At 39.7% G+C, this 60948-nt stretch overlaps 1 protein-coding gene across 2 annotated transcripts; it reads right to left on the bottom strand.

Moving 5' to 3' along the window:
- Positions 1 to 8016: 8016 nt before the first annotated feature.
- CFAP97 (cilia and flagella associated protein 97) lies at positions 8017 to 56877 on the bottom strand. 2 transcript variants are annotated; one of them, XM_047772349.1, is made up of 5 exons: positions 56560 to 56877; positions 46262 to 47304; positions 35252 to 35520; positions 11503 to 11653; positions 8017 to 9217 (listed from the first exon to the last, which is right to left on the bottom strand). In XM_047772349.1, exons 1-5 carry the CDS (start codon positions 56574 to 56576, stop codon positions 9090 to 9092), a joined length of 1608 nt encoding a protein of 535 aa, XP_047628305.1. In that variant the 5' UTR covers positions 56577 to 56877; the 3' UTR covers positions 8017 to 9089. The 2 variants fall into 2 exon arrangements, with proteins under 2 accessions (XP_047628305.1, XP_047628306.1); XM_047772350.1 differs by having other exon boundaries at positions 56459 to 56589.
- Between the last annotated feature and the right edge of the window lie 4071 nt (positions 56878 to 60948).

The raw sequence follows: 60948 nt of genomic DNA on the forward strand, positions 1-60948 counted from the left end.
CAGAGGTCAGGAGGCAGTCCTTGGGAATGTCAGTGCCTTAAATTTTGGGTGTAATGATTCTGAAGTATTGATGTCAAGTGAGGCTACATAATACACTCAGTGTGCTTTTCTGAAAAACCACAATTTTCAATCACAGTCTAGAGAAAGCCATTGAACCTTTTTGTTTTATTTGTTTTTATAGGGCCACACCGCACCTGCACATATGGAGGTTCCCAGGCTAGGGGTCAAATTGAAGCCACAGCTGCCAGCCTCCATCATAGTCACAGAAACGCAGGATCTAAGCTTCATCTGCGACCTACACCACAGCTCACAGCAATGCCAGATCCCTGACCCACTGAGCAAGGCCAGGGATCAAACCCGTATCCTCGTGGTTACTAGTAGGATTCATTTCCGCTGCACCACAATAGGAACTCCCCATTGAACTTTTAAAGCAAGGAAGCCAAGTGATCTCATTTCTATTTTAGCACTGGGATAGCAGTTTGGAGAATGGATTCAGGGCAAGGAGATGGCAGTAGAGTTGAGGAACGACTGCGGCTGGAATCAAAGCAGGAACAGCAGGATGATGTGCGCACTGGTGGGAGTACAGTGGGTTCAGCAGGAGTGCAGAGTGAGCAAGAGGGAAGAGGCTGGGGTTACCCTAGGATCCAGTCATTGATGAGAACCACCCTCCCACCCCTGCCACCCTGGGGAGCAAAGTAGGGGCAGAGAAAATGGGGCTGCTGCATCTGACAGCTGCCCAGGCACCTTCAGGTTCAAGACTAACACAATGCATTTGGCACTTTCACTGTAAGATCCAATAATTCTCTCTAAAAGCAGAGTGTATGTATTTAAGACTCATAAAGGATTTCCATACTGGCAGACGAGGTAATGCAAATCAGTGCTCACTCTGAAAATAACTAGGAAAAGGGTTCACATTATTTCAAATAAAAATTGGCTTGAAGGTACTGGGGGGCTAACAAGGCATGGGAAAACAAGGCCAAGGTTTGAGAGAAGACATCTGAGAAAAGTTTGGTGTTAGGAGCCCACTTCCCCTGCTGGGTGTCTGAGAACCATGGAAATGCAGCTGGAAGACTGGGGAACTGGAAGGAGAGTCTAAAAGTCTCTCCGGGAGGGAGGGCCAAACCCTGAACCCAGGGCCTGCCTGGGAGGGGAGCCCCAGGAACCTACCCATGCTTTGGATTGCGGCCCCAAAGGGTGATATTGTAGAGTGACCAAAAACAGTGAGGCCCCTGTAGTCACTGATGTCAACCGACAGACCACTCTGATCCCTTTAACTGGATAAAGACAATTTGAGATTGAAGAAAAAAAAAAGGTAAATCTTGTCTGGAAGAAAATATTATCCAGAGCAGGTGTCAACAAAGTTTTTCTCCAAAGGACAAGATAGTAAATATTTTAGGCTGTGTCAGCCAGATGGTCTTTGACACAGCACAGCTCTGCCCTGTTGCAAAAGCAGCCCTGGATAAGACAAATGATCCAGCATGGCTGTTCAGGAAAACTCCATGTACAAACACTAAAATGTGAATCTCACATGTCACAAAATATTCTTTTGATTAAAAAAAAAAGCATTTAAAAAGATAAAAGCCATAAAAATGGGCTCTGGGCTACTGAATGTAGCCACTGGGCTGTAACTTGCTGAACCCTGATCTAGAGCTTTCAAGTTTTCCCTACAATTTTTTTCATATAAACCAAAACCACAAGTATAACTTTATTTTTATTTATTTATTTATTTATTTATTTTTTGTCTTTTTGCTATTTCTTGGGCTGCTCCTGCGGCACATGGAGGTTCCCAGGCTAGGGGTCGAATTGGAGCTGTAGCCACTGGCCTACACCAGAGCCACAGCAACTCAGGATCTGAGCTGCGTCTGTGACCTACACCACAGCTCACAGCAACGCCAGATCCTTAACCCACTGAGCAAGGCCAGGGATTGAACCCACTACCTTATGGTTCGTAGTCGGATTCGCTAACCACTGAGCCACGACTGGGACTCCACAAGTATAACTTTAAAACATCCTATTAAAATACAATTTCAAAAAGCTATGGGGTAAAAAGTGGGAATCAGAATGAAAACTCGAAAACATTTTGAACTTGAAAATAAAATACTATATTATCAAACTTGTGGGAAACAGCTAAAGCTATGCACAGAGGAAACTTATAGCCTTTGATGCATAACCTTAGGAAATAAGGGCTGAAAGTCAGTGAATTATACAGCCATTTCAATATGCTAAAAAAAAAAAAAAAAACCAGCAAATGAAAACCAAAGAATAAGGCTGCAAGTAAATAACTAAGGTAACAAAATTAGTGAAAAAGAGATAATCAACATTGTCAGGTAAACTGCAGATCTCAAAAGTATGAAAGGCAAAACTTCTAGGAGTTCCCATCATGGCTCAGTGGTTAACGAATCTGACTAGGAACCATGAGGTTGCATGTTCGATCCCTGACCTTGCTCAGTGGGTTAAGGATCCAGCATTGCCGTGAGCTGTGGTGTAGGTTGCAGACGCGGCTCGGATCCTGCGTTGCTGTGGCCCTGGTGTAGGCTGGCAGCTACAGCTCTGATTAGACCCCTAGCCTGGGAACTTCCATATGCCTTGGGAGCAGCCCCAGAAAAGGCAAAAAGACAAAAAAAAAAAGGCAAAACTTCTAGAAGATAACAGAGCAGCATATTTTCATGCAGTTTGGTAAATGAAAAATTAAGAACCCCAAGATTTAAAGAAAGTACTAACCATACAAGACTGACAAACTAGACTAAAATCAAGAATTTGTTTAGAGACACCATTTATAGTGAAAGGGCAAGCGAGACTGGGAGAAAAGTTTTGGAACACTCGCAAGGAGACTGATCAATTCCAGGATATATAACCACTCCTACAATTCAACAAAGTAAAAGACATCCAACCAACAGAAAAATGGACAAAAAGCTTGAAAAGGTACTTCACAAAAGCTATCCCAACGGGCTGTGTTCAATCTTATTAGCCAGAGAAAGGCAACTAAAAAATCACAAGACATTGTTACATACCCACCCAAATGGTTAAACTTTAAAAATGACTGACACTAAATATTAGGACACGGAGCAACAGGAACTAATACACCTCTGCGAGCAAGTAAACTGGTGTACTTACTTTGGAAAACTCTGGCATTATCTACTAAATATGTGGACTCTGCCCAGAAACTCCACCCCTGAGCCTGTGCCTAACCAAAATTGCACACACAGGCAATCATCTACAAAAATCATCATATTGGTTGGAGTTCCCGTCATGGCGCAGTGGTTAATGAATCCGACTAGGAACCATGAGATCGTGGGTTCGATCCCTGGCCTTGCTCAGTGGGTTAAGGATCCGGCGTTGCTGTGAGCTGTGGTGTAGGTCACAGACGTGGCTTGGATCTGCATTGCTGTGGCTCTGGTGTAGGCTGGCAGCTACAGCTCCGATTTCACCCCTAGCCTGAGAAACTCCATATGCCGCGGGAGCGGCCCAAGAAATGGCAAAAAGACAAAAAAAAAAAAAATCATCATATTGGCATTATCTGTAATAGTCAAAACTTGGAAACCACTTCAAATGTCCATCAACCAGACTGGAGAAATGGATCACGGTATAGTCATATACTACAAGACTCCATAGAAATGAGCACAAACGAGTCACAGCCACAGGTGTCGACATGGAAGAACCTTACAAATATAAGTATGTTCAGCCAAAGCAGTGAGATGCAAAAGAATGTAACTCCATTTCAAGCAACGTTCAAAACCAGGTAAAACCTCACAGTGGTGTTAAAAGTGGAGATGGTGGTTACCTTGTGGCAGGCAGAGTTGTGACAGGGAGGGAGCCCAGGGATCTGGTGAGTTCTGGCACCTGCAGGTCCACTGAATCCGGGAGAGGTGGAAATCACAACCCAAGAGGTGCAAAGGACTTGAGAGAAGTAGTCAATAAACCGATTCCAGACAGCACTGGGTAAGACACAGAAGAGGCTTGCCAGCCTATTTATCTGCTCCATGATGACTTGTTAGAAAGGTAAAAATGCTGAAGAAGACTAAGTTTGAACTGGGAAAAACTCACGGAGCATCCAGGAAGGTAGCAGTTCTGGAAAAGGTTGGGGAGGTGAGGTGCTGAAGTTGAACAAGCTGGTGGAGATGACCACCAGTCCAAGAACCTGCTGAAAACTCAAGCTTTGAAGAATGACAAAACAATCTTATCTATGAAAAAAGGGGGGGCGTTGGGGGCAGATTTTGTGAGGTTGTGGCCGATAGTCTAACTCTTGATCCAGTTGGTGGTGAGCCAGGTATCTGCTTTATGACAATCTGCTTTGCGACAAGAGTTGTACATTTGTTTAGTGCCCCTTTCTGTATTTTTGTAGTACTTAAAAAGTTAACAAAATATCTATGTCATTTTCTTATGGATATTCACTTAAAAGACTACAATCCCAGAGTTCCTGCTGGGGTGCAGAAGGTTAAGAACCTGACTGCAGTGGCTCGAGTTGCTGCAGAGGCTTGGGTTCGATCCTCTACCCGGTGCAGCGGATCAAATGATCTGGTGCTGCACAGCTGCAGCAGAGGTCACAGCTGCGACTTGGATTTGATCCCTCACCTGGAAACTTCCATATGCTGCAGGTGTGGCTATGGAAAAAAAAAAAAAAAGGACCACAATCCCTCTCACATTCCCCAAAATGTAATTCAAAATGAAATCTTCTCAAATTAATAAAATGAGGTTTTTCTAGCTTCTATATCTATATAGGAAGCAGATACATCTGCTTAATTTTGGACATTTTCTTCATGAAATATAAAAATTCTCAGAAGGAAATAAAATAAAGCACACTTCAAACTTGGAGATCAGCTATAATCCCCAAATATATGAAATAAATGTTATATGTGATTTTCAGTGAAGACTATCTTTTTTTTTTTTTTTTTGTCTTTTTGCTATTTCTTGGGCCGCTCCCTCGGCATATGGAGGTTCCCAGGCTAGGGGTTGAATCGGAGCTGTAGCCACCGGCCTACGCCAGAGCCACAGCAACGCAGGATCCGAGCCGCGTCTGCAACCTACACCACAGCTCACGGCAATGCCGGATCCTTAACCCACTGAGCAAGGGCAGGGACCGAACCCGCAACCTCATGGTTCCTAGTCGGATTCGTTAACCACTGCGCCACGACGGGAACTCCAAGAGTACTTCTTATCATTTATAATACATATGAAATGTAGATGTGAACTTAAAAAAAAAAACAAAAACAAAAACACACCACTTCATGGAGTTCCCGTCGTGGCTCAGTGGTTAACAAATCTGACTAGGAACCATGAGGTTGCAGGTTTGATCCCTGGCCTCGCTCAGTGGGTTAAGGATCCAGCGTTGCTGTGAGCTCTGGTGTAGGCCAGCAGCTAGGGGTCTAATTGGAACTGTAGCCGCCGGCCTACACCAGATGCCTACACCACATGCCTCAGGCACGGCCCTAGAAAAGGCAAAAAGACCAAAAAAAAAACCCCCAAAAAACAACCCACTTCTTTAAGCTATAAGAGTGTCTGTTGTAGCATCATAACAATTTGACAGAACAAATTAGATGCTGTGGTTTAAAGAGATGATGATCATGAATGTAATTTTAAGCACTTTCCCACATAAATACCGTGCTTTTAAAGATATAAATGACTAATATCCTCTTTCTAGCTTTGATCACACTAATGCTTAGTCATATGAGGCACATGAAAGCTATTATTTTCCGTTTTTATTTTAAATGGCCACACCCAAGGCATATAGAAGTTCCTAGGCCAGCTGTGATCTACGCCACAGCTGCAGCAACACTGGATCCTTCAACCCACTGCACTGAGTCAGGGATCAAACCTGCACCTCTGCAGCAACCTGAGCCCCTGCAGTCAGGTTCTTAACCCACTGCACCACAGCAGGAACTCCTATAATTCTAATTTTTAAAATGGGAACAAGACAATGCATTTGAGAGACAGACATAGGATCAAAACTCAGTTATCTTTCTTTTCTTTCTTCATTATGCCAAGCTAACTCTTCATGCTTAAAACACATTATAGTGGACTGGAAAATTAAAAAAGGATGTTGATCTTTAAATTTCTTACTATTTTTATTCATAGAAATAATGTAGCCATGAGAACTAAACATATCTTCTAGGATAGTTTACAATCATTTATAGGTTAAGACTTTGGCATTTAAGATATTAAACATTTTATGAATTTAATTATTAAAATTGTGTAACTCAAACTTGTGTCTCCAACTGTATACTGGTCATAACACTTTTCATAGTGTTCAGTATTTGATTTTGAAGGTGCAACATATCCATCCCAGTGGCCTCTTTTTAAAACTACTGAGATCTCCATTTTGGACATTTGGGTTAACAGGCTGAAAACAACTGTATTATACTATACTGATTAGCAAACAAGAAAAATTTTATTTGGAGTAATAGCTAGGAACGCAGCTTTTTATGGAGATTGAAAAAAGAGGGTAAGTACTATATAGTTGCTATCCTTTAGGAAATAACTTTAATAGCTCAAAATCTTTCATAGAATCTTATTAAAAAGGATGCAACATTAGTTTAACACTTGACAGATATGAAAATAACTCTCAAGAAGAACCTTGCCTAATAATTTCAGGCCCTGGATTAATATAATTTCTAACTGCACGTGTAAATCTCCAAATATATTTTTAGGTATAAGTGAACCAAATATAAAGTAGTGCTAGATGATCCTTCACTTTTTTATGTTCTTGAAAATGAAAAATAGTATACTTATGACTCCTTCATAAAAATACCCCTTAAACCATACAACTTCAAAGTACCATGACTTATATCAGGGAATATCACATTTTCAACTCTTATCCCTCTATTTATACTTATCGTATAAACTAATCATGACAACAGAATTGTATATTCCACTTTGAAAAGATGTGATTATTGCTCTTCCTGACTTTTACTTCAAGTTGAATCCCTGTTATCAGTAATACTTAGACGAACCTCCCCTGTCAAAGTAGTAAAAATAAAAGGTATTAAATTAATATCTAAAATCAAAATACTAAGAAAAGATTTTTAAAGATCAAAAATAAAATAAAATGACAGTTTTATCAATAAAATTATAACTGTATCATGACATATGGCAGCAAAGACCATATAAGATGTACTCAGAGCCTAACACTATTACATAAAAGGTTTCATAAATATTTTTTTCCCTAACAACTTAAAAATCAATTTTTAAAAACTGGTTCACTATTAGGCAAATATATTCAAATGCTGAACCTACTCTTATCACTCCTTAAAGATAGGTTGTTATAGGTTGTTATGCAAACATTAAAAGTTGCAATAACAAAACAAAACCTTGGTTTAGTATTAAGTTTATAATATAAAGCAGAACAGTAGTAATGTAAAAATCTGTTCACCAGCACAGAATATCAAATAACAATGAACGAACATTATAGTTCAAAGAAAGCAGCAGAAAAATTTCAGTCAGGCCATGTTCACACGAATTTTTTAACCTCATCCTTTTCAGGCTTCACATGCCCTGTCCTAAGCAAAGTTTGTCAATACAAACTACGAACAAGAAATTCTGAATCAGTTTTTAGTAAAATGCGGTTTGGCTTACTAACAAAGGTGTTAGGAAACGTAAGTTCAGTGTACAGGCAACAGAGCTTGAGTTAACTTGGAAAACCAACAAATCTTACTGGGCTACAGATCCAAAATTCACACTAAAAAAGGGAAAGATTTGGCATTTAATATAGAAACTTTCTAACACATTCTAAGGTATACAGAAAAGGCCAATAGTGAAAACAGTGATAACTTGGACAGCAGAAGCTACATGACCAAGATATACTTCCTTACACAACGTAATAGCCTAGAGATTGACAGAAAAATATTCTAATTTTAAAAGTCAACTATATTATACCCTATTTGCTATTACTAATTACATTAAATTACCAGGACTTCAAAAGTAGGACTGGCAAAAATGATACTTCCAGGATTCAACCCAAAAGACCAAACCAAAACAAAGGAAGAAAATTAGCTGACATTTAAAGTAGCCTCAACAAATTGGTGATTTTTTTCCCCTTTATTGTTCATATTTTAGTTTTATTTTTCAGCCCTTAAAAACACTAGCTGGAATTTTTAAAGCTGTGAGACAATGCATGTCTTTTCTCATTTTTCTTCTCACTTAAAACAAGAAACACCAAATTTAACACAATCTGTTCACAGCATCACTCAAACACTGTTCTAACAACTCAGGATTTGCTTCTTGGCTCTTCAAACTGGTGGTGCTATTTTGCTAATTCAACAAATACTTGCTTCCGCTTATGATGAGTTGGTCTTTGAACAAGCTAGTCACAATGCAGTAGACTGTAGCTCTAAAGAAACCTAATTCCTCAGAATTATTAACAGTACTTCCCCCGAATGTATAAAAAACATGAAAGAGGAGCTTCTAAGCTGAACTTTCTAATACAGTTAGAAATGGTTTGGAATGGGTGATAAAGGGTTTAAGATCTAACTCAGTGCACTAGAGGAGTAGTAGAGACCTCTGGTGAATCACAAGGATGCTCCAAGCCAAGCTTCTCTCAATTTGCTCATCAAATCTAAATGAGCTCCACCAATGAAAACAAATTTCAAGATTTGTTTCATTATATGCAAGTGTAACTATCTTACAATGAAGTTATAAGTCACACCACCCAAGTTCTGAAGCAAACAGGAAACAAAGTCAGGAGCTATGCCCATGGTATAAAGCTTATAAGAAATGAAAAAAAACCAAAAAAACACATTAAACAAGACCTATATAGCTAACACCTCAGGTCCAACGTGGAATGATACTGTCACAACTCTTTTGCCTGTCTGACAGCTGAACCTGTTTCTATGTTGAGAAAATACACATGCATGCTACCATTTCTCTATGAAATACATGTCTCCATATATAAACACCTTCTCACAGGAAACACTGATTTTATATTAAATTGTCTTTCTGAAAGCAATGTTGCATTGAATTACAATAAATTACGAGTCATTGTTATACACTTTAAATTGATGAAAACAGTATTATAGATTTTTACACAGAGAATTATGGTAATATGCAAGAGCACTTCAGTAAGAATTGGATGAACAATGTTTAAAGTAAAAAGAGTTTTATAACCAAGCTGTACGGACATTAGGGGGCTTAGGTCTTAGCAAATGGCCGCTGGATGTGTCAAAAGCTGATCGCTCACTCTTACAACTGAGACCACTGGTAGCACTGGATGTCCTGGAAGCATCTCCTGAAAATATAACAATGAGAAACTGAATTTTTTAAACTAAATATGTAAATCATCATCTGATAAACTTCCTCTCCTAATTTGAAGCCCAGAATAAAATTTTCTTCTTGTCTCACATGTATTTTTAATATTTTAATTTGATTCTCAATCAGGAATGCATTTCAGAATTCCCCATTGAACTTAAAAATGTAACAAACATGCCCAAATTCCATGCCAGAGCATTTTGATTCAATAGGTTTGGGATGAGAATAAACGTTTTTAAAAGCTTCTCAGGAGTTCCCTTCATGGCTCAGCGGTTAACGAAACCAACTAGGATTCATGAGGATGCAGGTTCGATCCCTGGCCTCGCTCAGTGGGTTAGGGATCCCGTGTTGCCATGAGCTGTGGTGTAGGTCACAGATGTGGCTTGGATCCCAAGTTGCTGTGGCTGTGGCATAGGCCGGTGGCTACAGCTCTGATTGGACCCCTAGCCTGGGAACCTCCATATGCTACAGGTGCAGCCCTAAAATAGCAAAAATAAATAAATAAACAAAAACTTCTTAAAGGATTCAACTGGGGGGAAAATCTATATATATAACCGTTTATACATTTATTCAACAAATACCACATTCAAAGGATAATACTAAGTAGGAATTACTGGAACAAGACCCTATCTTAGTCACTAACTATAACAAAGAAATGATGCTTGGAAGATAAATGAATGGAATCACTAATCGTCTGGGTATTTAAGACTCCCATAAGCACTGGCAAGTCGTGGATTACAAGTGGTTCCAACTTTCTCTTAGGATTTGCTTCTATTCTTTATGATTTAAAATGCATGTATGAAGTGGCAGCACAGACTTCTGCACGGGAAAAGGTCTGGCACTTCTGTCTGTCACATACCCTAGCACTAAGCAGTCACTCACACCCTGCATTCTCTGGGTTATGCGGATCATATATTGAGTATTAAGAGGGATTATATCTGATGACTACAGATTGCTAACTTTTGTTTTGGTTACCAATGAGGAAGACAAAGCACATAGAAGGAATGGAACATACTACTAAAAATTCTTAACTGGCTAATGAAAATGTTTTGGCAACTTATTAACAGCATATTTGCTCATTTCTTCCTTTAATAAACATATAAAATTAAAAGTCTCTCCTCCAAGAGACTGCTGATATTTTCAATTGTTTTATTTCCAGGTTTTCTTCCTGTGCTGCCATTATATACTGTAAATGAGACCTGAAATTAAGTGAACTAACACACATAAAACAAAGCATAGCAGTGAACTATAGCAGATTTCACTGCAACATAAAATGCAGAAGCCAAAGTTCCCATTTGGCTGAGTGGTAATGAACCCGAGTAGTATCCCTGAGGATGTGGGTTTGATCCCTGACCTCACTCAGTGGGTTAAAGATCCAGCACTGCCATGAGCTGCAGTGTAGGTCATAGACCTGGTTCAGAACCAGCATGGCTGTGGCTGTGGCAGAGGCCAGCAGCTGCAGCTCGGATTCAACCCTAGCCTGGGAATTTCCATATGCCATGGGTGCAGCCCTAAAAAAAATAAAAGAGGAGTTCCCATTGTGGCTCAGTGGTTAACGAATCCGACTAGGAACCATGAGGTTACAGGTTCGATCCCTGGCCTTGCTCAATGGGTTAAGAATCCGGCGTTGCCGTGAGCTGTGGTATAGGTTGGAGACGTGGGTCGGATCCCGTGCTGCTGTGGCTATGGCGTAGGCTCAGCTGCAGCTCCAATTGGACCCCTAGCCTGGGAACCTCCATATGCCATGGGAGTGGCCCTAGAAAAGGCAAAAAACAAAAACACACACATTAAAAAAAAAAAAAAGAAAGAAAGAAAAAAGAAAAGAAAACGGAGTTCCCGTTGTGGCTCAGTGGTTTAAGAAACCAACAGAATGTCTATAGGGATGTGTGTTCCATCCCTGGCCACGCTCAGTGGGTTAAGGATCTGGTGTTGCACTGGCGTAGGCCTCTACCACAGCTCCAATTTGACCCTTAGCCTGGGAACTTCATATCTTACAGGTGCAGCCATTAAAAAAAATCATAATAATAAAAATTTTAAAAAAAGGAACCTAAGCTAGGAGTTCCCTTGCGGCACAGCAGGTTAAGGATCTGGTGTTGTCACTGCATCCGCTTGGGTCGCTGCTGTGGTGCAGGTTCAATCCCTGGCCAGGGGAATCTCCACATGGCCCAGGTTCGGCCAAAAAAAAAAAAAAAAAAAACTGAAGTTATACATTTTTAAAAGAACAAAGGATACAAACAAGTACAATATAATTTTGACTATGCTTACTTAATGGGCTGTATTGGCCAAGAGTGGACCTCACACGTCTGGAGGCGGGGGAAGAGCTGAGGTAGCCCATGTTGCGGTGATAGTCCATCAGCTGTTCTGAGCGTTTCATACCAACTGTCGGTTTCACAGCTTCAAGCCTTTTCAATAAAGCCTTCATTTAAAGACAATCAATTTAAAAGCCAATGTTAGATATGGAGCAATAGTTTTTAAACAGGCAAATACATTCTAGAACCTGAAATTCACAAAATAAAGTAGAAAAGCCTTTAAATCACTGAGAAAAAATACTTCAAATATTGTACTTTCAGGAAAATCTAAGGGTTTTTACCCATTCTGTAGCTGAGCTAAACCACTATGATTTTAACAACTGATTGTAGGCACAGTTCTCTTGTATATCAAGTTACAAATCTTATGAAAGGGGCTGTAAGCTGAAATACATTAAACCTGATTTTCTCACAGGAATGACATAATGGGAGTAATAATGCTAAGAGCCTAGTGCTCAACCCTAGAAATGACTGTGAATCTATCTAAGCAACTCTAAGTTCTACAGATGCTTACAGAGAAGTGACTATCAACCTGTTTATTTTCCAGTGGTAACTCAAGGGCTCCTATACTGTGAGGAAAGGCCAAGTGGGCTGGGCTCTCAGGTCTCCAACTCCTAATTCCTATTGGCCCATCTATGCTTTCAGTACTGCTTTTTTTTCTTTCAATTATTGGCCACCCTGTGGCACATGGAGCTCTCGGGCCAGGGATCAGTTCTAAGCCATAGTTACAACCTAAGCCACAGCTGTGACAATGCTGGATCCTTAACCCATTGTGCCGGGCTGGAGATAGAACTTGCATCCCTGTGCTCCCAAGATGTCATTGATCCCACTGTGCCACAGTGGGAGCCCCTGAACTGTTTTATAAATTGAAGATCCTTCATAAAATTTAGTTTGGGGAGTTCCCTTCATGGCTCTGTGGTTACGGAACCTGACTAGTATCCATGAGGATGTGGGTTCGACCCCTGGCCTCGTTCAGTGGGTTAAGGATCGGGTGTTGCCATAAGCTGTGGTGTAGGTTGCAGATAAGGCTCAGAATCTGCATTGCTGTGGCTGTGGCGTGCGTAGGCCAGTGGCTATAGCTCTGATTGGACCCCTAGCCTGGGAACCTCCATATGCTGTGAGTGTGGCCCTAAAACTAAGGAAGACAACAAAACAAAACAAAACAAACATAAAATTTTGTTTGGGAAAAATAAATTTTTTTCTCTTAAGAAGTCTGAAAATCGATTCAGGGATTAAGATGGAAGAATAGAAGGACTGGAGCTCAACGTCTCTCCTAAAAACAACAAAATTTAAAACTAAATGCTGAGCAATCTTCAACCAAAGGGACGGGAAACCTTAAAAAAGATATCCTACTCCAGAAGACAAAGAGGAGGCCACATCAAGAGTTAGGAGGGGTGATTACATGATATAAGCAACCCCAAACCTCCAGGGTGGGAAACCCCACAGACTGGAAACTAACTGGTTCACAGAGACTCAACTACAGGAGTGAAAGTTCTGAGCCACACATCAAACTCCCATGTGCGGCAATCTGGCACTGGGAGAAAGAGCCCCCAGAACATCTGGCACTGAAGGCCAGTGGGGCTTGTGCGCAGGAGCTCCACAGGACTGGGGGAAACGGAGGCTGCGTTCTCAAAAGGCGCACACAGACTTTCATGTGCACTGGGTCCCAGGGCAAAGCAGTCTCCATAGGAATCTGGTTCAGACCTGACTGCAGTTCTTGGAGGACATCCTGGGAAAACAAGGGTGAATGTGGCTTGTGTGGGGGAAGGACATTGGAAGCAAAGCCCTCAGGAATATTCAGCAGCCTGCCTTTTTCTGGAGGTGGCCATTTTGGGAAAATCTGGCCCCACCCATCAGCTCTGAAAAGTCCCAGGCCAACCAACAATCCAGGAGGGAACACAGCCCTGCCCATTAGTAAACAGGATGTCTAAAGACCCCCCAGGCACGCAGCCACCTCAAATCCCAAACTGAGACAGAGCCCCACCCACCAGAGGGATAGGAATCAGCTCCACCTACCAGTAGGCAGGCATCAGTCCCTCCCATCAGGAAGACTACAGCAGGCCCCCTACCAACTTCAGTGACAAGGGGGGCAGACACCAGAAGTAAGAGAGGCTACAACTCTATTATCTGAAAAACGGACACCACACCAAACCTAGAAAAAAATGAAAAGACAGAGAACTATAACTCAGATGAGGGAGAAAGAAAAAAACCCTAGAAAATCAGCTAAGTGATCAGGAGATTCCCAGCCTCCAGGAAAAAGACTTTAGACTGCTGATGCTGAAGATGATGCAAGACATTGGAAATAAACTAGAGGCAAAGATGGATAACTTACAGTAAACACCCAGCAAAGACATACATATATCTTTATAAAACTTAAAAAAGAAGAGATGCAAAATACAATAACTGAAATAAAAAATTCACTAGAAGCAGCCGACCGCAGAATATAGGAGGTGGAAGAACGAATAAGAGAGATGGAGGACAGATTAGTGGAAATCACAGATGTGGAACAAAAAGAGAAAAAAGATTGAAAACAAATGAAGAGAGTCTCAGAGAACTCTGGGACAACGTTAAACACACCAACATCTATATCATAGGGGTGCTAGAAGGAGAAGAGAGAGAGAAGGAGACAGAAAAAACACTCGAAGAGACAGTAGTTGAAAACGTCCCTAACATGGGAAAGGGGCCACTCGCTCGAATCCAGGACATGCAACAAGTACCATAAAAAATAAACCCAAGGAGGAACACCCCGAGACATACATTAATCAAACTAACCAAAATTAAAGACAAAGAGAAAATACTGAAAGCAGCTAGCGAAAAGAAACAAATAACATACAATGGAATCCCGCTAAGATTCTCGGCAGATGTTTCAGCAGAAACTCTGCAGGCCAGAAGGGAGTGGCATGATACACATTACGTGATGAAAGGAAAAAACCTCCAACCAAGATTACTGGACCCAGCAAGGCTCTCATTCAGATTGGAAGGAGAAATCAAAAGCTTCACAGATAAGCAAAAGCTAAGAGAATTCAGCAACACTAAACCAGCTTTACAACAAATACTAAAGGAACTTCTCTAGGCAGAAAAGAAAAGGCTGCAACCAGAAACAAAAATACCACAAATGATGAGGCTCACCAGTAAAGGTATATATACATTAAAGATACAATATCATTCACATACAATTATGCCACCAAAATCAGAAATTTTGAGAAGAGGAGGGTACAAATGCAGGACACTGGAGAGGCACTTGCAATTAAGAGACCAACAACTTAAAACAATCTCATATATATATAAATGCTTATATCAAAACTTCAGAATAATGGCAAACCAAAAATCTACAATTAAAACACAAACAAACAAGAAAAATCAACTCAAATACAACACTAAAGATAGTCATCAAACCAGAAGAAGAGAGAACAAGAAAAGAAGGGAAGAAAAAAGAGCAACACAAACAAATCCAAAGCAATTAATAAAATGGAAATAAGAACATACATGTCAATAATTACCTTACATGTTAATGGAATAAACGCCCCAACCAAAAGACATAGACTGGCTGAATGGATACAAAAACAAGCCCCATAAATATGCTGTCTTCAAGAGACCCATTTCACTTCTAGGGACACATACAAATCGAAAGTGAGAGGATGGAAGAAAATATTCCATGCAAACGGGAATCAAAAGAAACCTGGAGTAGGACTCCTCATAACAGACAAAATAGACTTTAAAATGAAGAATATTTTAAGGGACAAGGAAGGTCACTACATAATGATCAAAAGATCACTCTAAGAAGAAGATATAAGAACTGTAAATATCTACGCACCCAACATAGGTTCATCACAATCTATAAGGCAACTGCTAACAACCTTAAAAGGAGAAATCAGCAATAACAAAATCATAGTGGGGGACTTTAACACCCCACTTACAGCAATGGACAGATCATCCAGACTGAAAATCAATAAGGAAACAAAGGCCCTGAATGAAGCATTAGACCGGATGGACTTCATAGATATTTATAGGACATTTCATCCAAAAGCAACAGAATACACATTCTTCCCAAGTGCACATGGAACATTCTCTAAGGTTGATCACATCCTGGGCTGCAAATCCAACCTCGGTAACTTTAAGAAAATTGAAATCACATTGAGCATCTTTTCCGACCACAACGCTGTACGACTGGAAATCAACAACAAGAAGAAAACTGCAAAAAACACAAACACATGGAGACTAAACAACATGCTACTAAACAACCAATGGATCACTGAAGAAATCAAAGAGGAAATTAAAAAATACCTAGAAGCAAATGACAACAAAGACACAACACTCCAAAACCTATGAGATGCAGCAAAAGCCATTCTAAGAGGAAAGTTTATAGCAATACAAGCCCACCTCAGGAAACAAGAAAAAACTCAAATAAACAAGCTAACTTTACATCTAAAGCAGCTCAAGAGAGAAGAACAGACAAGACCTAAAGTTAGCAGAAGGAAAGAAATCATAAAGATCAGAGCAGAAATCAATGAAATAGAAACAAAGAAAACCATAGAAAAGATCAATGAAGCGAAAGCTGGTTCTTTGAAAAGATCAACAAAATTGACAAACCCTTAGCCAGACTTATCAAGCAAAAAAGAGAGGACTCAAATCAATAAAAACAGAAACGAAAAAGGAGAAGTAACAACAGACACCACAGAAATACAAAGGATCATCAGAGACTACTATATGCAACTAGATGCCAATAAAACGGAAAACCCAGAAGAAATGGACAAATTCTTAGAAAAGTGCAATCTTCCAAGACTAAACCAAGAAGAAATAGAAAAGATGAACGGACCAATCACAAGTACTGAAATTGCAACTGTGATTAAAAAACTTCCAACAAACAAAAGTCCAGGACCAGATGCTTCACAGGCAAATTCTACCAAACATTTAGAGAAGAGCTAATACCTCTTCTTCTGAAACTATTTCAAAAAACTGCAGAGGAAGAGATACTCCCAAACTCATTCTATGAGGCCACCATCACCCTGATACCAAAACCAGACAAAGATTCCACAACAAAAGAAAACTACAGGCCAATTTCACTGATGAACATCGATGCAAAAATCCTCAACAAAATACTAGCAAACTGCAGCCAACAATACATTAAAAGGATTGTACATCATGATCAAGTAGGATTTATCCCAGGGATGCAAGGGTTTTTCAATACCTGCAAATCCATCAGTGTGATATACCACATTAACAAACTGAAGAATAAAAACCATATGATCCTCTCAGTAGACGCAGAAAAGGCTTTTGACAAAATCCAACACCCATTCTGATAAAAACCCTTCAGAAAGTGGGCACAGAGGGAACCTACCTCAACATAATAAAGGCCACATATGACAAACCCACAGCGAACATCATTCTCAATGGTGAAAAGCCAAAAGAATTCCCACTGAGATCAGGACCAAGACTAGGATGTCCACTTTTGCCACTACTCTTCAACATAGTTCTGGAAGTCCTAGCCACAGCAATCAGAGAAGTAAAAGAAATAAAAGGAATCCAAATTGGAAAGGAAGAAGTAAAAGTATCACTATTTGCAGATGACATGATACTATACCTAGAGAATCCTAAAGATTCTACCAGAAAACTGTTAAGAGCTCATCCACGAATTTGGCAAAGTCGCAGGATACAAAATCAATACACAGAAATCGACGGCATTTCTATACACTAACAATGAAAGAGCAGAAAGAGAAATTAGGGAACCAATCCCATTTACCATTGCACCCAAAGAATAAAATACCTAGGAGTAAACCTACCTAAAGAGACAAAAGACCTGTACTCTGAAAACTATAAGCCACTGATGAAAGAAATCAAAGATGACACAAATCGATGGAAAGATATACCATGCTCTTGGATTGGAAGAGTTCATATTATCAAAATGACTATACTACCTAAGGCAATGTACAGATTCAATGCAATCCCTATCAAATTACCAAGGACATTTTTCACAGAACTCGAACAAACTATCTTAAAGTTTGTTTGGAAGCACAAAAGACCCAGCATAGCCAAAGACATCCTGAAAAAGAAAAAGGGAGCTGGAGGAATCAGGCTCCATGACTTCAGACTAGACTACAAAGCAACAATCATCAAAACCGTGTGGTACTGGCACAAAGACAGAAACAGAGATCAGTGGATCAGGATAGAAAGCCCAGAATTCAACCCACGCACCTACGGCCAACTAATCTATGACAAAGGAGGCAAGGATATACAATGGAGAAAGGACAACTTGTTCAATAAGTGGTGCTGGGAAAACTGGACAGCCACATGGAAAAGAATGAAAACACTTCCTAACACCATCCACAAAAATAAACTCAAAATGGATTCAAGACCTACATATAAGACCAGACACTATCAAACTCCTAGAGGAAAACATAGGCCAAACACTCTCTGACATAAACGACAGCAACATCTTTTCAGATCCACCTATCAGAGTATTGACAACAAAAACAAAAATAAACAAATGGGACCTAATCAAACTTCAAAGTTTCTGCACAGCAAAGGGAACCCTAAACAAAATGAAAAGACAACCCACAGAATGGGAGAAAATCTTTGCAAATGAATCAACTGACAAGAGATTAATCTCCAAAATTTATAAACACCTCCTACCACTCAATACCAAAAAAACAAACAACCCCATCCAAAAATGGGCAGAAGATCTAAACAGACAGTTCTCCAAAGAAGACATACGGATGGCCAAAAAACACATGAAAAGATGTTCAACATCACTCATCATTAGAGAAATGCAAATCAAAACCATTGTGAGATACCACCTTACACCAGCCAGAATGGCCATCATCCAAAAGTCTACAAACAAGAAGTGCCGGAGAGGGGGTGGAGAAAAAGGAACCCTAGTACACCCTTGGTGGGATTGTACATTGGTGCAACCACTGTGGAAAACAGTATGGAGATGCCTCAGACAACTAGACATAGAACTACCATTTGATCCAGCAATCCCACTCCTGGGCATCTCCCCAGAGAAAACCACGACTCGCAAAGACACATGTACTCCAATGTTCACTGCAGCACTATTTGCAATAGCCAAGACATGGAAACAACCTAAATGTCCATCGACAGAAGAGTGGATCAAGAAGACGTGGTCCATATACACAATGGAATATTACTCAGCCATTAAAAGGAACAAAATACCGCCATTTTTATCAACATGGATGGACCTAGAAACTATCATGCTAAGTGAAGTCAGCCAGACAATGAGACACCAACATCCAATGCTTTCACTGACATGTGGAATCTGAAAAAGGACAGAATGAACTTCTCTGCAGAATAGATACTGACTCACAGACTTTGAAAAACTTATGGTTTCCAAAGGAGACAGTTTGGAGGGTGAGGGGATGCTTGGGGTTGTGGGATGGAAATCCTGTGAAAGTGGATTGTGATGATCATTGTACAACTATAAATGTAATAAATTCATTGAGTAATAAAAAAAAGAAAAGAAGTCTGAAAATCAACTACTATAGAACACAAAAAGTTTTAAAAGAGGTATATAAACCAACTAGCCAAGGCAACATAGTATCTAATACATGGTATCTGCAGTAATATGATTCATTAACAGACTAATGTAGACAATTCCTAATTTATCTCATAATCCTTTCTTCATAAATCAGGTGAAAGAGTTTTTGCTTTATTTTCACAGACTTCAGTGAGAAAAGAATGTTTAAGTAGAGAAATGGACTGGGGAATTGATCCATGATTGTGTTTTATTATTTTTTTTCTTGTCTTTTTTTTCTTTCTTTTTTTTTTTAAGGCTGCATCCATGGCATATGGACCCAGGTGAGGGGTCTAATCGGAGCTGTAGCCACCAGCCTATGCCTGAGCCACAGCAACTTGGGATCCGAGCCGTGTCTGCGACCTACACCACAGCTCACGGTAACGCCATGAGATCCTTAATCCACTGAGAGAGGCCGGGCTCGAACCTGCAACCTCATGCTTCCTAGTCAGATTTGTTAACCACTAAACCATGACGGGAACTCCTTATTATTTTCTTTATTGTTTTGAACTTTCTCAGCAGCAAACTAATTTTTTTTTTTTTTGCCACAAGTGGAAGTTCTTGGGCCAGGGATTGAACCTGTGGCACAGCAGCGACCCAAGCCATAGTAGTCACAATGGGAATTCCAGCAAGCTGAGTTTTATTTGAGAAGAGAACACTGTTCCGTACTAAGATTTGCATTAAAAAAAAATCAGCCTCATGAGTTCAGACACAGGACAAGTTTTCTCTGTACAATCTTTTCCAACTCAGTCTTCTTTTATTGTGGTAAAATCCACCTAAAATTGACCATGCTTAGACATACAGTTCAGGGCCTTCAGTACACTCACTATCTCCAGAACTTGTTCTCAACTGTTATCAGCCCCACTCCTGCCCTGCTGTTCTGAGGCTCATTATCAGTGATCCTGAGCCATTCCAGAGAAGGAACAGATGGTAGGAGAATAAGCTAAAGAATTCACTGAAGAGCTGTCAAGGAAAGGAGGACAGGGGCTGCAGAATGAAGGGCACCTGCAGATAAGCAGCAGGAGTGCAGGAAGGAGGAGGCAGACCCACCAAGAGGACTCAGCCTGCCAGCTCATCCTCATGCAGGAAACGCCCTTCCTCAGACGGTTGCCTTCAAAAGAAGGAAAGAGTCAACTCCTCAGTGAAGTATTCTCCAACTACAGTAATGGAGCCTTTTGCTGAGCTCAGACTCAGGATCCATGTGACTGTAAAGTCTATGGTCTTTCCATCATAACATATTCTCTCTCTCTTTGTAGACAGAGAAACTATATATAATTTAGGTGCCAAAACCTATTAATAATATATTTTTCTGGAGTTCTGAGTCATGGCTCAGCAAGTTAAGAACCCAACTAGTATCCATGAGGATGCAGGTTCGATTCCTGGCCTCACTCAGTGGGTTATAGATCCAGAGTTGCTGTGAGCTATGGTGTGGGTTGCAAACGTGGCTTGGATCTGGTGTTGCTGCATCTGCGGTATAGGCCTGTAGCTGCAGCTCTGACTGGACCCCTAGCCTGGGAACTTCCATATCCCACAGGTTTGGCCCTTAAAAAAAAAAAAAAAAAGGAATATATCTTCTCTACCTGCAGATTACACCTGAATAAGAAACTTCCTATGTATTATGTCATCAACAATTTTTACTAAGAGCAACATTTGCTGTTTTATATGATTATCCTATTAACTACCACTGAGCTATGCATGGTGGAATGGACAGGACAGAAAACTCGGTATTTTCAGTTACCTACTAATTTTGTTTTTGGACTGGTAGAAGATTCAATGTTTTTTAGATAAGCTGTATTTTAGATAAATTAGCAGTTGTATGTGTATTTTTCCCTTCTATAAACATAAAAAAACCCCACCATCATACTTATTTATCAAATATAAAACATGATCAAAATTAATTTCAAAATAATCTGACAATACAGCAAAAAGGTAATAAACCCATTCTGTAGTCCTGATATATCACTTATCAAGTTTACATGCAGGAACTTGGGAAATAAGACAGCGATGATTTGGTTCAGCTGTCCAAATCACATGAAAACATGTCATTATCTGTGTGTTATATGAACATAAGAAACTAAGCAAAAGCTAAAGGAATGAGGAGTTCCTGCCATAGCACAGTGGGTTAAGAATCTGACTGCAGATGTGTGGGTTTGATTCCTGGCCAAGCACAGTGGGTTAAAAGATCTGGCACTGCTGCAGCTATGGCATATTAAAAAAAAAAAAAAAAAAGATGAAGAAGAAAAAGAAAAAAAAAGAAAAAGGAATGATTTCAGATAGAAACAGCTCTTACTGGGCGTTCCTGTAGTTGCTCAACAGAAATGAATCTGACCAGGAACCATGAGGTTGCGGGTTCGATGCCTGGCCTTGCTCAGTGGGTTAAGGATCTGGTGTTGCCATGAGCTGTGGTGTAGGTCACAGATGCAGCTTGGATCTGGCATTGCTGTGGCTGGCAGCTACTGCTCTGATTCAACCCCTAGCCTGGGGACTTTGATATGCTGTGGGTGCAGCCCTAAAAAGAAAAAAAAAAGAAAGAAAGAAAGAAAGAAAGCAAAAAAAAGAAATAGCTCTTACTTACAGAAACACTTATCAAAAGATCAAGTATTAATTACAGTGTAAAAAACCCTAAAATTGAAAGTATCTACTTTTCAATCAAGTCACTAATTTAGAAGTCCTGAGTAAAACTTTTAACAGGTTAGGAGTCCCTGTCATGGTGCAGCAGAAACAAATCCAACCAGGAACCATGAGGTTGCAGGTTTGATCCCTGGCCCCGCTCAGTGGGTAAAGTATCCCATGTTGCCATGGGCTGTGGTGTAGGCTAGCAGCGGTAGCTCAGATTTGACCCCTAGCCTGGGAACCTCCATATGCCGCGGGTGCGGCCCTAAAAAGCAAAAATAAATAAAATGACGGGTCAAAGTTCTGTAACACTCATTAATTGAGTGACAGAAATTATAAGTTATCTAGGAGTTCCAGCTCAGGCGCAGTGGTTAACAAATCCGACTAGGAACCATGAGGTTGCGGGTTTGATCCATGGCCTTGCTCAGTGGGTTAGGGATCCGGCGTTGCCATGAGCTGTGGTGTAGGTCGCAGACGTGGCTCGGATCCCGCATTGCTGTGGCTCTGGCGTAGGCCGGTGGCTACAGGCTCCGATTAGACCCCTAGCCTGGGAACCTCCATATGCCACAGGAGTGGCCCTAGAAAAGGCAAAAAGACAAAAAAAAAATATATAAGTTATCTATCCAGAGAGACCTGGATTTAAACCTTGGCTCTGCCATTGTGTGACCTTGGTCAAATGACTCAATGGAGATATTAACAATGAAGTAAAACTCAAAGAGTCAGTTTTGAGTAGTAAGGCATATAAAATGCTCAGAACAGTGCCCAACATATAATATGGACTTATTAAGTATTAATGTTACCTTAATACCGCTTTAATTATTTTCTAATTGTTTGACACCTAGTACTATCTTCCTAGCTAGGTTATATAGCACATTACAGGGCAGTATTTTATATTTTTTCTTATATTCATTCCAGTTTCTTACATAGCTCATAGCAGACATTAAACAAGCATCTGTTAAATGGATTGAAAAATGGTAAGAATGGGTGTTATATTCCAATTTATGGTTAACAAAATCTTAGAACTGCTACTCAAATCAGACTCTAATAATGAATCCCAACAAAGTTTGTCCAAATATATCTTCTATTTAGGAAGTATCATTCTTTCTGGAAAGAAAATTAACCCAGCCTGAATCTTGTCTGTCTTCTGTGGTAGAAAGATTAAAACCAATGAATGGACAAACAGTGAGTTAAATGATTTCTGCAGTTGTCAGCAGAATAGAATTGCTTTATTGTTTCCAAAGTGAAAAAGCAAAGACTCTGAAGGACATTAAAGAGTAACAAGTGTCCTACAGTCAGGGAAAATCAGGACAATTCTGCACATTTTCTCATAGCTGGAGTCATATTTAGTTATCTTTGATCTATGGACAATAACCAGAGGCGGAAAACCAGAGTGACTGAACTATAAATTATTTCAAGATCTTGGGACAAAGGTACTGATTAATCCAGAGATTGGTAACTCATCAGGTATGAGATTTGCTATAAATCTTCATCTTTGTGACAATTTACCACCCTCTCTTTAATAGTTTTCACATTCTATCTAAAATTACCTCTCTAAACCAGCAAAGAACAGAAGAGGGAGGAAGGATTTTACTTTTCATTTAATGTTTTTAAGAACGGTTTGAATTTTATAAATTTATACATGCATTGCTTTTACTTTAAAAATAATACTTAACATAGGAACTACTGAGTGGAGAGATTATGGTTTATTTTATTCAATTACTCCTCCCACCCACCTTCTTCCACAGCTCAGGACACTGACATACATGCATGTAGGGAATGAGATAATCTCATTTCTTTTGGAGAGTAAGGTGAAACTGTAAATATCCTACTGACCTCTCTTCCTTCTGCTAAGATTATCCTTCCATTCTTTCATAATAACAGAATTCATATTATGTCTAAATGAATATAAGGAGATATGATTTAACAAGAATACTTCAAAATTCATGAATTAAAAAATTTGTCCCTTTCTGAAATCATAAATTTCTAATGTAATTGAGTTTATATGTAGCAAGGACGCCCTCTACTGGATAGAGTTACTTTTTCTTTATTATTTGATTTATTTCCTGTGTGAATGAGAAGGAAAGGTAGTATTTGCTTATTGAAACAAATAATGAAGAGCTCAAACTTCACCAGAAAGACAGATTAACATTATGCTTTCAACCTTAAAGCACAGGACTCAACTGATACAATATCTTGCTCTCCTTTTCTACCTTTTCTGCACAGCACTACTTTGTCCTGAGTTCAACAGCATCTGGATTGCTAAGGAGCTAATGTGGGAGTTCTGGAACAGAACTGCTGTAGTCATCATGCCCACCAGCCATCTGAACTGGCCTCAGGCATTAGAGATGGAGCAAATGAAGGATTATAAATCATAAAAATTATAAAGTAATGGTGGTCCTGATTGTACAGGACATATGACACAAAAGTGCTGTGTATACATGTGTGTTTTGACTGTGAACAGTCTAGCAAACAGGTTGAAAAGTATACCATCTCACACTGAAGAACTATTAGAGACAATGTGGCTCTAACTAAGGGCTTGATAGGTGGCTGGTTATACAATAAATACACAAAAATTTATAGTTCACAAAAGTAACCAGTTAGAAAACATGATGAAAGACTTCACAGACAATAGCATAAAAACACATAGTTTTGAAAACTACAAAACCTTACCAAAGCAGAGTATAAGAAGGCTTGAGTAAATGGAAAGAAAAACCATATTTCTAGATAGGAAGGTAGTATTTTAAGAGTGTCAAATACTCTGCAATGAGAATGTAAATTCAACACAATTCTGACAAAAATTTCTAATCAGAATTTATAAGGAAAAATTTAATCAGTCATTATGAGTATTATTATGAAGAATGCAAAGAAGTAGCCAAGAAAAAATTTTAAAGGTATAATATTAGTTTTATTTTGGTTTAGAGGATAAAGAGTTAAGCATAAATCTGGAAGATTACTTTTCCTTAAGGTAACATAATAAAAATATCTTATAATAGGAGTCCCCATCATGGCACAGTGGAAATGAATCTGACCACAAACCATGAGGTTGCAGGTTCGATCCCTGTCCTTGCTAAGTGGGTTAAGGATCCAGCATTGCCAGGAGCTGTAGTGTAGGTCACAGATGTTGCCAGGCTGTGGTGTAGGTCACAGATGTTGCCATGGCTGTGGTGTAGGCCAGTAGCTGCGGCTCCAATTCAACCCCTAGCTTGGGAACATCCATATGCCACGAGTGCAGCCCTAAAAAGCAAACAAACAAACAAACAAAATTTATAATAAAATTGTTTATTTTCCTGTTTAGCTTTAAGCTACCTTTTTCCACGTCTCATGAACTAAGTTTCTGACTCAGAGCTGCACTATCCAAGGCCACAAACCACATGCAGCTATAGAGCATTTAAAATGTGGCTGGTCTAAACTGCAATGTTCTAAGTAAATATACAACAGATGTCAAAGACCTATTTAGTATTAAAAAAAGTAAAATCCTTCATCATTAATTTAATATTCTTTATATGTTAAAACATAATATTTTTAACTAATTCAGTTAAAAATTATAGCAGAAAAATTTCACATGTTTCTTTGACCTTTCTAATGTGACTACTAGAAAAATTTAAATTATGTATGTGGTCCACATTATATTCTACTGTTCTTGAGGGTAACAAGTCAGATCTTACTCTGAAAGGGAGAAAAATATTGCTCACATATACAAACCACTATACAAAGTAAAAAGAATAAAATAGTGGTAATTTCCCACTGTTTATTAAAATAGCTGAGATGTACAACTGGTATGGGGAATAATAAAAACTGTAAGCAGAAGCTGCTTAATGGTTTGCATCCTTTTCGTATACAAAATGGCCACTAGGCATTAGTGGTTTCAACTTCTCAAAAGTAAACACAGGTTCCTTAAAAACATAAACACAGAATTACTACAAGACTCAGTGATTCCACTCTTAGGTATGTAGCCAAAGGAACTGAGAGCAGGGACCTGAACAGATACTTGAATGTCAGGGTTCCCTACAGCACTATTCACAACAGCCAAAAAGTGGAAAACAACCCAAGTGTCCATCACCAGGCAAATGAACAGTTGAAGTGTGACTCATACATAATAATGGAATATTATTCAGTCACAAAAAGGAATGAAGTTCTGATACAGGCTACAACAAACACAAACCTTGAAAACATGCTAAGTGAAATAACCCAGGAGTTCCCTTCGTGGCGCAGGGGTTAACGAATCCGACTAGGAACCATGAGGTTGCGGGTTCGATCCCTGCTCTTGCTCAGTGGGTTGATGATCCAGCGTTGCCATGAGCTGTGGTGTGGGTTGCAGATGCAGCTCAGATCTTGCGTTGCTGTGGCTCTGGCGTAGGCCGGCGGCTACAGCTCCGATTTGACCCTTAGCCTGGGAACCTCCATATGCCGCTGGAGCGGCCCAAGAAATGGCAAAAAGACAAAAAAAAAAAAAAAGAAATAACCCAGACACAAAATGACAAATATTCTATTATTCCATGTATATGAAATATTTAGAATAAGCATATCATAGAGACAGAAAGTAGATTAGAAGTCAGCAAGGGCTGAGGGGAAGGGGGAAAGGGAGGGTTACTATTCAACAGGTACAGACTTTCTGTACAAGTGACCAAAAGAGTTTTGGAAGTAAGTAGTAGAGATAGTTGTACAACCTTGTGAATGTTATTAATACCACTGAAAGAATCACTTACAGTTAAAATGGAAAATTTTATGATGCATATATTTTATAACTTACAAAGAAATAAATAATATACCAGAACCCATTGAATTTTACACTTTAAATGAGTATGGTATGTGAATTTTATCTCAAAAAAAAAAATCTGTTAAAAATAAAAGTAACCCCAGGAGTTCCTACTGTGGCACAAGGGGATCCATGGTGTCTCTGGAGCACTGACACACAAATTCCACCCATGGCCTGGCAGAGTGGTTTAGGGATCTAGCACTGCCACAGCTGTGGCATGGGTCACAACTGTAGCTTGCATCTCATCCCTGGCCCGGGAACTTCCACATGCTGCAGGGCAGCCAAAAAAGAAAAAAGGGAAAGAAAAAAAAAAAGTAACCCCAAATCTAGGTAATTCAGATAGGATTCTGCCACCTGCTTGTCCTTTAACCTTGAGGAAATTCCTGTGTTGTGCTCAGGGGCTCATTTTCACCTCCATGACCATAGTAACTTATCTCATTAGGTTGTTATGAGGATTAAAAGACCTAAAATTTGTAAAACAGTATGCACTATGTAATTGCTCATTAAATAAAATGGGCTCCAGAGCCATGTGGGAGAGTAAAAATAAGGTAAAACCAGATGTTCATGACATATGCTAATTCCAAATTTTCATAAATCAGGAATGAATCTTGAAATTGCTAGAGTGACGTGCAGAAAGCTCACTACCTACCAACCTCATTTCAACTTGTTTTGTTGTTATCTATTCCCTACTACATGAAGGATAACTCTCTCCAAGGGCTTAAGACTATACTATTTTTTGTAAATTATTATTACCCTGGCTTCCCCTAGTGTTAGTGATTGTAATAAAGAAATTTAGGAGTTCCTGTCGTGGCGCAGTGGTTAACGAATCCGACTAGGAACCATGAGGTTGCGGGTTCAGTCCCTGCCCTTGCTCAGTGGGTTAAAGGATCCAGCATTGCCGTGAGCTGTGGTGTAGGTTGCAGACGCAGCTCGGATCCCGCGTTGCTATGGCTGTGGTGTAGGCCGGCGGCTACAGCTCCGATTCAATTCAACCCCTAGCCTGGGAACCTCCATATGCTGCGGGAGCAGCTCTAGAAATGGCAAAAAGACAATAAAAAAAAAAAAAAGAATTTATGAGTTGTTACTCTTGCAAGTTCAGGTTAAGTACACAGTTAAACAGAACTATATTGATGATGAAATGCAATGAGAGCGAATGTTGAGAACTAGTCCTGAAATTCTAATAAGAGCTTTATCAATTATTTTAGCTCTGAAGTTATATGCTCATTAAGAGTCTTATTTTAGTTTAAGATGCTACCTGGGACTGGATCCTGGGGCCAGAGCCTCCTTGCCTGCCTGCTTGCGTCTCTCACAAACATCTTATCTTAATAAGTCTATTTCTTGCCTATCACTTTGTCTCTCGCTGAATTCCTTCTGTATGGAGCCATAAAAACATGAACCTCAAGAATCTAAGTTTGTAGATGGCGGAATGGAAGGACTGGAGCTCAACTTCTCTCCTAAAAACAACAAAATTCACAACTAAAGACTGAGCACTCTTCACCCAAATGGCCCAGAAACCTTAAAAAAGATATCCTACTCCAGAAGAAAAAGAGGCCACATCAAGAGGTAGGAGGGGCGATTTCATGATATAAACAACCCCATACCTCCTGGGTGGGAAGCTCCACAGACTGGAAACTAACTGGTTCACAGAGATTCACCTACAGGAGTGAGAGTTCCAAGCCACATATCAAACTCTCACGTGTGGGGATCTGGCACAGGGAGAAAGAGCCCCGGGGCATCTGGCATTGAAGGCCAGTGGGGCTTGTGCACAGGAGCTCCATGGGCCTGGGGGAAACAGAGACCCCATTCTTAAAAGGCACACACAGACTTTCACGGGCCCTGAGCTCCAGGGCAAAGCAAAATCTCCATGGGAATCTAGGTCAAACATGTCTGCAGTTCTTGGAGGACATCCTGGAAAAACAGGCTTGTTGTGAGGGAAGGACATTGAAAGCAAAGCTCTCTGGAATATTCAGCAGCAGTGCCTTTCTCCATAGGTGGCTATTTTGGGAAAATCTGGCCCCACCCATCAGTCAGCTGCTGAGAAGCCCCCTGGCAAACAACCCAGGTGAGATCACAGCCCCGCCCCTCAGTAAACAGGCTACCTAAAGACCCCTCAGGCACACAGCTACCTCTAATCCCATCCAGAGACTAAGCCCCACCCACAAGAGGGATTAGAATCAGCTCTACCTACCAGGGCATCAGCCCCTCCCATCAGGAAGCCTACCGAAAGCCTCCATACTGATTTCAGCCACAGGGGGGGAGACATCAGAAGTAAGAGAAGCTACAACTCTATTATCTGTAAGAAGGTCACCACACCAAAAACCTGTAAAAATGAAAAGTCAGATGAGGGAGAAAGGAAAAACCCCAGAAAAACAGCTAAGTGAGGAGGAGATTCTTAGCCTCCAGGAAAAAGATTTTAGACTGTTGATGCTGAAAATGATGCAAGACATCGGAAATAAACTGGAGGCAAAGATGGATAACTTCCAGGAAACACTGACCAAAGAGATACAAGATATAAAACTTAAAAAAGAGGAGATACAAAATACAATAACTGAAATAAAAAACTCACTAGCTAACAGCAGAATACAGGAGGCAGAAGAATGAATAAGCAAGGCGGAGGACAGATTAGTGGAAATTATGGATGCAGAACACAAAAGAGGAAAAAGATTGAAAAGAAATGAAGAGAGTCTCAGAGAACTCTGGGACAACGTTAAACACACCAACAACCCGTATTATAGGGGTGCCAGTAGGAGAAGAGAGAGAGAAGGAGACAGAAAAAATATTCCAAAAGATAATAGCCAAACACTTTCCAAACATGGGGAAGGAATCACTCGCTCAAAACCAGGAAGCACAACAAGTACCATATAAAATAAACCGAAGGAGGAACACCCCGAGACACATATTAATCAAACTAACCAAAATTAAAGACAAAGAGAAAATACTGAAAGCAGCTAGGGAAAAGAAACAAATAACATACAATGGAATCCCGCTAAGATTCTCGGCAGATGTTTCAGCAGAAACTCTGCAGGCCAGAAGGGAGTGGCATGATACACATTACGTGATGAAAGGAAAAAACCTCCAACCAAGATTACTCTACCCAGCAAGGCTCTTGTTCAGATTTGAAGGAGAAATCAAAAGCTTCACAGATAAGCAAAAGCTGAGAGAATTCAGCAACACTAAACCAGCTTTACAACAAATACTAAAGGAACTTCTCCAGGCAGAAAAGAACAAGAGAAGAAGGAAAGAAAAAAGAGCAAAAGCAAATCCAAAGCAATTAATAAAATGGAAATAAGAACATACATGTCAATAATTACCTTACATGTTAATGGAATAAACGCCCCAACCAAAAGACATAGACTGGCTGAATGGATACAAAAACAAGCCCCATAAATATGCTGTCTTCAAGAGACCCATTTCACTTCTAGGGACACATACAAATCGAAAGTGAGAGGATGGAAGAAAATATTCCATGCAAACGGGAATCAAAAGAAACCTGGAGTAGGACTCCTCATAACAGACAAAATAGACTTTAAAATGAAGAATATTTTAAGGGACAAGGAAGGTCACTACATAATGATCAAAAGATCACTCTAAGAAGAAGATATAAGAACTGTAAATATCTACGCACCCAACATAGGTTCATCACAATCTATAAGGCAACTGCTAACAACCTTAAAAGGAGAAATCAGCAATAACAAAATCATAGTGGGGGACTTTAACACCCCACTTACAGCAATGGACAGATCATCCAGACTGAAAATCAATAAGGAAACAAAGGCCCTGAATGAAGCATTAGACCGGATGGACTTCATAGATATTTATAGGACATTTCATCCAAAAGCAACAGAATACACATTCTTCCCAAGTGCACATGGAACATTCTCTAAGGTTGATCACATCCTGGGCTGCAAATCCAACCTCGGTAACTTTAAGAAAATTGAAATCACATTGAGCATCTTTTCCGACCACAACGCTGTACGACTGGAAATCAACAACAAGAAGAAAACTGCAAAAAACACAAACACATGGAGACTAAACAACATGCTACTAAACAACCAATGGATCACTGAAGAAATCAAAGAGGAAATTAAAAAATACCTAGAAGCAAATGACAACAAAGACACAACACTCCAAAACCTATGAGATGCAGCAAAAGCCATTCTAAGAGGAAAGTTTATAGCAATACAAGCCCACCTCAGGAAACAAGAAAAAACTCAAATAAACAAGCTAACTTTACATCTAAAGCAGCTCAAGAGAGAAGAACAGACAAGACCTAAAGTTAGCAGAAGGAAAGAAATCATAAAGATCAGAGCAGAAATCAATGAAATAGAAACAAAGAAAACCATAGAAAAGATCAATGAAGCGAAAGCTGGTTCTTTGAAAAGATCAACAAAATTGACAAACCCTTAGCCAGACTTATCAAGCAAAAAAGAGAGGACTCAAATCAATAAAAACAGAAACGAAAAAGGAGAAGTAACAACAGACACCACAGAAATACAAAGGATCATCAGAGACTACTATATGCAACTAGATGCCAATAAAACGGAAAACCCAGAAGAAATGGACAAATTCTTAGAAAAGTACAATCTTCCAAGACTAAACCAAGAAGAAATAGAAAAGATGAACGGGCCAATCGCAAGTACTGAAATTGCAACTGTGATTAAAAAACTTCCAACAAACAAAAGTCCAGGACCAGATGGCTTCACAGGTGAATTCTATCAATCATTTAGAGAAGAGCCAACACCTCTCCTTCTGAAACTATTTCAAAAAAATTGCAGAGGAAGGGATACTCCCAAACTCATACTATGAGGCCACCATCACCCTGATACCAAAACCAAAGATTCCACAACAAAAGAAAACTACAGGCCAATTTCACTGATGAACATCGATGCAAAAATCCTCAACAAAATACTAGCAAACTGCAGCCAACAATACATTAAAAGGATTGTACATCATGATCAACTGGGATTTATCCCAGGGATGCAAGGGTTCTTCAATATCCACAAATCCATCAGTGTGATACACCACATTAACAAACTGAAGAATAAAAACCATATGGAGTTCCCGTCGTGGCTCAGTGGTTAACGAATCCGACTAGGAACCATAAGGTTTCGGGTTCGATCCCTGGCCTTGCTCAGTGGGTTAAGGATCCGGTGTTGCCGTGAGCTGCGGTGTAGGTCGCAGATGCGGCTCGGATCCTGCGTTGCTATGGCTCTGGTGTAGGCCAGCGGCTACCTCTCCGATTAGACCCCTAGCCTGGGAATCTCCATATGCCGCGGGAGCGGCCCAAGAAATGGTGAAAAGACAAAAACAATAACAAAAAACAAAAAAAAAAAACAAAAAACAACCCATATGATCCTCTCAATAGACGCAGAAAAAGCCTTTGACAAAATCCAACACCCATTCTGATAAAAACCCTTCAGAAAGTGGGCACAGAGGGAACCTACCTCAACATAATAAAGGCCACATATGACAAACCCACAGCGAACATCATTCTCAATGGTGAAAAGCCAAAAGAATTCCCACTGAGATCAGGACCAAGACTAGGATGTCCACTTTTGCCACTACTCTTCAACATAGTTCTGGAAGTCCTAGCCACAGCAATCAGAGAAGTAAAAGAAATAAAAGGAATCCAAATTGGAAAGGAAGAAGTAAAAGTATCACTATTTGCAGATGACATGATACTATACCTAGAGAATCCTAAAGATTCTACCAGAAAACTGTTAAGAGCTCATCCACGAATTTGGCAAAGTCGCAGGATACAAAATCAATACACAGAAATCGACGGCATTTCTATACACTAACAATGAAAGAGCAGAAAGAGAAATTAGGGAACCAATCCCATTTACCATTGCACCCAAAGAATAAAATACCTAGGAGTAAACCTACCTAAAGAGACAAAAGACCTGTACTCTGAAAACTATAAGCCACTGATGAAAGAAATCAAAGATGACACAAATCGATGGAAAGATATACCATGCTCTTGGATTGGAAGAGTTCATATTATCAAAATGACTATACTACCTAAGGCAATGTACAGATTCAATGCAATCCCTATCAAATTACCAAGGACATTTTTCACAGAACTCGAACAAACTATCTTAAAGTTTGTTTGGAAGCACAAAAGACCCAGCATAGCCAAAGACATCCTGAAAAAGAAAAAGGGAGCTGGAGGAATCAGGCTCCATGACTTCAGACTAGACTACAAAGCAACAATCATCAAAACCGTGTGGTACTGGCACAAAGACAGAAACAGAGATCAGTGGATCAGGATAGAAAGCCCAGAATTCAACCCACGCACCTACGGCCAACTAATCTATGACAAAGGAGGCAAGGATATACAATGGAGAAAGGACAACTTGTTCAATAAGTGGTGCTGGGAAAACTGGACAGCCACATGGAAAAGAATGAAAACACTTCCTAACACCATCCACAAAAATAAACTCAAAATGGATTCAAGACCTACATATAAGACCAGACACTATCAAACTCCTAGAGGAAAACATAGGCCAAACACTCTCTGACATAAACGACAGCAACATCTTTTCAGATCCACCTATCAGAGTATTGACAACAAAAACAAAAATAAACAAATGGGACCTAATCAAACTTCAAAGTTTCTGCACAGCAAAGGGAACCCTAAACAAAATGAAAAGACAACCCACAGAATGGGAGAAAATCTTTGCAAATGAATCAACTGACAAGAGATTAATCTCCAAAATTTATAAACACCTCCTACCACTCAATACCAAAAAAACAAACAACCCCATCCAAAAATGGGCAGAAGATCTAAACAGACAGTTCTCCAAAGAAGACATACGGATGGCCAAAAAACACATGAAAAGATGTTCAACATCACTCATCATTAGAGAAATGCAAATCAAAACCATTGTGAGATACCACCTTACACCAGCCAGAATGGCCATCATCCAAAAGTCTACAAACAAGAAGTGCCGGAGAGGGGGTGGAGAAAAAGGAACCCTAGTACACCCTTGGTGGGATTGTACATTGGTGCAACCACTGTGGAAAACAGTATGGAGATGCCTCAGACAACTAGACATAGAACTACCATTTGATCCAGCAATCCCACTCCTGGGCATCTCCCCAGAGAAAACCACGACTCGCAAAGACACATGTACTCCAATGTTCACTGCAGCACTATTTGCAATAGCCAAGACATGGAAACAACCTAAATGTCCATCGACAGAAGAGTGGATCAAGAAGACGTGGTCCATATACACAATGGAATATTACTCAGCCATTAAAAGGAACAAAATACCGCCATTTTTATCAACATGGATGGACCTAGAAACTATCATGCTAAGTGAAGTCAGCCAGACAATGAGACACCAACATCCAATGCTTTCACTGACATGTGGAATCTGAAAAAGGACAGAATGAACTTCTCTGCAGAATAGATACTGACTCACAGACTTTGAAAAACTTATGGTTTCCAAAGGAGACAGTTTGGGGGGTGGGGGGATGTGCTTGGGCTGTGGGATGGAAATCCTGTGAAATCAGATAGTTATGATCATTATACAACTACAGATGTGATAAATTCATTTGAGTAATAAAAAAATTTAAAAATTAAAAAAAAATAGAGAAAAAATAAAAAAATAAATAAGATGCTACCTGGGTTTAAAATCTTGGCTCAGGAGTTCCCATTGTGGCTCAGTTGTTAACGAATCTGACTAGGAACCATGAGGTTGCGGGTTCGATCCCTGGCCTTGCTCAGTGGGTTAAGGATCCGGCGTTGCTGTGGCTGTGGTGTAGGACGGCAGCTACAGCTCTGATTAAACCCCTAACCTGGGAACCTCCATGTGCCACGGGAAGTGGCCCTAGAAGAGGCAAAAAGACAAAAAAAAAAAAGTACCTATCTGAAAGAATAACTGGCAGCTAATATTTAGAACACACTTCAAACAATGCCAAGCATTACAGTAAGAACTCAGTATATACCAGCAATGATATGAAATGAATTTTATAAAGAAAATCGTATGCCATGAGTAATAGTTTTTAATGTGAAAATTTTCAACAGTTCCTATATATATTCCTTAAGACATCAAAGAGTAATTATATAATTTTTAACAAGCAGTGTCTTTCATACAGCAGCAGACCACCAAATTTGACCTATATTGAGAATTTTTTTTAAAACAAATTATTTTAGCTTTCAAGGCTATAATAAAGTGAAAGAGAGTTAGCCAGTGATTGACTACTTCACATAAGACATACATATCTGACCCCTGGACACCATTTCTTATATTACTACACTGACTCAACAGATCCAGTCAAATAAATAATGGAGCTTTCAGTATTTTTTCTTTCTTTCTTTCTTTTTTTTTTTGTTATTTTAGGTCTGCACCCGTGGTATATGGAGATTCCCAGGCTAGGGGGTCTAATCAGAGCTATAGCTGCTGGCCTATGCCAGAACCATAGCAATGCCAGATCCGAGCCGTGTCTGTGACCTACACCACAGCTCACAGCAACGCCAGATCCTTTAACCCACTGAGCAGGGCCAGGAATCAAACCAGCAACCTCATGGTTCCAAGTCGGATTCACTTCCACTGCGCCATGACAGGAACTCTACTTCCAGTATTTTCATTCAATATTTCCTTAAAATATAGTTTCTGGATAAAAAAGAACATGCCATACCTTCCAGGCTCAAAGCTCATCATGTATTTCATTCCACACATATCTATCTATTCCTACTTTCATATAGTTAAGTTAAAAAAATTTGGCCATATTAGGTTTCCTGAAAGTTGGACTTACAAATCAGTACAAGTGCATCTTCTTTGGTGACTGAAAAATACTACTTACCAAATTTTCTCTTTCAATCCTTTGTTGTTCCCTCTGTCTGTTGAGAGCACTGTGATATAACTTAGGGGGGGGACCAGTCGATCTTCTTGGAATCGTACTTTTGCTTCCTGGTTTTTCAGCCTGTCTCGACAGTTCTTTCAAAAGCCTCTGATTCTCCCGATCAATCTGTCTAACCTCCTCTCTTGAGAAAGAGTAGTTTTTCCTAGGTGCTACTGAAGGCTGATCAAAGTGATGTTTTTGTGGTCCCTTTTTATCTAATTGCAGAAAAGCTACAAAAGTGAAAAAGAGGAAAAAATGACTACACAAAGTAGCATGGAAATATGATGGTACATGCTTCAACTCCTGTAAGTGGAAACTACATTAATTCATGAAAAGGGATGTCTGAAATAATGTCAATGACATCCAGACTACAACTGTGTATAAAAAAATCTCGAGGCGGTTTAACGTTTTATGCTCATTGGCTTCTTTGGGAATAAATGCTATCTATACACAAAACAATGAAAATGAATAAGAAATGTACATGGTACTGGGTGATCTGGCCAATATAATTTATGGGAAATGCCTTTGTCACATTCACTTTATGTTTCCCTAAGGGAGCTTAATAGTTGGAAACTTCTGGTACAGTGCAATGACACAATTCTTGGCTGAGAGGGTTTTCGTTAGCTGGAGGGTATACTTCAAAAAGTAAAATGTTCTCAACAATGAAATAACAGCTAGAACATGACAAAAGCAAACTGTGAACATTCGTAAACTTTCAATTTAACTTGAAAATATGTTACCACACAAGATTTATGCTCTTAACATTGGCATTGAAACAAATACTTCTACTGCAAAAGTCAAACTTTTATTCCAGACTAAACATAAGCCAAAATGAATATATTATATAAAAGCAGTTTTTAACCAAGAAAAATATTTTGCATACTATGATTATCAAGTGAATACTTAATTCTTAAAATTTCATATTATTTTAACAATTTTCAGTAAGTCATAATTATTACATTTGTTAGAAGCTTCTAAAAATATTAAGCCTGCTGAATGTTTCAGCTTAAGCCTGTGCTAAAATGAATACATCATATCAGATTAACAGATTTGCATCAACAGTATTTTTTAAAAGTAACCAGTGTTTGTTCTTATTATGGTACATTTATGTAAATTCTTTTACTTGCTTAGCATTTTATGCTGTTAAAAGCACAGTGAGTATATGGGAAAGAGACTGTAAACCCCAGTTAAAAATGTGACTGGGAGTTCCCATCGTGGCTCAGTGGTAACAAACCTGACCAGTATCCATGAGGGCATGGGTTTGATCCCTGGCCTTGCTCAGTGGGTTAAGGATCCTACGTTGCAGTGGGCTACAGTGTGGGTCGTATAAGCGGCTCAGATCTGGAGTTGCTACAGCAGCTGCAGCTCCGATTCAAGCCCTAGCCTGGGAACCTCCATATGCGGCCCTTTTAAAACAGAAAAAAAAAAGTGACTGGTGTAGAAAAGTTAAATTCTTTGAGCAAGGTCACAAAAACTGTAAATCTACCTCCCAACATTTGAACTGAAGACTAGCAAAGGTTACAGAAACTTTAAAAAAAAAAAAAAGGTTAACAGAGGCTTCCTGATAGTACCGTTAGGGTAATTTGTTGAAAACCATACCAAACTAATAACAAAGTCTGAATGAGAACACATTTAGAAAGACAGGTATGTACTGTATATAACTGAATTATCTTGCTTCCAAGAAATATCCATTTTGTAGACTCTAATAAGGTTTCGCGATTAATTTAGCTACATGAGAGCCTTTAAAATTAAACTCTAGAGGGAATTAAAAGTAAGCTATTTTCCTAATGTCATTTTAAGAAAAAAGGTTTTAAAATAAGGCAATAGCTAAAAATTAAAAAAGAATTTCAATTTAATTTATTTTAAAAATAGCATTCTAACTCTCCTTGATGGAAAAAGTATATATGGAGTACTTATACAGTGATGCTGGGTATCATCAGCACATTTTCTAAAGTGGCTATATGTTTTAGTATGAGGCAACCTCTAATACATGATCCATTGTCTTTTCAATTAAGACCTGAACAATGTTAACTAGATTAAATGTTCAGGGACACCAACGTTTATATAAATATGTACATATTTAAATTCACACATTTAAGAAATATTGCTTTTCCCAATTTTCTTTAATGAAATAATTTTGTTCAAACTCTTTATAGTATTTCAATATGTCCATCACCACTGGAGCTACTTCTTAAGTCATTTAACACCATTTGCCAAAAGTACCTGCTTAACTTGTACCTAAGCTAATAGAGATACAGACAGCATTTAAGTTTTATGTGCAATGCTATCAAGGGTAATTTTACCCCAAGCCATATAATGTCCTTATTCACATAATATCAGTTCTGAAAAAAATGCATCTTATAGGCATTTTCATGATCCCTATTTTAAAAACCACTGATGCTTGTTCTTTAAAATGATTTTTTAAAGGTTAAAAAAAAATCCAACACATAACTAAGTGGTGACAATTCAAGGTATAATAAATAAATATACTTAATTTCTTCGTCTTCTTTATGAACATCCCGTCAGATGAGAAATTCTGTGCCATTCTTCTGGTCTCCTTCCTTTGCATCCGGGCAGGTGACTGAATGGACCAAGACGATACAGCCCAATGCTAGGCCAAAATGGAGATGCAGGCACCCCCACCCCACCCCCTTGTTCGCTGGAACCTTGTGCTTGGGGCCCTGAGCCACCCTTGGTGTCTGACTACCCTGAGCCATGAGGCAATCAAAGCACACAAAAGGGCTATTTGTTGGGTAGGCACTATGATCCTAGCCTTTGAGTCATCCCAGGTTGCTGCTTTACACATCTAAGTTTTGTGATTTGTTATCAGAGCAATAGTAACTAACACAGTGTAGTGCCAGCAGTTGGAAACTATTAAAACAAAATCCTAAAATACACTGCACTAGCTTTGAGAAAGAATGGTAAGTAGAGCTGGGAAGGGCTAGAGTAGATTGATAGTGAAGATGATGAAGTAGCAGAATTTTAGTGACACTGTTAGCTTTGATGACAAGGAAAATGGAAAAAAATACCTATGCCACTGGTGGATTTTGCTAAGCAGATTTCCATGCAGAATCTTGAAAGTATCAATGGTTTACCATAATAATAAGAATGGAGAGAGACGAACACAAAAAGGAACTGTCAGGCTTGAGAATGTAAGAGTCGGGACTGCTGGGGTTCAAAAATGTAACTACAACTTCTCTCCTGGCAGAAGATTCTCAAAGTATTCAAAGAGCTATAATCAAGGAACCACGTCTGAAGAGCCACAGCTATACGTGGACTTGATTTAAACCCTGGATCTTGAGGTTGGGGGGCCTTGGGAAAGGGGGAGCATATTTTTTGCATTTGGGAGGAATGTAAACCAATGTATGGCCAGAGGTTGGACTGAAGAGGTTTTGAAACATGTCCATGTAAATCGACATTCTTCCTATTAAGGAGGTTCTAGGCCCTCCTCTTAAATCTGGGGAAGTTTATAACCATTTAAACCAACAGAACATGGAAGAAATGATGCTATGTGACTTCCAGGCTAGGTCATAAAAGGTAATGAAGTTTGTGCCTTGCTTCTTGGAACACTGAGCAACTGCCAGATGTAAAGGAGCCAGGCCACAGGGAAAGGCCACAGCGGTCCATCTGCTCAGCAGTCCTGGTCTTCAAGTCACCCCAAGCCCAGACACCTGACACGTGAGTAAACCAGCACTCACACGATTCCAGTCCCCAGTTGTCAAGTTACCCCTGCTTTTGAGTTTTTCCAGACCCTAAGAGATGGGGTAATTTGTTATCTAATGGTAACAACTGATATTTCATCACTTAAAAAACTATTGTGTGACAGACAAACAAAAATACCCCTGGGCCAGGTGCAGCCACAAGCAGATGGTTAATGCTTCTTCTTCTGGCCGAACTGATTTATCAATCTTGCACAGTGACTATGGCTTTGTCAATTTCATCATCTGGTTCTGTTTTGCTTTTATCATACATTTCAAATCAGTGGCTGTTGAATTTTTTTAGTGTATTTGGTCAGTTTATTAATGTAAAACACTCTTCTTTGTCCCTTTTAGTGGTTTTTACATCTCGAATTCTATTTTGTATACTAATAGGATTCATATTTCTATTTTCTCCTTGTTACCTGCCTGGTTATCTTTTTTAAGCCTTTATTTTCATTCTTCTTATATTATTTTAAATATCTTTACTGAATTTGAATAAAAATTTTAACTCCCTCTGATATTATCTTCTGATAAACTGAAATATAAATATTGTTTCATCTCTTTTCTCACAATTTTACTTTTAAAAAATGCTTTTGTGGTTCTTTTTTCTCCCATTTTCTTTCCCTTTTTGGAAGATTGCCTATGCTAATTTTTTTTTCCTCTACTAGACTACAAATCCTATTATTCTAATTCTATTCATCTAGAATAGAAGTTCTTAACCTTTTGGTCTCAGGACACTTTTACATACCTTAAGATTACTGGGGACCCCAAAGAATGCTTATGTGTGTTATATCTATCAATATTTACCATGTAGAAATTAAAAGTTAAAAAATTGAAAGATATTTGTCTGAAAATAATAAACCAGTGATATATGAACATCACATTTTTATAAAAAAATAATGAAAACCAATCATGCCTTAGTTTTATTAGTGAAAATAGTTGTCCTCGCACTTCCTCTCTAAAATCATTGCACTTGATGCTTTAACTCTGTTTCAAGTATTACATTCTTCACCTGAGTCTGTTGCCTCTGAGGATTTTAGCTTTTCTTGAATATCTGGTAATATTTGGTGGTGTGTTGAGGATACTGAAATTCCCACTGGCCTCTCTGAATCCTGCTTGCTGCAGCCTGCCAGCAAAGGGATAAAACGTGCTGCCAGGGAGGATGGCCAAAAGCCACTAATCCCAGCACAGGTATCCTCTTCCCCTCCACTATGGCACTCCATTTCCTCCTATGCTGCTATCACTTTAGCGACAGGTTTAACCAGTTTCTCTGCTCATCAATGCATCTCTTTTTTTTTTTTTTGGTCTTTTTAGGGCTGCGCCTGTGGCATATGGAGGTATCGACACCAAATCAGAGCTGCAACTGCCGGCCTACACCACAGCCACAGCAACGCAGGATCCAAGCTGCATCTGCGACATACACCACAGCTCATGGCATCACTGGATCCTTAACCCACTAAGCAAGGCCAGGAATTGAACCCGTATCCTCATGGATACTAGTCAGGTTCCTTACCACTGAGCCACTATGGGAACTCCTGAGATGGTGCATTTCTAAGCCATCTCGAGTTTGCCCTCCAGATTCTTCCTAAACCAACCTCATTTTACCAATACAAAGGATGGAATGTACTGCCAAAGTCTAGTCATGTCAACTTTGCTTCTCTCCAAACAGAAGTGATAACCCAATGCCTAACTTTGATTTACTCCACTACTCCATTTTTAATGCCCTCTGCTTATTCAGGGATAAACAGCTCAAGGCTAATGAAATATCTCCAGGGAGTTCCTGCCATGGCTCAGCGGTTAAGGAACCTGACTAGCATCCATGAGGATGTGGGTTCAATCCCTGGCCTTGCTCAGTGGGTTAAGGATCTGGCATTGTCGTGAGCTGTGATGTAGGTCGCAGACACGGCTCAAATCTCCCATTGCTGTGGCTGTGGCGTAGGCCAGCGGCTACAGCTCTGATTCAGCCCCTAGCCTAGGAACCTCCATATGCCTCAGGTGCAGCCCCAATAAGACCAAAAAAAAAAAAAAAAAAAAAAAAAGAAAGAAAGAAGGAAAGATAGAAATAACTCCAACCACACTTTCCCAACATTTATATAGCAAAGGTAGGCTTGGGGAAGGGGAGAGGTCCCCCAAATCAGGCCAACTTATTGAGCTAAGAGAGGCTGAATATTCGGAAAATCTACAAAATTTCAAGGTCTGCTTGAATTCCCGCCATGGCGCAGTGGTTAACGAATCCGACTAGGAACCATGAGGTTGTGGGTTCGGTCCCTGCCCTTGCTCAGTGGGGTAACGATCCGGCGTTGCCGTGAGCTGTGGTGTAGGTTGCAGACGGGCTCAGATCGCACGTTGCTGTGGCTCTGGCGTAGGCCGGTGGCTACAGCTCCGATTCGACCCCTAGCCTGGGAACCTCCATATGCCACAGAAGCGGCCCAAAGAAATAGCAAAAAAAAAAAAAAAAAAAAAAAAGATGACTAATAATTCATAATTCTAATAGTCTCTACTCCATCTTCCCTTCTTCTAATATTTCTCAGAGAACCCCAGAACCCGGAATTTAGAATGAACCTTAGCAACCTACATCAACTACCCCATCCTACAAATGAAGAAACTGGGGCACAGAAAAGTTACTGCTTATCTATGATCACATGGAAAACATGCAGAACCGAAAATGTTCTGATTCCACTTTTGGAATTTTCTTTACCTCTCTATGTAAGTATTCAAGTTCAACATTGTTTCATTATTCCATGGCCTATAATTGGGACACTTGATTTTACATTCTTTCATTATTCATCTTTGCTTCATAGGCTTAATAGTTCATAGTTCAAACTTACACAACTCATTAACAAAAGTTTTTTAAACCAATAAATAACATTAACACTGTCAGCTAAGAGAGGGATCCCGCAGCGTCTCAAATCTTGCCCAATATTTGCTGTAACAGTTTGCAAAATTTTTACCTCAGAATTCGCTCTAAACAAACTGTTTTACTGTATCTCTGTACTTAAGCTAGTGAAATGTTTAAATTGAGTGGATGTAGAGCAGGTTGTGTTCCCACTCAGCTGTCCTCTGAAGGTCCAGGTCCTGCTCATAATTTTTTAAAAATGTGTTACACATTATCACTCTCATCTTCCTCTCATTAAGTTAATTTATCTTCCAAGGAAGCAGAAAAGGCTGGGAAGAAATCAGGTGAGCCAGAGGCCTAGAAAGGCCCACAGAGAAGAAACGCTGAAAGTAATAAGGCTTATTGAGATCTGAGTGCAGAAGAGGGCACAGCGGGGCCACACACACATTTCACCTCACCATGTCCTTCCTGTCTCTTCATTTTCCGCATGGCTTAGTTCTATGCAGAAAATGAAGAAGACTTAATATTCTTGGATCTGAAAAGCTTTGGTGGGTAAATCAATCACAAATAATAAAATGTAAGATCAAAACCAAGCAATAAATTCTAATATAACAGACTACAATTTAATACCAGTTTCAAGTTGCACATTGCAACTAACATTTAAGAAACTACTACTTATAGAATCTTGGTGTGGTATCAAAAAATATCTAAAATTAAAAGACTCCATTTCCAGTCATATAAATCTTGTGAGGCCAGATTTTCTATATACGCTTCAATCAAAACAGTTTATCACAATAGTTGTATGCAGAAGTTGATATGAAAATCCAGCTACTGCCAGGTATTAGAGACTAGCAAAAATCACTAATTTGTTTGGAACTATAGTTATGTTTCATAAAACATGATACATTAATTCATGATGGTTTACTACCATTATTATTATTATTATTATTATTTGCTTTTTAGGGCCGCACTCATGGCATATGGAAGTTCCCAGGCTAGGGGTCAAATCCGAGCTACAGCTGCCAGCCTATATCACAGCAACGCCAGATTCAAGGTGCATCTGTGACCGACACCACAGCTCCCTGCATTGCCGCATCTTCAAGCCACTGAGCGAGGACAGGGATCAAACCCACATCTTCATGGATACTAGTCAGGTTTGTTACTGCTGAGCCACAATGGGAACTCCTACTACCACTATTCTTAAATAAACTAATAAATATGTTTATTAAAATATAATCGATTAAAACATAATAAATAAATGTTATACATTTCTGATATAATTTCTAATATGGTAACTATTTACAAAGATATAACCCACATAAACAAAAGCTCCTTGGGGTCATCAATAACTCCTAAAAGAGTAAGTACTTATGATCCTAAGGCCAAACATTTTGAAAACTGTTGTGCTAGAGCACTGGGGCTGGTGCTGGAAATCTAGAAGAGACGAAGACAGAGGCAGTCCTCAACCCACTGAATCATACAACTGATCTTACAGTCTGGAAAGTGAACATCAGAATTTTTTTAAGTGGAAGCTGTTACACTGGATGGCTTGATAAAGAGCAATATTCCCTAGAGAAGAATACTAACCAAATATATGAAAATATATGAAATATATGAAAGCTTGTAATTCAGAAGGAGGCACAGACTTAGTCTATGGCAAACCTCAGACTAACGGGTAACTGTTACAAAATCAAATTTCAGTGAAACATGAAAAACATTTCCTAACCATTTGGGTTGTGAGCAACAGAAGCAGCCCCACAGTTCCTTCAGTTAACAAATATTGTCTGTTGGAGTTCCCCGTCGTGGCGCAGTGGTTAATGAATCCGACTAGGAACCATGAGGTTGCGGGTTCGGTCCCTGCCCTTGCTCAGTGGGTTAAGGATCTGGCATTGCCATGAGCTGTGGTGTAGGTCGCAGATGTGGCTCGGATCCCACGTTGCTGTGGCTCTGGCATAGGCTGGTGGCTACAGCTCCAATTAGACCCCTAGCCTGGGAACCTCCATATGCCGCGGGAGCGGCTCAAGAAAAAGCAAAAAAAAAAAAAAATATATATATATATATAGTCTGTTATGTCCCAACACTTGCTAAATTTAGAGATTCCAGCAAGGAATGAGATCCTGCCCTCATGCTGCTTACAATCCAGTGGGAGAGAGAAGCAAACAATCCACACTAATTCCAGCATCTAATGGATGGAAACAAACTTTTGTGACAGAGAGGCAGGGGTGGGGTGCGAAACTACTACACGGAACGGTCAGAAAGAGGATCCAGAAGGTGACATCTAAGCTGAGACCAGAGAAACAGACATAAGTAGCCCATTCAAAGAGAAAGGGCAAGGGCAAGTGCGAAATGCCCCATGAATGCCAAGTATTCTGAGAACAGTAAAGAAGCAGTGTGGGAGTTCCTGTCATGGCTCAGTGGTTAATGAACCTGACTAGCATCCATGAGGATAAGGGTTCAATCCCTGGCCTTGTTCAGTGGGTTAAGGATCTGGCGTTGCTGTGAGCTGTGGTGTGGGCTGCAGACAAAGCGCAGATCCCATGTTGATGTGGCTCTGGCATAGGCTGGTGGCTACAGCTCTGATTGGACCCCTAGCCTGGGAACCTCCATATCCCCCGGATGCAGCCCTAAAAAGACAAAAGACAAAAACAAACAAACAAACAAAACAACAACAACAACAAAAAAAGGCACTGTGACTGGACCAAGGTAAAGGAGGGGAAAAATATAGGAGCTGAAGGCGGTATCCATGGAGAGCAAAGGCTCTCCTCAACTTTAACTGTGTATCTGACCAAGTGCATCAGAATCTCCATGGTGAAGCCTAGGCATCAGTATTTAACATTTTAATAGTCCTCCCGGTAATGCCAATAGACTGCCTGGGATGAAAATCACTGATATAAAGTCTGCTAGGCTATAATAAGGAATTTGGATTTTATTTTTAACCTAAGAGTAAGCCCACTGAAGAGTTAGGAAGGAAATTAGTATGATCGATTTACTTTTTTTAAAAATTATTACAGTATAGTTAATTTACTAAATTTTTAAAAGATCACTCTGGTTGTTAGGAGAAGCAACCAAGGGGCAAGAATAGAAAATTCAATCCGGAAAGTTTTAAGAGAATGAATGAGCATTTATCAGGAAAGAGAGTAAATGCAGACTCAGCCACTAGACAACATCAGCCAATGCCGAGTCCAACTTTTCAGACACACCAGACAATCAATAAGCACAATCAGAGCAATAAAAATCTACAAAAGAGGGAACAAATTGTAAACTGCTCCAAAATACAATCTGACTAGAGAATCATTTGACTAAATAATGGATTGATTTAGGACCTTACATTTACACCATAGGTAAATTATGTTGCAACATTTCAAAGACAGAGAGTCCAATTTACAACTTAAAAATGCTATCTTCGACTGCTCTAAAAACTAACCTGCAAGCTCAACATTTTTACAGTTATATTAACTAGTGCAAAGATGAAGTTCAAAGTCACTTTTATTTCATTGTTCCTTTCAAACGAAATACTTGGTAACAATAAAATGAGACATATAGCAATGAGGATTATCTTAACTCTGAAATACTTCAATCTTAAAGCAACTAAAACTTGAATTATGCTATTTCACCCACTTGGTAATTATTTTCAAGTAATGCTCTTTAGCCTTTAGCTTGAAATCTGAGAAGTCCTCTATACACTTTACTATGAGTTTTCTAATTTGCAAGCATTCTTCCCACTTTCCTTGAAGCAGGTCAGGTTATTTCAACCTTAGCGCAGTTGCCTTTCTCAAATAAGAAAGTGACACATCTTATGTCCACATCTCTACCAAACATGGGAAAACATCTGACTCTACTTCTCTCGTTTATTTTATACATCTGGCCTCTCTAGGGATTTTGGGCTTGTGAGGCACTAAACAGAATCTGTGAAGTAGTTTCTAGTCCCAGCTGATTAGTTCTGCAATAATAGAAATAATGATACTCCACTTTTTTTTTTTTTTTTTGGTCTTTTTAGGGCCATACCTACAGCATATGGAAGTACCCAGGCTAGGGGTCCAATCAGAGCTGTAGCTGCCAGCCTACACCACAGCCATAGCAAGGTGGGATCAGAGCTGTGTCTGCAACCCATACTGCAGCTCACAGCAATGCCAGATCCTTAACCCACTGAGCAAGGCCAAGAACAGAAACTGCATCCTCATGGATACTAGTCAGGTTCATTACCACTCGGCCACAACTGGAACTCCGATATTCTAGGTATTTTTAAATGGAATATTTGGGAAAGTTACAGTAATATTAATTATCTCCAATGATAAAGTATACCTACTAGGAAAATCAAGGCAAATGAATGGCATTTAAGCTCACTATAATATATAACATTAATATATAATTAATAATATTAATACTATATAATATTAAGTTTAACATTTGAATCCAATATATAGTTTTTTAAATTACCTTTTAAAAGATGATTCAGGTCCATTGTGTCATGTATGGCTTTTTGTTTATATCTGTGGTCTAAATTGGAATCTAACACTGATGACTTTGAAGTGAAACTGGGCTCCTGTTTTTCTTTCCCTTTTTTGACTGATTTCAAAGATTTTGAATTATCTTTAAAATCCTCAACATTTTCATATACTTCTTGACCCACGTTTTCTTGCCTTTTAACTTTCACTTTTTGATTGCTTGATGCCCCCAGTTCAAAAGACTGAACAGGGCTAATGTCTGGAGTTGATAAAGGAGTGACATCTGTCACAGTGTCTTCAGATTCCTCGGTGTAGTCACCAACTTTTGGTTTAGTGCTAGAAGGTTGTGCTCCTGCCGATTTTTCTGCTGGTCTGTATTTCTGTTTGGCTGACAAGGGGGTTACACCAGATTCACGCTTCTTTAATGATGGAGATGAACCAGATATACAGACATCAGACCCAGTGTCTGAAGAGTCTGAACTTGAAGACGAGGAGGACAAAGAGGAACAGGAACTTCTTTTAGAATACCTTTTACTTATACTTTTTTTAAAGTTATGAGATGGTTTAACTGACCTGGACCTGACATGAGGCTTTTTCTCATCATCACTGCTTTCCTCCCCATCTGTATAGTAATCATGTTCATCTTCTTTAACAACTTGGGGAATGCTACTTGGAATGGGCATGTGGATTTTATGTTCTATTGGAGCATCACACAATTTCGATCTTGAAGAAGTGGTCAATGACAAAGAATTTGTAGTTTGCATATTATCATTTTCTACAGGGTGCTGTTCTGTAGGAATTGTCTCGTTTCTTTCTGTTCCCTTCTCAAGATCATTTTTCCTTCTCTGTATTCCAACTCTTAAGTCTTCATTTTCTGTATCCTTATCTATCTCCTCTTTAGGGTCATCATTTTGCTTGTCAAAAACTGAGTTACTTTCACATTTCTTTGCCTCTTCAAAGTCACTGTCAAAGAAAGAATGGTCCACTTCACCTTCTGATATATCTCCAAACCGATCCATGATGGCAAAAATATATCTGAAAAGCAGGAAAGTGTAACCATCAGGCTAAAGGGTAACTTCCAAATACTTTTCATTTTTATACAATAATTACAAATTTTCCCAAAATGAGGTTTGGGTAATATATAAAGAGAAACATGAAAAAAAAAAGTACCAAGAAAACCCAATAAACTCAGTGAAATGATAACGGGATATTATCAGGTTGCACCAGTGATTTGAAAAATAAGCAAGTCTAATAGTTTGGTTCACAAGAAAATAATAATAGACTATCAAGACAAGAATATCACAAACATGAACACCTAGGTGAACTCTAAGGAAAATGTGAATTCTATAAATTAAGTACAATTAGAGATTAAAATAAGAAAGGATGGTGTTAAAACCTCATAAGATCAGCTAAGCTAGTCCAAACACACATTATTCTAGTAAAAACAGTTCAGTGGAGGAGTTCCCATCATGGTGCAGTGGAAACGAATCCGACTAGGAACGATGAGGTTGCGAGTTCGATTCCTGGCCTTGCTCAGTGGGTTAAGGATCCAGCATTGCTATGAGCTGTGGTGTAAAAAAAAAAAGTTCAGTGGAGCTTAACAAATTCCCCTACTTCAGTACTTGTTTTTGTCCTATTCTGCTCCTTCACTGCAGTTACTGGGGAAGCAGCAGGAGAGAACTCCTATTAAAAGTAAAGGCTCCCCTGTCTCTTCTTAAAAAGGAAGAAAAACTCTAAAGACAAATATATACACAGTACAGGTAGCTCAGAGGAAAATCTTCTGATTATTTAATCACATTGTTACATAACCACAATAAAAAAGATAATGGGGGAAAGTATACATGTCTCATTGTGTTAAAGGGAGTCTGGCATGAGATTTAATATTTACTGAGATAGTAGACAGATGTCTAAAATGTAACAATTAAGGCATACTAGATATACGGAGTTAAATATTAGAAGTGATGGATAAAAGAGTTCAACACAGTTGCCACCAGTGTGGTGCAGGGACTACTATTTTGGTTTTAAATCCTAAATTATTAGTTGACTTGTAAATTGTACTACTTATACTACTGAGATAAAACATTAAAGTATTTTAATACTTCATACAATTGGAATTAAACTGGAAACATCACTATAAAGTCCTATTTTTCTTTCTCTCTTACTACAGTGGTCTATATAGCAGTATCATACTATATTACTATAATCTAAAATTCATACTATATTACAATAGCAATATCATACTATATTACTATAATATTAAAATTCTTTAATACTATTCTCCACATAAAACAAAACCAAAAACAAAACTCAGGATTCCTTGGAAGGCAGCTGACTCCATTTCTGGAGGTAAAGACAAACAATAAGCTTAGAGCAGTGGTAAGAAACAAAGGATTCAGTTTAAAGTGGCTTCCACTGTCCAAGCTGGACAATTTTGCACTGCAAAACACAAAACACACTAAAAAATAATTCTGTGAAAAGCCATTAGTCCATAATGATATTCAAACAAGGCAAACAATATGAGTGATGCTAAAGGAAAGGTATATATTTTATTCTAATAATCACATGTGGCCAACAATCAAATTATGGGTTCACTATACTAAAATCATGATTAATTCCATAACGTCACATCAAGCAACAAAAGACCATGCAATCGGTATTCTAAATCAGCCATGATACTACTCTACAGTTTTTAAGTGACCCTGCAATCTATAAAAACAAGTGTACATACACATGATTTAAAAAGCAACCAGGAGTTCCCGTCGTAGTGCAGTGGTTAACGAATCCGACTAGGAACCATGAGGTTGCGGGTTCGGTCCCTGCCCTTGCTCAGTGGGTTAATGATCCGGCGTTGCCGTGAGCGGTGGTGTAGGTTGCAGACGCGGCTCGGATGCCGAGTTGCTGTGGCTCTGGCGTAGGCCGGTGGCTACAGCTCCGATTCAACCCCTAGCCTGGGAACCTCCATATGCCGCAGGAGCGGCCCAAGAAATAGCAACAACAACAACAATAACAACAACAACAAAAGACAAAAAAAATAAAATAAAATAAAAAGCAACCAAACTTATACTGCTAACACTAATGGGATAAGTTAATATGATAGGTTAAACTATGTGTGGTATAATAACATCACTGGGTAATTTTTTTCTGCCTTTAAAGTTTTGAAAAATTTAAGAGATTCTGACATACTAAACTTGTAAAAATTTAACTATAATCAACTTCTAAACACTTAAGGGAATCTGATTAAATTACTAAGTTTAGACTTAGGTTTACAAAAAAAATCTAAGTACTCAGATTTCCTTTGTGAGATCTGTGGGTGCCTTGTCAGCTGCTTGAGGTACTAAAGAAAATCAAATATACTAAAATTGTAATCATGCCATTAATAAAGCAAGTTTGAAAATGGTAAGGAGATATTCAAGAAGATTTAGCAAGGATAAGTGAGTTTTAACTCACTAAGTATGAGTTTTAAAATTCTCACACGTGGAGTTCCCGTCATGGCTGAGCAGTTAGCCAACTGAACTAGCATCCATGAGGACACGGGTTCAATCCCTGGCCTCACTCAGTGGGTTAAAGATCCAGCGTTGCCATGAGCTGCGGTGCAGGTCACAGAAACAGCTCAGATCTCATGTTGCTGTGGCTCTGGCGTAAGCCTGTGGCCACAGCTCCGACTGGACCCCTAGCCTGGGAACCTCCATATGCCGCAGCTGTGGCCATAAAAGACAAAAACACCAAAATAAATAAATAATAAATAATAAAATTCTCACGTTATATTTAAGCTGAAATAAGATGTAAGCAGATGTTAAAAGATTGAAGAAAAATTAGATTATAATACCTAATAAGTATTAAATACAAGAAGTATTATTTCCTATGGATTAACGCTCTTTACGTTTTAAAATTCCAATCAACAGAGGAAGCCTTCTCCCCAAATCTCAAAAGAAAACTATCTAATAAGACTTTAGAAATGGTAGAAAAACAAAATTCATCCAAGTAAATTGTAACAATATAATTGGCTTTGTCGAACAATTCACTAATCAGGCATCCCATCTAGAGAGCAGAGAAGAGTGCCAAAGGGCTACAGAAAGGGAAAGGTTTTTAAAACAAGACAAGGAAATCATATACAAAAGACTACTTCTGGCTTAAGTAACCTACAGGACAGAAAGGGGTCAACGTGGCTCCTTACCTCATCTTCCTAAGGGGGGATGGAGCGGGCCTGTGTCAAACTGTCTCCCGGGGCCTGACCAGGAAACTTCTGACTGACTCGTTAAGAATGCATCTCTGAGGGAGGCAGAAGCTTCAAGTAGGTTAGGTATGAAGCTCTGGTTTGGGGGTGACCTAGCATACGTGAACACTCCATCTGGAGCCTGTAGTTTTGTTCTTTTGGGTTTTTTTGGATCAGACTCAGCTTAAACGAGAGAGGAAATCAAAATTTAAGGCATTATTGCCATTCTCAGCTACGGCTCTGAAGTTCTCGAAGTTTTTCTTGTTCCTGTGTCTGGTATTCATAGGTTATGATGTTTTTGCTTAACCCATGTGATAATCACAGGTCATAGCTTCAGGCTCACACGCTATAAGTCAGTCGTTCTCTTCTTTACTTTTCTGACAGTTCATCTTGGGGAGATCATTTCCTTGATGGTCAGTGGATGTGAATATGCATTACAACGCTAATTGTAACACTGAAAAACTTGAACAGAGGAATATTACAAGTCCATTAAAATAATTATTTAAAATCAAGGGTCAGCAAGCCACTGTGTATGGGCTAAGTCTGGTCTGTGGTTTGTTTTGTAAATAGTTTTATTGAAACACAGCCCCACTCACAGGTTTAGGAATTGTCTCTGACAACCTTCCCCCTAGGACTGCATAGTTAAGTAGTTGTGACAGAGACTATAGGGCTCACAAAGCCTAAAATATTTACCAACTGACCCTTTACTGAAAAAGGTTGTGGACCCCTGATTTAAGTGCCATATCAGCATGAAAAATGTATAATACAAAACTGTTATCCATCTTGGATGAATAATACAATTTAAACATTTAAATAAAAACTAGAGGGCCAAAGGACAAAAATGAAGAGTTGAAAAATCAACACTCCCACTGCTTTTTTTATATTTCCATTGTTGTTAGTGTAATAGTGTTCATGCAATAAACTAAGGAAGTAAGTGATGACAGGGAGTTTGCAGAGTAAACAAGAATGAACTGAGTCAGACACTCAGGCTTACAACTTGGTTCTGCAGCTTCCCAGTTGTGTATTCCTGGCACATGTACAAGGATGTGCATAATAACAAATGATGCACAGCAATTACTTAGAAAAAACTCAACATCTAGTAAGAGGAAAGTGGATGAGCTAAAATCAGTCAAAAAGGATGAGCAGTCAAAAAGGATGAGCAGAGATCTACAAAAATCATGTTTACCAAGAGGGCAAATTAAATGAACAACAATACAATAATGAAAAACTTAGCGCACACACAAAACAATACTAAGTTCTTCAAGGGCACAAACATAAATACAATTCTACAGCATGGACTGGGAGGACATACAGTAAACATCCAAGAGTAGGAGCATATAAGGGGAGGGAGGAAAGAGGCTGGGAAAGAGGGACAGAGGAAAAATGAACTTGGGCAGAGGCCTGTGATCATGGATGATCAGAGATGTAAGGAGTATAACTGATCATTATCAATCTATTTCTGCCCACCTGAGTTCAAAAAGAAAACACAGCTACAGAATGATGAATAGCACTTATTAACATTGTCATTAAATTCCTCCCAAAGTTATCTGTTTTTGGTATAGTAATTTACCCTTTAATCCAAAATGTCAAGGGCTGGAATAAAAGAGCTGTGGTTACTATTTTTTCCATGGTTAAGAATGCCTTTACTATTAAAACAATTTTTTTATTAAGTTTCTACAAATTTTAAGGCAAATGGTTTCAGAGCATAGCCCAGAGCATAAATTTTCCTAGCCCAGTTTAAAACACAAATCTTTTAAAAACAAATTATCCCAATCATTCCAACTTTCATCTGTCAGCAAATAGTTTATAATATATATGTTTTTATATACACATTGTCTTTTGGCCTTTTTAGGGCTGTACCCACGGCACATGAAGGTTCCCACACTAGAGGTCTAATCAGAGCCGTTGCTGCCGGCCTACACCAAAGCCTCAGCAATGCCAGATCTGAGCCGCATCTATGACCTATACCACAGTTCACAGCAAGGCTGGATCCTTAAGCCACTGAACGAGGCCAGGGATCAAACCTACAACCTCACGGTTCCTAGTTGGATTTGTTTCTACTGCACCACGATGGGAACTCCAAAACATTTATACTTTTAAGGATTACTAAAATATACTCATTTGCACTAGTGGTGTTACTAATAGCTAAAAAGTACTGAGTACTTATATGCTAGCATTGTTCTAAGTGTATTATAAGCATTAACTCATTGAATCTTTACAACTTTAGATTTTGTTAGCCACTTATCCAAGAGGAAACAGAGGCAGAGCAAGGTTTCTAAAGCACAGCCAGGATTCTAAAGCAGGATGCTTTGAGGATTGTGTTACTAACCACTGTTCTCTGCTTTAGAAGTATGGCCCTTCTGTAACGCCTTTTTTTTTTTTTTAAATCCCCTGAGATCTTTTATCTCCCCTCCCCCCCCCTTTTTTTTTTACTGATATCTATGATTTGAGGGTAAACAGTGAGCAAGATAACAAGACCCCTCCACCCGCACATCATAGTGATTTTTAAGGGAAAACAGGACTTGTTTTGCAATATAGCTTTAGAAACAGCTCTCTGCAAAAAAAAAAAAAAAAAAGATGGCCTATACAGTTAGGATTAGATACATATGGCAGAGTTGGCCACACATTTTACTTGCTATATTTGCCATATATCAGTGTTCCTCTAACAAAGTTATCTGGGACGAATCTCATTGGCAACACAAATTAACCAGTAGCCTTAGGTAAATGTGTTTACTTAAGTAATACGAACTTGGACTTAACTTGTGACTCTCTACCCCTAACTTAGCTTGTGACCAAATCCCCTTTCCAAAGAGTTATGAATTCCAAAGGTGTTCTTGGCAAAGAGAGTGACAATTCTGGAAGTCACTAAACCTGAAATATTTCCAGCATGCCTCCTTTTTGTGTGTGGCATAGCAGAAGAATTTCTCTGTGATCCCCGGAAACCTTCAATGAAATTTATGCCAAGTTCTTCATGATGGTACAAGGCATATAATAAATGTCAGAGCTAATGCTCTTCCCCACACCTGCCCTCACCTTTCCCCAAGAGACTTGAAAGGAAAAGATTTTACCCCCTTACATTAGGAAAGAAAAAACTAAGGCCTGGCAAATGGAAATGACTTGATGGATTATTTTGTTTGTGGCAAGTGTGTCCTCTCTAACTTTAAGTGTTATCAAACTGGTGAATAAAAGAAAAATGTTCCTGTTGTGGTGTAGCAGAAACGAATCCAACCGGTAACCATGAGATTTCAGTGGGTTAAGGATCCAGCGTTGCTGTGAGCTGTGGTATAGGTAAGCACACTCGGCTCGGATCCCGAATTGCTTTGGCTGTGGTGTATAGGCCGGCAGCTGTAGCTCTGTTGACTGGACTCCCAGCCTGGGAACCTCCACATGCCATGGATTCGGCCCTAAAAGGCAAAAAAAAAGTAAATAAAAAATTTTTTTAAAGAAAAATGAAATGGATAGTTGAAAGCAGGGATTCAAAAGGTTCTGGATAAATGGAAAAGAAGCTAATATTCATAGAGACTTTATTACATGCCAAGCATTGTTATAAGCACTTTTTCACTGACAACTCATTTAATGCTGGTAACAACTTTGAGGTTGGAGACATAGAAACTGAGGGGCATACAGGTTAACTAACATTCTCAAGATCACACAACTAGAAAGCAGCAGAGCTGAGATTTGATTCCAGGCAGTTTGGCTAGAGTCAGCACTCTGAAGGATTATACTAAACTGAAACAAGCAGAGGAAAATTTATAAGCCAAAAACCTAGCAGAGAGGGATATTCTGAAATAGCCAAACAACACAATAATAGTAAAGATACCAGAATGGGGGGAAGGCGAGGAGGAAAGGCCAACTGAGTTTTAAAAGAAGGTTCAGTTGAAAAAACTGGGGCTCTCCATGTAGCAAAAGCATGACATGGAAACCAAAAGACTAGTATGTTTTTAAGTCACACTAGGGTAGCAACATATAGTTTAAGATAACTTGCATTATATTCTGTGTGGTCAAGCAACTTTTTGAATAAAACACTTACTTCTGGGTGCTACAGTGAAGAGTCTAGAATTTAAGTTATAATATTAGAGACCAAGGGCTCATAGGAATAAAGGGAAAGGGCAGGTTCAGATATTTGAAAGACTCTGATTTGAAAAAAAGGCTTTAGAGTTGTTACTTGTAGTTCCAGAGGTGGAACTTGTATCAAGAGATGTAAGAAAGCTGTTCTAACATTAGAATTGCTCAAAAATGGAATGGGTTCAGAGTTCCCGTCGTGGCTCAGTGGTTAACGAATCCGACTAGGAACCATGAGGTTGCGGGTTTGATCCCTGGCCTTGCTCAGTGGATTGAGGATCCAGCGTTGCCGTGAGCTGTGGTGTAGGTTGCAGACGAGGCTCAGATCCCACATTGCTGTGGCTCTGATGTAGGCCGGGTAGCTACAGCTCCGATTCAACCCCTAGCCTGGGAGCCTCCATATGCCACAGGAACAGCCCAAGAAATGGCAAAAAAAGACCCCACCCCCCACCAAAAAAAAAAAAAAAAAAAGGAATGGGTTGCCATCTAAGATTAAGAGCTAAATAACACTGAAGCAAAGACTGGATATCCATTTGCTGGGGTGCTGCAGGGGGAATGTATGCATTTGAAGGATATGGCCTTGCCCAACCCAACACGAACTAGGTCTTATCAGTCCATCCATAAGCCAAATGATTACAGATACTTCTTTGAAATCCCTTTTTTTTCACAACTGTTTCCTGCCTTGTCTGTCTTCTTCCCAGACTGTTATCATGTTCATCTTTATGTCCTGGTGCCTAAAGTAGGACCTGAGAAACATTACCTGTTCCAGGAATGTTTATCTGATGAAGGGATTTGGAGTCAGGAGTCTTAAGATTGAGCCCCAGTTTTGCTCTTTGCTAGCAGGCTGGGTAAGCACCTCTTTCACTTGAGCTAGTTTCCTTGAGAGTTTCCCATAGTTTTCTCCCCTCCCCCCATCAACTATCTCCTCATGTGCATTTACATGGTTCCTGTAGCCCCCAGTAGTTGTAAGCATCTATGTGATCGCAGTTAAAGATAGGGGATGCATAATCCAGTGCCTGGGAGACTTTTCCGGTTTAAATTTAGGTTCATAACATCCAACAGATGGGCTACTTTTAAGGACTTACACATTCAGGCGAGTTAATTTACCTATCCCATCCACTAACCAATCCTTTTGGTAACATTCATTTAAAAATTAATGAGATTTAATTTGCATTAGAGAATAATAAAAATATAGATTTAATAAGACAGTAACGTTTCTCTTTACAACATACTGGGAAAGGGTAAAAATTAAGTGACAGTTCACCTCACCACAGTAACCCTGCTGGTGCTCAAGGAAGACAAGTATTTGCCAAAGCTGCCGGGAGTCACTTGGATGCTCACCGTTTGTTCAGCTCTGCAGAGCCTCCAGGAGAAATATTAACGGTTTCATGTTACATTAGGAAAACGCACACAAGAATCTGGCATTTTTTAAAACTGTCATTTTGATACCGTGACATTACATTTCTGTAGTGAAACGTATGATTTGATCCAAAGAAGGGAACCAATTGAGTACACGAAAATCTCCGCCCAAAGTAAACTGTTTTCCAAGAGCTCAGATTCCTTTCAGAACCCCCTCCTGACCCCGCGAGGTAGCTGATAACTGACATCCCCTCCCGCCTCAGGGTTCCGGGTTAAGCCCGCGGAGGTGCGCGGCGGTGATCGGAATCGGCATCCTGGTGGCGACCACATCTTAATTCAGGGCCGACCCGACCCCCACGCCACCCTCGAATGCGACCCGATGGTAAACCGAGCCCTCCCATCCCGGCGGCTGGGGGTCCGGGCCCACGGCTCCGCAGCCCAGATGCCTCTGTTGCGGTTACACCCGCCGCCCGAGGGGCTGCCCGGGCCGGAGGGGTGGGGGGACCCTGGCCGGCCCACCTTCCCAACGTCCCACACCAGCTTCCGCATACCGACCCCGCTTGCTAGCCGCAGCCTCAGCTCCGGAAAAGAAAACGGATCCCGAACCGGGGCGGGCACGCCGCGGCGGGAGGAAGGGGTCCCTCGCACGCGCTCACCTGGACGCCGCGGCCATGGCAGCCGCCCCGCGCCGCCGCGGCGTTCCGGCTTCGCGCACGCGCACGCGCTCCCGCAGCCTCCTGCTCGCGCCGTGGCGACCGGAGCTTCCGGAGGCGGACTGAGCGGAAAGGGAAAGAAGGTCGCAGGGGGCAGGGCGAGTCCCGCGGGAACCGGGCTGTTCCAGACGCTTGGCGTGGAGCGACTCCTCGTGGCGGGCGTCGCAGAGCGCGGTGGGCCCCCACAGCCCTGGGAGGCGGGGAGGTCGAGGCCGGGCCGGCGACTCTCCTCTCGAATGGGAAGGGACGCAGGAAGACAGAAACCCCCAGACCCTCAGCCGACCGGTGCACCGTCAAGGTGTTCCCTGCTGCCCCCTCCGCTGTCAGTGGCAGTGCGGGTGGGCCTGGAGGTTACGGTTGCTGGTTTAGTAAGGAAAGCTGCTCTCTCCTGTAATTCCGTACCCAAACAACAACAGCAATAATAAATATGTAGGTGACTATGTAACTGTATCAGCAGTGTTCAGGTCAAACAACTAGTTAGTTCCACAGGCCATTGGCTGGTAAGGTGTTAGGAAGTACTCTGATTACTGGTAAATGAAATTTGTAGTTAAAACCGTCTAAGAGAAAAATGATTTCTGTCCAATATATTTAAATGCTGCAATTTTTCGTTTTTGAACTCACAGGCACATAGTAGGGGTGGTAGAACAATAACCCCTCACAGTTGTCCACCTTCTAATCCCCAGAACCTGTGACTATGCTGCTTCACGTGGCAGAAGGGACTCTCCTCTGTGATTAAGGATCTTGAGATGGGAAAGTCAACCTAGGTTATTTCAGGTGAGCTCAATGTAATCCCAAGGGTACTTACAAGAACTTTGAAGTCAGTAATAAGAGACAGGGTCACAGAAGTAAGAGGTTGTAATGTATAGCATGGTGTCTTTAGTTAATATTGTGTTGCATATTTGAAGTTTCCTGAAAGAATAGATCTTAAAAATTTTCTGCCTAAGAAAAAAAAAGTGTATGTATGTGAGGTTATTAACCAATGGTAACTAGAGTTGTGATCATTTTGTAATATGTACCTAAATCATTTTGTTGTACACTTTAAACTTATACAATGTTATGTGTTAATTATACCTCAATAAACTGCGAACATTTTTTAGTTAAAAAATGGAAGTTCTCACTGTGGCTGATATCCATGAGGATGATGTGCATTCAATCCCTGGCCTCCATCAGTGGGTTAAGGATCAGGAGTTGCCTGTGGACTGCAGTGTAAGTCCCAGATGGTCTTGGATCCCGTGCTGCTGTGGCTGTGATGTAGGGTGCCAGCCTGTATCTCTGATTCAACCCTTAGCCTAGGAACTTCCATATGTGTGGGTGCAGCCCTAAACATAAAAATAAAAAAATAAAAGGCAGCAAGATGTCAGAGTGATGTAAGAGGCAGTGAGCCAAGGAGTGCAAGGCACTTCTGGAAGCTGAGGAAGAGAAAGAAAGGAATTCTCCCTGAAGCTTCCGGAAGAAATGCAGCCCAGCTCGTAGGTACCTTTTTTGTGCACTTTGGACCCCTAGGATGGTGAGAGTATAAATTTGTGTTGTTTTAAACCATTTAATTTGCAGTAATTTGTTATAGCAGCAATAAGAAATGAATCCAATAGGTACTTAATCTTTTTTACATGAAAGTGTAGAGAAAGTTAGGAACTTTCCCAAGGAGTCCCACTAAGGAATTGACTTTCTTTTCTTTTTTTTCTTGTCTTTTTGCCTTTTCTAGGGCCGCTCCTGTGGCATATGGATGTTCCCAGGCTAGGGGTCTAATCGGAGCTGTAGTGACTGGCCTACACCAGAGCCACAGCAACTCGGGATCCGAGCCATGTCTGCAACCTACACCACAGCTCACGGCAATGCCGGATCCTTAACCCACTGACTGAGGCCAGGGATTGAACCTGCAACCTCATGGTTCCTAGTCGGATTCCAACCCCATGTGCCAAGATGGGAACTCCATTTCCTTTCTGTCTTCATAATGCATTTTGAACTTGTTGGTCATGACTATCAAGTACAGAGAATCATCTTTCTGTTCTTTTAGTAGGCTAAAAGGATTTTACTCAGTTTTGCTTGATAAAACTGTGCTGGTACCATTTTCCAGGGATGGTTGTCTACTCTGTGGTCAAAAGTTTATTATACAAAGGAGTTGAATAGCTGTTTCTCCAAAGAAGATGTTGGTAAGCATGTGAAAAGCTGTTCAGCCTCACTCATTGTAGGGAAATGCAAATTACAACCATGAGATATCACTTCACATGCATTTGGGTGCTATTTTAAAAATTAAAAGAAAATAACAAAGATTGGCAAAGATATAGAAAGTTGTGAACCCTTGTGCATTGTTTGTGGGAATGTAAAATGGTGTGGCTTCTGTGGAAAACTGTGGCAGTTCCTCAAAAAATTGAACGTGGAATTACCATATGACCCAGCAATTTCACGTCTGAGTGCATACCCAGAAGAATTGAGAGCAGAATCTCAAATAGATATGTATACACCCCTAATCATAGCAGCATTACTCACAAGAGCCCAAAGATGGAAACAACCCAAATGTCCACAGATGAGTGGATAAACAAAATGTTGATATACATATAATGGAACATTATTCAGCCATAAAAGAAAAATTCTGACACACTCTGCAACATGGATGCCCTTGAAGACATTATGCTAGGTGAAAGAAGCTAGACACAAAAGGACAAATATTCTACTTAGATGAGGTACCTAAAATAGTAAAGTTGTAGCAACAGAAATTAGAATAGTAATTCCCACAGGGAGAAAGGAATGGGGAAAGTTATTGTTTAATGGGTACAGATTTTAAGTATGGGATGATAAAAATATTCTGGATATGTATAGTGATGGTTGTACAGCAGTGTGAAAGCAGTACTTAATGCAGCTGAACCATATACTTTAAAATGGTTAAAGCAGTAAATTTTGTGTATATTTTACCATAAGGAAAACAAAATAAGAGATTATTATATCTCAAACTTTAATTTTGAAAGCCCAATGAATGCCATCATTATTGTATTGGTTTTGTAAGAACATTTTCGTATAATGGTAGAAAGCAGTTTAGCTTTGTCCTTTGACTTCACTTCTAACTATTGTATTTGAAGAATAGCATAATGAAGGAGAATCCTACAATTTAGATCCTACAACCAACTAGCTATTGTGATTTCGGGCAAGTCATGTAACTTCTTTGAACCTGTTTCCTCATCTGCAAAATGGGATTTTAATATTTACCTTATCTCCTTTATAGAGTTGTAGTGAGAAACATGTTGAAAGTTCCCTTCCAAATAGGAAATATTCTTGCCAACTTTTCTGTCTACTCAATATTCTAGATATATTATCCTAGGAGAATAACAGATTTATTCATTGAAAAATATTTATTAAGAGCCTACTTTGTGCCAACCCTCTTCTAGCACTAATTTTTATTTCCCCACAGTACATTCTCTTTTCTATAGTAAATAAATAACAAATCAGAGACACTGACTTCTTTTAGGTAGGGTATAAAAGCTTTATATATATGATTTTAAATACGTAGTGCTAATCTTAAAATAGTCAAGATCTTAATTTATGCTAGCACACTTAGTAATTGTGCACTGCCTATTTCATATTTTACTCTGCTCATGACAAATATCATGAAACAAGGTATAGGTGAATTCAAAACATTTTCAGCCCACATATATTTTGGAGAAATTAGATAATAAGTAAATATGGTTTGTTTTCTCTCTAATCTGCTGCCCAGTAATACAGGATATCAAAATCTAAATGAGTTTAGACTTTTTTTTTTAATGCTTTATGTTTCATAACTTGAAAACTTTAGAGGAGGAATTCTCAAAGTGGGTTAAGAATCTGACATTCTCACTGTAGCAACTTGGGTTGCTGCTGTGACGCGGGTTTGATCCTTGGCCCGGGAACTTCCACATACTATAGGTGCAGCCAAAAAAAAAAAGAAAGAATAAAGAAAACTTTAGAGCAAAATAAAGCTAATGGCTATCTCACCAGACTCCCAACGGGCAAACATAGTTGAACACACTGCTTCCCACATCCCAATACTTACCCAGGCTCTTTTCTCTATCTCATAGTTAGATGGGAATAGATTATGAAGAACTATCAGTTCCAGGAACAAGAAATGTGAACTTTAACATATTTGAGTGATAAATCCTTAGATGCTACTGATTTTGGTGAGCAGCTGGATGACCCATCAGAAACTGAGTAGTATATTCTGCCAAAGTAAATTGTGATGGCTTGTTAAAGTAGTGGACCCTATGAATTTCACCTCCCAGTGTTTAAATCCATGTGTAGGCTCCTTCTCATTTAACTCCTGGTTGGCCATAGGATTTGCTTTGGCCAATGGATCACTGGCAAATG

The sequence above is a fragment of the Phacochoerus africanus genome, chromosome 3, assembly GCF_016906955.1.
Source record: "Phacochoerus africanus isolate WHEZ1 chromosome 3, ROS_Pafr_v1, whole genome shotgun sequence".
NCBI classification, from domain to species: domain Eukaryota; kingdom Metazoa; phylum Chordata; class Mammalia; order Artiodactyla; family Suidae; genus Phacochoerus; species Phacochoerus africanus.

Bases quoted from the DNA above. Each gene is read 5' to 3' on its own strand.
- CFAP97 (XM_047772349.1), bottom strand. The intron at 35,521-46,261 runs GTAATTTAAAAA...TCACTTTTGTAG, and splicing joins CCTGAATCATCTTTTAAAAG to CTTTTCTGCAATTAGATAAA. The intron at 9,218-11,502 runs GTAAGCATAGTC...TTATATTTTCAG, and splicing joins TGGCCAATACAGCCCATTAA to GAGATGCTTCCAGGACATCC.